This window comes from Heloderma suspectum, chromosome 10 (genome assembly GCF_057233095.1).
Source record: "Heloderma suspectum isolate Gila_16-S chromosome 10, 16-S_ref, whole genome shotgun sequence".
Lineage (NCBI taxonomy): Eukaryota > Metazoa > Chordata > Lepidosauria > Squamata > Helodermatidae > Heloderma > Heloderma suspectum.
Genome location: NC_139467.1, coordinates 28,243,579 through 28,314,475, shown reverse-complemented (window position 1 = coordinate 28,314,475; position 70,897 = coordinate 28,243,579). Strand labels below are relative to the sequence as shown.

Genomic DNA, 70,897 nt, shown 5'->3' with positions numbered 1-70,897 from the left:
TAGGTTGCTTTGAGAATCGTAGAGAAAGATCTTGGCCTTGGACCTGATCCTTCTGAGTATGTAAATCACTCTGATGCCATGGGATTCTGTGATCCATCCTCAGCATGCAACATTGAACTAAAAGAGATATTTCTAAAAAAAATCAATGTAGTTCAAAGATTCTATCCATGAAAGATGTAAAGCATCCAAAAGATAAAATCCACAATAAACTAAATGATACCTAAATCAGGAGTGGGCAACTTGTGGCCCTCCAGATGGCTTGGCCCACAAGTCCCATCAGACCTAGGTAGCATAACCAATGGTATGGAATCATGGGTGCTATAGGCCAAAACATCTGAATGGTACAAGGTATCCATCCCTGCTATAAGGCAAAATGTAGAAAAACAGACATTCCTTGGTGCCCTCCTGCCTAAGAGGCAAAATCCCTTGACCCAACACTGTTTATAATTACCTTATAAGTAACACTACGTTCTTATTTGACAGGTCCAAGAACTGCTGGAACTGTTTTATAGCAGCAGCATGAGAAGGAGAGAAAAGCAAGGGAGGTGTGTGGCAACTTTGGCCATCTCTGCTGTGGCAATTTCTTACCTTCTGGAGGTCATGGACTTTCTGTTAGAACATCTGTTCAGGTAGGGGCTGGTTGGACTGAAGCTCCTGACTTGAGTGATGAATTGTGGTCCATGGGACTTGCTCTGAGAACATCATTCTCCCGGATGGTGGTGTGTCTCCTCAGGGTGTGCTCCCAGTAGATGCGTCAGTATTGAGTCTCTACCCTATCTGTGGGGCTGTTGCATATGGAAACTGGAGACAGTTTAAGGTAGACCTGATTAGCTGACAGCCCCTGGGCTGGATTGGACCCCAAGGAAGTATGATCTGGCCCTTGGAAGACCTACCAACCTTTTGGCAAGCTGCAGTTAAAGTTTGTGCCACTGTTTTCACCTTGTAATAAGTACAGGTATTCCACACCTTTCACCTTATATCTAAGTTTCTACTCTGAATTAGCGGATATAAAATATACATATTTGCATCTTTTGCTGAGCCTGCTGCAAAGTTCCCATTACTATGAATGCTGTGGTGCTAGATGGTGTCAACTTTATTATGGAGCCTGGGTACCCATGAGGGGATCAGTGTATGACAAGGAAAACGCCCTTCTGACCCCTGGACCACTGTCTGGAGAATAAAATGTCCCCAAGCCCCACTCCCAAATGGGGATATTGACCATCCCTGTTCTAAGGGATCTGACATTTTTCCTGTCTCTGAATTCCCAGAGACTGTGAGAACATTTGGCAAGCAGTCTTTGACTCTGTGGATCCTGCCAGTCTCATACAGCAGCTGCTGGGGAAGATGCAGGACAAGCCGGAGTTGAAGACTGTGGTGGTAAGAAAAAATAGACTGCCTTGTGGTCCCTCCTCCCCGACATCATAGCCAGGGATGTGTATATTCCACAATGCCACCCAAGTACTGAAAAGCCACTGAGTTTGGTATTGGTTGCAATATTTACATGGCTGGGAAAAAAACCATCTTGAAAAATCTCAGCTTTAATTTAATTAAAAGACATACAGAGGGAGCGCAGGGATGGTTCTACATTAAAGGAAATTCCACAGCCTTACTGGACATTTTGCTTCCATTCCCTTGGCGTGATGAGGGTGTGCTCTTTCACAGGGCAGAAGTGAAAAGGGCATTTTCTGGTGGCCATACTGGGTTTGGGCTTCCCGTTGTTTGTAATGGAACAGCGCCATCTAGTGGCTGCCAGAAACCACTTTTTTTTCTACTTCCAGCTTGGCAGGGGTGGGGTTATGGCATGATTACCAGGGGAAGGAGCGGGAGACATCCTGGAGTTTGACGATGCCATGTAATGAACCCGCAGACTTCCATGAGTGGCCAATCAGGAGCGCACAATAAATGCCTCGTGTGGAAATGGCCCAGCATCACATGTCATGCAGCAATTCCTGGGCTTTTTAACCCAGGAATTGTGGGGACAAGCGAAGTGTGTGTGCCTCATGCTTGTCATTTCTGCTTTTAATTAACAACCCAGGAATGCCACGTTCCTGGATTGTTTCATGACATGTGAGCCCAGAACTTGTTTATGGGTTAAGCAAACCAGAGCTAAACCAATGATTGCCCATGGCTGTATTCAGATAAATTGGAACGAGTTCAGGGAAGGACAACAAAGATGATTAGGGGACTAGAAATTAAGTCCTATGAGGAAAGATTGAAGGAACTGGGTATGTTTATTCTCAAGAAAAGGGGGGGGTATGATAGCACTTTTCAGGTACCTAAAGGGTTGTCACACAGCAGAGAGCCATAACACGTTCTCTATAATCCAAGACTATAGTACATGAAATAACAGGCTTAAGTTACAGGAAGGCAGATTTTAGTTGTACCTCAGGAAAAACTTCCTAATGGTCATAGCATTTAGACTGTGGAATGAACTTCCTAGGGAGGTAGTGGGCTCTCCATTGCTAGAAACTAAGACTGGACAGCCATCTGTCAGGGATGCTTTAAACTGGATTCCTGGCTGCGCTGAGCAGGGGATTGGACATGATAGCCCAAATGGCCCCTTCCAACTTTATGATTCTATGGTTTGTTGTTGTGTTAACTCTGAGTTGTTTAATCCATAAACAACTCAGAGTTTCTGGGTTCACACATCATGAAGCAACTGTGGAACAAGGTGCTCTGGGTTTTTTAATTAAAAGCAGAAATGACAAACATACAGCTCATGTGCTCCACTCATCCCCACAATTCCTGGATTAAACGACCCAGGAATTGCCACTGTGATGTGCGAACTGGATGTCAGTATCAAATGTTGTTCCACACTAATGGGATGCTGCTGGTGTGGAGGGAAGGAATTGTAAAGGTAACTTTCTGTGAAAGGTGTGGGAGGGTGAGTGGGCCAAGATATACTCCATGTGCTACTGTCCTGCCATGCTGTAAATCAGGGGGTGAGGCATGGCCTTTTTGTGGCACCCTTGCTGCTGCCCCATTTGCTGCTACAGTGGCATAGAATGCAACAGTTTTTCAAAGAAAGCAAGCATTCAGGGAGCGCACTCCTTGTTTGCGAACAGACTTGCCCTCCTGGAAGCATCTCATAAGAGCAATTCTTCTTGCAAACAAGGGCCCAATCTACATGGTCAATTTAATGCAGAGGGAGAGCACACTGGGGTTGTTTGCAATACATGACACTATCTCCAATCTGTAGCAACCCCGCAACTTCCCTCTGGAAAAGGAGTAGTTTTGGAAAGTCATGTTAGTGCGTTGTTTTTCCTTAAACACAGCTCCCAAGCGGTTCCGCTGCAGTGTGCCTCATCCCGCTGCATTAAATCCTGGGCATGCCTATTTCTGTGACCTGGCAGTGTCAAGGGACAGGACTGCTCTCTCCCCTGCATTCCCTCTTTTTCCCCACTTGCAGTAGGGCTGCTTTCACAATAAGTAGCCTCCTTTTCCCATTCACCATAGCACTGTGTCATTCACAATAGTGGAGTAGCCAGCTTTACCTATTCACAATATGTAGTGCATGATAAAAAAAATACACAGAGGTGAAGGAGAGGGGGCGGCCAGTAGCGAGAGCTTGCAGTATCGGTATTTTGCATTAGCGTTACTGTGATATATTGGAAACAAAAGAATACACAGAGGGGAAGGAGAGGGGGCAGCCAGTACAGCAAGGGAGCTTAGACAGGGTGGGGAACAAGCCTCTCTTATTTGCTGAGCAGCATTTCTGTGATTAATGACATTCACTTCAACTGGCAGGACTCTGCCCACCAAACTCCAGAGTAAAGCAGTTTTAAACTGCTCTGTTTGACTTGTGAAAGTGGAGTTTTAGGTGGTGTATACCCCGCTTTTCTTGCTTTGTGTGCTGCTGATGGACCAAAACCGACTTCATGATAATCTGGATAAAAGCTGAAAACGCTTCTGCATGCGTTCCCATGTAGATTGGGCCAAGGTGTGCTCCTTGTTTCCTTGCAAAATTGCTGCAGCAAATACAGTGGCTGTTTCACTGGTGGCAATCTTGACGGAGGTGGGGTGCAGCCCTTAGTAGGTTCCAGGGATGTGATGCGGTCCCTGAAGTTGCCCACCCCTGCTTTAGGTGAATTGTGTGACACTCCATTGAATGGAAAGGTGACCTTTCCAGGAGGCAATAGGAGGCGGCCACCCCAAGTGGCAGATTTGGGGCACCAGGAATAGTGGCCTGCAAGAGACAGACTTACCTGACCAAAGGGACACAGTCCACTGGAATGCTCTTCTGTGCAAGCTCCACAGAAATGAAGAGGAACTGTACATTGATGAGGGGGAAGGATGGGGGGACAGTTGGGCCCATTTGGATTGTCTGGTTTGACTACCCCTTCTTCTGCTGCAGTCCATATACACAGAGCCTCACCATCCAGTGCAGGACAAAGAGGCAAGACAAAGCAAGCTACGGGCCTCTTTCCCCTTTCTCCTAGCAAAGAGCAACTCAAGTTATGCACAGCCTTCTGAAGGTTGGTCATTATAAGGAGCAGATACAGCCCAGGTTCCCCATGCTGTTGCTTGCATTACTGAAGCAGATCTCTGTCTCGTTCCATGATGAGGAGCTCTCGCTGAGGTGAGTAGCCCCAAGGTCTTTCTATCTGCTGCTACCCTTTTATCTGGAGAGTTCAGAGACTGAACCTGGGATAATCTGCATGCAAAGCATGTCTTCTACCACTCCCCAGTACTACGGGGCCCTTTTTCCCTTGGGGCTTTGCTCAAATTGAATTCAAGACCTCACACATCCAGAGGAAGAGTCCAAGGCCTGGATTGCCACCTGGGAAACATGCCAGCAGTGGGCATGGCCAGAGTTCTACTCAGTACCTCAGGCTTCCTAAAATAAAGAATCTGTCACTTATAATGCTTCTGGCACCCCAAGGTCTACGGCAATATCCCCTCCTGGTAACGCTGGTCTTGCCTTGGTTACAGGGAGCCCCTGGAAACTCTGCAGCTCCTCATCCACACTTTTGGCGTGGAGGAGGAGGCAATGCTGGGCTGCTGGAGCCAACTGAGTAGCTCAGACAGCTTCAGCCAGGGATTATCCACCTTGGTGAGGTAAGATGAAACTGCCCTTTCCTGAACAATGGCGGATGAACAGAGCTTGGGACATGGAGTGTGAGCATTGGTTTGTTTTTCTTGCCCTGCTTTCTGTATCTGTCCTTTTCCCTTTCTTCACGAGGTCCTGTTTCATGTTATAGGGCCCTCCTCCATGGCCCTCACTTTTGGATCCCTGGCATGGTCGACTACCTCCTCGTCACAATATCAAATGGAGAATGTCCAGAACTGTGTGAAATAGCGGTGATGATGTACATCGAGGTAAGAACTACTGAAATTGTAGAGAATATCTTGTACTATTGTACTGTAATACCCTACTACTGAAATACCCTATGCCTGGCCTCTGGAGATGGCTGACTGTGCGGCAGCTTTCCTTTCATCAATGGCAGAAGAGAGTCCCCAGGGCCTAATTCTGGCTCCCTGCTGCCATGTTCGAGCCGGCGTTGGCTGTGCTTAAAGGATGCTGAAGATTTCCATAAATGGCCCTTGGAAAGAATGGTGCACTCCCCCTTTCTCTTTGGTGGCCTGTTCCATCCTTGGAATGAGCTCCTTCCATTGGAATGGTGACAGAGAAACTGCTCAGAGCCCTCCATGACCACTAGGCAGGTCAGAGCCAGAGATTCAAGTGTGTTTGCCTGCAGATGCTGCTGGTGCTTGACCAGCATGGCAGTGCTTAGAAGGGTCTTAGCCAACAGACATTTAGTCTTTCTGGGATGGGTCTGTAAGGGGAAAGAAAGCCAGATACTTTGGATGGGAGTGGATGGGAGCGAACCTTACCAGAGTGGATGGGAGTGAACCTTACCAAAGTGAGGGTGGTTGTGTTTCCCAATTGTCCTCCAAGGGGTTTCAGGCACTGGAGGGGGAGAGGGGCAGCATAGCCTGCAAAGATTGTGGGGGCTTTTGTAGTTCTATGTTCACTACTCAGGTATCTTTTTGGTTGTAGAGTGGTATATAAATTCTGTAAATCAATAAAATAAAAGGGCAGGGGGAGTGCAAGAGAGCTATCAGTCTAGCAAGGGTGCAAGACAGCCATCAGTTGAGCTTATGTTGCCCTCTCTGCACCTCTTGTGAACCTAGCATGGTGAATGAAGAGGTTCCCTGGAGAGAGGCAATGCACTCTAAAACAGTGTAAGGCTGTACTGTAACAGTGTCCTCTGACACCATATCTGGTGGATAAATCTGGAACCCAAATAAACCTCCGTTAGCAAGATGCACAGTGTGCAAAATGCCTCCGCCCTTATGAGGTTCTTTCTCTTTGGGCTTTTTAGCTCCTCACAAATAGAGTGAAAGAACTGAAGCCAAACCAGGAGGTTTTCAATAGTCTCCTCCAGTGGTTGGACCACAGCAGTTTAGGCGTGAGGAAGCTGAGTCTCCGGGGGATCTCATCTCTCATATTGAATTCAGAGCTGGTAAGTGAAATTCAGAGAAGAGGGATACAAAAATGCAACACCTCCAACACCTCCAACCCAGATTGAGCAGCTGGTGGCCCTCCAGTTGTTGCTGGATGGCAACATCTGGATGGCCACCCTGATTAGCCCTTGCCAGCATAGCCAATGCAGGAGATGACGGTAGATGCACAACAGCAGGGCAGAACAGCAGGGTGCCTAGCTTGCTTCTCAGCTACTACTGCAGAGGTTCAAAAACAAAAAGAAGTTGAACAGAACCTACTTTCAGGGCTTTGCAGGGACCACTTGACCCGCTTCGGAGGCTGATTCAGAGCTTCCAAATCGGCCCGAACCTGCCTTGGCCCAATCCGGAGCCGAGCCACCTGCTTTGGCCTCCAAAGCAAGATCCTGACAGTCGAAGCGCCCCCCCTACACCCAGCTGCACGAGCCTGCTCCTTACCTGGCCCTGTGGGGCGCGCTCGCAGCTGTTGCCATCTTGGAGTGAGTTTTCTTTTAAAATGGTGGCTCTTCTTCTTTTGGTAATTAAATGTTGCTTAGATTGTGGCCATAAAGGGGCCATCTATACAATATGGCGACTCCCTCCAAGATGGCGACGGCTGCATGAGCTCCCCATGGGTCCAGGTAAGGGGCAGAGGGCTTGCGTGGCTGGGGGACAGCTGTCTGGATCAGACTGAAGTGGCCTGAAACATTTCAGATTAATCCGACTCATTTCAGACTACTTTGGCCCAACCCCAACCCACTCTGGAACTGGACTGATCGGGTCCAAATCACCCCAATCCGCTTCAGGATCCGGGATTTGGACTGAAGCGATGCATAGCCCTACTTTCTATCTCTTTAGATAACATTAGTTATTAGAGATGTAATAAAATAAATAAATACCTCTCTGAAACTAGGATTTGAAACCAGGGTTAAGAGGCAACCCTGATTACATTTAACTATGGTTACCTTCATTGCCAACATAATGCTTCAGTGTGCTTAAGGCCAGTGGTGGGCATTTATGCTCCAAAAAGGGAAGGGTTTGGTAGGGGAACAAAATACATGATTTTGCAACTTCCTCCAGATTGCTTAACTGTGGATCTTCAATTGGGAGCAGCATTACTTTGTCAGCCTCTGTGGGTGTGTGCATCTGAATCCATCCGACAAACAGTTGCTTGCTTGCTGGAAGAGGGCACTGGTAACTTTAGGGATGCACTCAGGCAGATCACATGCTTTGTGTGCATAAGTTCTCAGATTCAGACCCTGAAATCCCCACTCAAAAGGACCTCACAGAGCTATTGGATTACTTTCCAAGACCACGGAGACCCACTGCTAGTCAGTACTAGGCAGGATGTACCGTTGGTTTGAACTGGGGTATGGCAACTTAATTCTCTCCCTCTGCTCGTTGTGGGAAGGACAATACTGTGATTTTCATGCCCAAGTAAGAGACCTGTGGTAACTTCTACCAGCTGCTGGGGAAGAGTTTGTGATAAGTGAAAAACTGCTGGGCCTATGAAATCTTTTAAAGGAGCCATCTTTTTCTGTAGATGGAGAACCCCTGGGGTATTCAGCTGGCTCTCCTCAATGCCCTGGGCTCATCAAAGCCCAGTGTTCTGCCCAGGATAATGGAGCTACTGGAGACTATCCTCATGAACATCACCAACACAGAGGAGGGAGCAGAGTACCTAAAAATGCTGGCTGCGACGTACAGCAGCCTCATTGATCATGTGAGTATTTGTATGCTAGCCACTGAGCGTATGGTCCATTATTTCCTTAGATCATGGCACACCATAGGGGGTGTGGGCTTCTCCATGTGGGGCTTTTATCCCGCAATTGAGATTGGTTACTCCTGGAAGTTTGCGGGTCCTTTACATGATGTCGTCAACCTCCAGGGCCTCTCCCATGCCTCCGACCATTTTGGAATTCCACGGCTTTATTTGAAATGGAGATAATGAGGTAATAAAAAAACATGTGTCCGTGTAAAAAGGGAGTTGCACTATAACAGCAGTGCCATCTAGTGGCTGTATAGCGAAACGTATAGAACTTGCAGATAAACACAATGGCTGAAAAAAGAAAAGAGGAAGTGTGTGTGAAAGAGCCAGTCTTAATTCCTCAAAGAATCCGTAAGCAGAAGCCCTGGTATAGTTGTAGGATAAAAAAACCTGGTGTGGAGAAGCCTTGTGTGTGAGTGAGAGAGAGAGAAAGAGAGAGACTTCATGAAATACCTTGTTTAAATGTTCTATCCTACTTTTTGGATGATAAAAACCTCCAAGGCAGCTTTAGATAAGGAAACACAATCATTGTGTAATTTTAACAATTGTCCTCATTCACACCTAGCTTACCAATGGCAAAATTAAACAGATGGTTAAACAGCAGCCAGTTCCTATAATATTTGGCAGCAAGTACAGCATGGTCAAAACCAGCAGTGGGCAACCTGTATTCTGTTGAGGGCCATATTCCATCATGAGTAATCTCTCGGGGACCACTTGCTGGTGATGAGTGGGGCCAGAGCCAGCTGTGGGCGGGGCCAGAGCCAAAAGTGGGTGGGTCATCTTTCTCTCTTTTTCTGCCACCTCTTTTTTCTCTCTCTTCTATTTCCTTCCCAGCCAGCAGGATGCCAGAGAATGGCCCTATTGCTCTTGCCAGAGGTCAGAACTGATCTCATGCAGAGGGCTTTTGAAATGAGGCAGAGGGCAGCATGTGGTGCTAGGGCTGCAGGTTGTCCACCCCTGGTCTAAACATACAAGATGCAGTTCTAATGTAGAAATGAAGCATTAAGCTGCTGGATGAGAGATTCCCAGGGAAGCATAGGTAAGCTTCTCTGAGAGATTTTCTACATGAGGCATTTATTGTGCACTGGTGATGCTTTACTCACAGTTGTTTATGGGTTCTTTAGACAACATTATTATCCTCCAGTTTCACTTCTGTTTTTAAGAGCACTTCCCCAGTTTATTAGAGTGGGGAAAATAGGTTATTATTTCTGATGGAGAAAGAAAAGGTATTTACCTACTTGTGTATTTGCACTGTTCCACTATAGCACAACACAATGTAGAGGTTATGTAGCAGAGAAGCAGGAAAGGAAAAGCTCTTTGTGCAGAGCTCGGGTCTCAATTCTGTGATGAAATCAAAAGTAGATACAGTGATTAAGAGCCTCGTGCAGAAAAGCTCTGAGTTCCTGAGAGGGAAAGGCAGGTAGATGTTAAATAAAGTAACCAACTAGATCAGCAGACCTCAGATGCCTGGTGGAAAATAAAAGGTTTCAGAGTGCTTCCATATGAGGCTTTTGTGGTGCAATCAACCTGCCCCATTCACAGAATTTTATGGTGGGATCCAGGCAATATCATCTTCCACTCCTGTGTTTTCCTATGGCTTCTTCCATTTTTTTTATTTCCACAAAAGATCTGTTAAGGAGGAAAAGACAGAATAGCTGCACAATGTCTTTTGATTGGTAGTGCTGAGAGCCAGTGTGGTGTAGTGGTGAGAATGTTGTACTGGGACCCGGGAGATCCAGGTTCTAGTCCCCACTCGGCCATGGGAGCTCATTGGGTGACTTTGGGCCAGTCACAGACAGCCCAACCCACTTCACAGGGTTGTTGTTGTTGTGACGATAAAATGGAGAGAAGGAGGATAATATAAGCTGCCTTGGGTTCTTTGCAAGAGGAAAAAAAGCGGGATCAATCAATCAATCAATCAATGTGCTAGGAGTGGTCTGTTAGGAAGGTCCCTTAGTCTGTTCTCTGAAAAGCTCCATGGACTGGACCTGCCAGGCAGCCCTCCATTGGGAAGAGGTTCTGTAAGGAAGTTACCGTCACCCCCACCACTGAGAAGGCTTCTGGCTATGATTTCACCTCAACCACAAGTGCAGATGGGGTCAGCTTTAGGAGGGCAGCAGGAAGACGGCTTCCTGGAGCCCAGTGTGTCTGCCTCTTCCTGTGCAGACAGTTCCCATGGGGATATGGACCATGCCTTGAATCCAGCCAAGGCAACCCGTTGCCCTCCAGATGTTTTGAACTACAGCTCCCATCAGTCCCAGCCACCATGGCCCATGGTCAGTGATTATGGGAGTTGTAGCCTAAATCATCTGGAGACCAACAGGTTGCCTACCCTCCTCACCTTAAATCGGTAAATAATGGCTTAATAAGTAAACAATTCCCTGCCAAAGTGGGCTGTAGAAGAGGATGTTTCAAGACCCGTTCCAACCTCAGGGGATTATGTACCACATCTTCAGCTAGTAGCTATTGAAATGCTAGTGGCTTTGTATGCCTGCTTAACCAGCCCAATCCAGAAGCAGTCTGAAGATCCAGTTTTTTGCAGTGTATCTGGCGTGAAATTTGGGAGCAGCAAACATGTGGATCTATTTCTCTGGGTGTGAAATTAAACAGCACCCATTTCTGGTGGTGGTAAAAGAGAGCTATAGTGCATCCTGGGAGCACATTCTTCTGGAAGTTGGCATACAATATTCCTGATATCTTGGGGGAAGTTCATCCTGGCCATATAGGGTGGGGATGATGAGAGTTTGTCCAACACAGCTGGAGGGTGCCAGATTGGGAAGGCTGTGTTAGCCTTTTCATCTCAGGAAGTGAAACAGCTAAGATCTGAGCCAGCACCTCTTTCACACACAATAACAGGAGCTGAGGAATCAGACTAGAGCCAAGTCTTGGCACTTTTCTATACAAGGTATTTATCATGTGCTCATCATTCCCTATTCATGGTTGTTTATGGGTTCTTTAAACAATATCATGACCCTCCAAGTTTTTCTTCTTTATGGGCGAGGTTTTTAGAGCAGGGAAAATGCAGCATTTAATTGTGAAAACAAAAGAAATCATGATTTCCTCTTGTATATTTGCACTCTTTCATTATACCACAGTGCTACCTAGAGGTTATGTAATAGAAAAGCAGGAAAGGAAACACTCCTCATTTAGTGCTAGTTTAATGATGAAACCAAAAGTAGATACAGTGTCGCATAAAAAAGCTCCTTTTTGTTTCCTGTTTGCAGGAAAGTGCCACGGTTCGAGCAGCAGCCATTAGACATCTGGGGCTTCTTCGGGGAAGGCGTGGGAAGCAATGGTTTCCATCTACATCCGAGGAAGCCATTTCAGAAATGGTGAATGTCCTCATTCATCTTGAGGACGAGACAGAGGTGGCCGAGGTGAGTGGCCACAGGTGACTTATGTAACAGATGGAGCAGATTTGGCTTCAAGAGCCTCATATTATGGTTTAGCTTTATGGAACTGACTAAGCTCCGCACCTTCCTTTCCCTTTCCTTTATGGCTTTCACCAACGACAAGATACATATGAAAACCCAATATAATATATATAATATGAAACCCAATATGAAAACCCTCCTTCTGTACAAATAAACCTTCTTAATGCTTAAAAATCTCTCAGAGAAGCAAACTGGGAGGAACATACCATTCTAGCGCTTATCTGTTTGGCATGCAAAGCAAAAATACCCAGAATGTAGCAAATGTGGTGACTCTTTATTTAGATAATTTCATAGGCGTGTAACACATTTTTCTCATAGCTAATGGGTCTCTGTTAGGCCTGTGCACTGATTTGGGTTTGGAAGTCCGAAGCATGGTGGCCATTTTGTGCACCATTCACCATTTTGTGTCACAGGCCTACGTTTGTGGGCACCCCCTGCTGGTGATGCATGGAACTTGCCTGCAGTGCCCCTAGTGGTCATGTGAGACATTGCATGGGACTAAGCCCTCAGCCAATAAAATGCTCAAATGGGATCAATCCTTTCTCCCTGCCCTCCCTTAAGCCACCCTCCCCCAACACTTCCCCCTGAGAAAAAGGGTTGGGGAGATGTAGAAAAGGGGATGGGAAGATGGGGAGGACCAGTCAAAAACTCTTCCCGGTATAAAAGGGGCAGGGTAGATGTAGGGTATCAATAGTATGACAGGCAGAGTTGAAGAATCCCATTGAAATGCATTGAGTTGCATTTTATTGGCTGAGGGCTTAGTCGCATGCAATGTCTCACATGACCACTAGGGGCACTGTAGGAAAGTTCCATGCATCACCAGCAGGAGGCGCCCACAAGCTTATGCCTGTGACAGAAAATGGCGGATGGTGTACAAAATGGCCTCCATGCTTTGGACTTCCGAATCCGAATTGGTGCACAGGCCTAGTCTCTATTGTCCATTCAAGACCAAACCACCCCAAAATACTTTGCATTACAACAGAGAACAATACATTCTTGCTAGGAAAATTCATTCTCCTCTCTCCCCCTAGTTCCTGTGAGAATTGGAGCATTGCTCAGAGGTAACAAGAAATTGGGGCAGAGGGTCGGGGAGATGACATCTGTGTCCCTGCTAATCAAAAATATTTCAGCGCTGAATCCCTGCAAGCCCTAGCTCCCTTACACCACTGCATAGTGATGCCTAAAGAAGGGAGAAATATAATGTCTTCAGCCCTAATTCTACATTTAGTTCATCTGTTCAGTTTTTTGTGTTATGGTCTGATGGTGATGATTTAATTCATCTGCATATTTATTTGCCAAGGAGGAAAAAGGAAGGTATCTCCAGTGAAGAAAAGACCCACAAAGAGGATCAGGCCTTATTCTAGCTCAGGGGTGGGCAACTTGTAGCCCTCCAGATGTTTTGGCCAACAACCTCCATCAGCCCTAGCCAACATGGCTAGAATGATGGAAGTTGTAGTCCAGGAAAAAACACACCCATCTGGAGGACCTCAAGTTGCCCACTCCTGCTGGTACTGAACTGTAGAAAAACTAGCATCAAAAGCCTAATGTGCACTGGAAATTAAAGGGGCAACTTAGATTTCCAGGATGCTGCCACATGAAAGGCCCTTAACACTGCTGAGGCGATGGGTTAGCTGGAAGCCAGTGTTAGCTGGAAGCACATTCAAATGGCAGTTTCACACAGGAAACCAGGATTCTTCTGTAATGTTTACTCACAAGTAAGTCCTACTCAGCAAATGTCCCTAGCCTCTTCGATTAGAAGTCCATTGTCTGCAAGCTAGGCTCATGTTATTGTTTCTGTTGATCCCCTCTGCCTAGAAAGAGACATTTTATGCCATCAGCCTATGAGAACAAGAGTTTGTATCCAAGTAAAACTGTATCTGTCACTGTCATTTTAACGGATACATTGGTGAATGGGAGACATGCGTTTGCAGGTTAATAAACACTTGCTGTAGGTGCCTTGTGGGTGGGCTTCCCTGAGGTTTGGGGTTGATGAAGCATCCTTTTTGGGAGGTATCTAAGTCTCCTTATCCCCTTATATTGCAGGCAGCCAAGGCCACACTGCAAGAACTGGTTCCAGAAGTGAGGTGGAAAATAGCCCCTGGAATTTACCAGCTTCACCACGTGCTCCACCAGGCTGCTAAGTACGTGGTAAGTTCACTATGCTGTCCTCCTACAACACTATCTCATCCACTTGTTTCCTGAACATCCTGCATGCCTTTAAAGGATATCTGGGCAACCTACATGGGACTGTCCCATCTTCTCTTCACAAAACCCCTGTGTGGTGGCAGATAGAACAATAATGCTTGTCCCAAGGGCAATGAATGAACTTCACGGCCGAGTGGGAACTTGCAGCCAGTTCTTCCTGCTCCACATCCAGTAGGAGACCTGCCTCCCTCTCCTAGCAATCCCAATTGAGATCACTGTCCTGGAGCACTACAGTCTTTTCCCTGCCACCCACATGATCCGCTGGGCAACAGGGCAAAGTGGATGGGGCTTCCTGGGACTCACGTGCCACAAGAAGAGCAGCCACAGCTGCCTGCATCTCATGGGTTGCCCTCCTGTGTTGCAGAGTCTTCTCACCCATCCACAAATATGTCTGATGCCAACTCCCCCTTTTTCTTTTGTGCAAGACCCAATCATATGGCAAGGAGCTCGTCAGAGGGGCCGCCTTGAGCTGCATGTTCCATCCCAACATCCAAGGGGTAGCAATTTTTAAGGTGGCAGCATTTTTTGTGGGTAAGTCAAGCAACGTTCCTCTTTCACAGAACCATTCCTTGATTTTACCAAAATGGCACATCCCACCATCCTTCCTGTATTAATGTGGGGTCCTGATTCTGTCAAGGCCCTGTTGAATATACTGAGGAAGACTTCCCGATGTTTTCATCCCATTTCTCGGGCTGAGCACCCAGCGCCTGGATTTCAGCCGGATTTATTTGCCTGGCCTTCCCACAGAGGCATTTCATCTTGGTGACAGAGATCGCCAGGCTCTCAGCTTCAGTTTCAACACTTCCTCTTTAATGACAGACATCACACACATGCACACAACATTCCTGAGTGTGGCTGAGCCAAGAATGATGACAGTTGGATGACTCGAGAAGATAAGTAGTCCAGGTTTTGGAAATAAGTGACTGCAGTATCTGGAACAAGGAGCCATTGCATAGAAATAATACTATATAATATAAATCTCCCATCTTTCCCCACTGCTTCTTCCATCTTTTTTAACATCACAGCAAATCCATTGGCGGGAGAGCTGGCATCAATGTACAATGCCTTTTGACTGATAGGGCTAGAGCTGTCTGTCTGGAAGCACCCCAAAATCAAGAGCAGCCCCCAACCCAAGCCTCTTTCCCTCATCAACATTCATGACTGCATCTCTTTTCCCCCCTCTTGGCAATCAGCACACAAGCAGAATGTTGGTCTGAGGCTGCAGCTCTTGAAGCATCCTGGCTCTTGTCCAAAGCACACCTCCCCTCCAGGCCCAAGCCACCTCTGATTCAGATTGGTTTTCTGCAGGTGATGTAACAGTCTTTCCACTCCCTCTCTAGGACACCTGGCTCACAAAAAGGGGAGCTTCGTTAAACAGGAAGACGTCGACACATGTGACACATGTAAGTGAAAGATGCAGTTGGATTTTGCTGTGGAAGGGAGGGAGTCACTTCTGCTGAGAAGGGTATTTTTGTGAAAGGGGATGTAACATTTCACAGAAGGATGGAAGTCTATTGTTGGTAACATCATTGCCCCCAAAACCCATTTTTCAGCCCTCAAAATCCTAAACAGCACCATGCTCTCCCTGCTCCCCTGTGTCAGGATCCTTCCTGCCTCAGGAATCTGGGCAGGTCTACCAGGCCCACAATCCACCATGTACACCTACCAACTTCAGGAGTCTTCAGGTTCAAATAGGCTGTAAATTTGACTGAATAAATAAATAAACTTGAGAGGTTTTTTTTAAAAAATAAAGAATGTAAAGTCTAGCTTGTGTATTCAGCTGCCTGATCTTTTCTCTTTCGTATGCTCAGGGCTTGGAACAGCAAGCATTTATGAGGAAGAGGAACTCACAGAGGTATGTGTGCAAACTTTGCGCATTGTGCAGAGGGCCCGCCTCACTCATTCCAAAAGAGGGTTCTGGGGCATCATATGGAAATGCATCAGGAAGTGTACAGTGAAGGCAAAATACCCACCTGAGTACACTCAATGAACATCTGGTGAGTATATGCTTTAAGCTCTCAGACTTGGCCTTTTTTGGCAAATGTTTCCTGTTTACAGCCATTCTTTGCTGAAGTTTAAATTCCTTATTTAAGTAAAAAAAGAGCAAGCCACTTTGTATCCTGTAGTCACATAAGAAAGGGCAAGTCACATCAGACTGTATAGTCAGAGCCACATTGAACCTTCTGGATGAGGAAGCGCTGGTGTAATCGTGAGGTTGCAATCCTATGCACGCTTCCCTGAGGGGAAGCTACTGGCTGGCAAATAGATTACATAGATTTCATGACTAGACTAAAGTTCAGGGTGGTTTTCTAGCTTCAGTGGATCTTTGGAATAATTACTGTATTCTGGTCTCTCTCCTTTCCCCCAAATTCTTTTCCAATTGTCTGTCTGTCTGTCTGTCTGTCTGTCTGTCTGTCTGTCTTTCTTTGGAAAAAAAACTACATGTAGTATTAAATGCACCACTTGGTCTTCCATTAAATTTTTTTAAAAGTAGAAATAGCAAGTGCTGGGGGCAGGGGTTAATCAGAATTGGGACCATGGCATGAAAGGAGTTGGGTTAACCTTTCTTCTCATGCTATGTTTCACACAAAAACTTTTTGTCTATTTGGCATGGGAAGGAAGCTCCATTTGATTCCAGTAGAAAGATCAAGCAGCCCTGGTTCTAAGCTGTGAATTCTCTAGTGTGCACTTAGTATGTTTGAGTGTAGGGGCAGGGGGAGGGGTAGTGCAAGATTAGCTTCTGTGATTGAAGCTATGCTGAAAGGGAAGTGTTTTGACTTAATGAAAAAGAGGAGATTCTAATTAGGTTTATCACCAGTATGGCAACTTTGGAAATATCATTTTAAGAAATGATTTACTGGAATATGCATTTCCTTTACAAATCCCTGCATATAAGGCACTATGTCATCCAGCTGAACATTTCTAGTCAGAGAATTTTCATCAGCACCCAGAACATAGAAAGGATGTGGAAAGAAATCTCCACCAAAACCTGGGCTTTAAAAGGGGATTAGATCAATGAACACTTCTCTCTGCTTGAAAGTGCCACCTTGATGTAAGGTTACTTGTCCTGACTTAATTTAGAGATAATTTATTAATTAGTAATACCTGTATACTGCTTAATATAGTAAAATCTTTAGGCAGTTTACAAAAAGAAATATTAAAAACCACCATTAAAATACATATATAATACAATATTATGCTAAACAAAGTAAAATTTACAACAAATGTAAGAGAAAAAGAAACAATAAAAAGGAAGTGTAAAATGGAACAGCATCATAATGATCACTTATAAGCCAGGGAAAGCTTGTATGAGTAAGTACATTTTCAGGACATGTGAATTCTCAATATTTCCATAAGATCTTTTGAAGTCAATGAAACATGTCCCTTGCAATGTATACCATGGATACTTATTTTGAAATATAGGTGTTAAAAATTATGCAGAAATATTTGTTTATTTATTTTATTTATTACACTCGGTAGCCTGCAGCACTTTGACTAGGGTACGTGTATTTGTATTCCATCTTTTTCTTCTTCTTGTTTTGCTACAGATGAAGCAACATCAGATCCTAGGCGGTCACACTTGTCAAAGCCCAAGGCCACCCTTTCAACGTTGGTGAAGACACAGCAAAACCAAGAACTGTCCAAAGCATGGGTCCCCAGCTAGTGAAGTTTCTACTTCCCCTTGTAGGCAGGATTCTTATGGATCTGCCTTACAACATAGATGTACAAAACAGATGGCTGCTTTCATGAACAAACCCCCTAGCACAGGAGGGTCTCAGACGTCTCTGCCCATGGAAGCTGGAGACCACCCTATCCTTGGACCACCAAAGTCATCATCTACTCCAGTATCTGAGTGCTCCTGTATCTGCTCCCTTGTTGGAATGCTGCAGCCAGATTTCTCATTGCTTAGAACCCTACATACAGTGTGTCAAGTAAAACTATCAAATGGTTTATTACTACATGGTCTTCAATGCCATTCGGTAAATGAAGCCATGCAGAAAGCAGCATTTTTTGCTTTACAAGAATTGAACTCTGCTGAGTTGAACTTTCCTCTCCCACCATTAGAATTTCCAGATTATTGACATGTGGGAGCTCTTGTGCCACCTGAATCCATTCCTCCAGTCTTCACCCAGAATGCTGCTAATGAATTTCCTTCCCCATCTCATTCATTTGGCCTAGTGCCATTGTGATCACTAGTGTCAGTTCATGGCAAACCTTATTCTCCTGCTTCATCCCTTGGGAATATGCCTTTTGCAGGCACCGTACCAACTGGCACAGACAGCCAGTTTATACATTTGCAGGTCACTTGAAAAAAGAGCTACAAGCAAGATGAATGTTGAGTCTAAGGATCTGCCAGCTTCTCTTCAAGATGTGCAGTTAAGGAATGAACAGCCAAGGTCTGACACCACAAAACTAAATCCCCAGGATGCTTCTTCAGAACCTTGAACATTTCCTCATCAAGCTGTTCAGTTTATAATGTCTTTTGAACAGAAAATGCTCACTTGCATTGTGTAAAACATCAATGCCAAATTTTTCTACCAAGCAAAAGCCAAGAAAATGGACTGTCAGGTTTGGTGCCCCCAGATTTTGGCGCAGAGTAAGTGTGGTACATGGAATACTTTATTTTTCATTATTGGTATAACAAATATTTGAAAGATTTTGCATTGTTACTATTTTTATCACTTATGTTATTTCAAAAAATAATTATTATGTTCGCTAAAGAGCTTGATTGAGACCACAATCCTGTGCTCCATGGGAGGTCATTCCAGTGTCCATAGGATAGAGTGAATCTCCCTCTAGATTCTTAATCATTGTGAATGTAATATATTTCAAAAATTAAAACATTTATTTTACATTTATCGTACATTGCTTTGGGCACAAAAAGTAGCAAATTAAAAAACCAGATAAACAAAAGCCATTAATATTACTGTACATTATTTTATTGTTTTATAAAGCAACAGCTTTGTTTCACATTAAAATGGTCCTTTAGTATTTTCAGGATTGATTCATTTAAGAAATTAATTTCCCAAGCCTTCCACCCCAAGGGAAGAAGGGGGTTGCTTTTTACTATTTTCAGATCTAGTAGACTGGAGACTGTGACTGTGTTTGCATGACAGACAGCCCACCATGGGCAGCCAGCTATGGTGGGTTGTCATGTTGTCCAAACATGGCGCTTTCTCTGCAGACTGACTCAGTGTTTGCAAACAAGCTACCCAGAGAACCCATGGCTTGTTGTATGGTTGTTCATACCTATGGTAGGTTGTTGTGTTGTCCGAACCTGGGAGGGTGATTTTATCGTGGGTTGCCACAATTGGCTACAGAGCTGCTTGACAAAAGTGGCATAAAAACCCATGCTGCTGTTTTTGTTCTCACCAGTACCTCCTCTACTTTCCCTCACCAGTGACTCCCCCTTCACCAATGCCCAAACAGCACTTTGGAAGGACCCTCACTTGCTCGCCACCTTTTTTTGTTTTGTTACATATAGGCAAATTTGCACACAATTGTGAAGGACCAGGGGAGAGATAACAGTAAGAGAAAGGACCCAGTAGCCCAATTCAGGAGCACTGAAAATGGGGGAAAACACAAATGGAGTGAGTGCAACAAAAAGGATGGGGGGAATGACAATACCTCATCCTTGGCAATGTAATCTCGCTTTTAAGTGCTGAACTGACACTTCTCAGTGTCCTCCACTTTTTCAATACTTCCCCAAGTCTCCAGCTAGTCCAGAAACTCTCCCTGCCCTTTTCATGGCTCCTTTTCAGACCAGTTACAGCTGTGGCTACTGCACTTCCATGGATATGCACAAATCTTCCTGACAGGTGTTTTTTTTTTTTTTTAATATTAGAAGGCAGCTGCAAGGGATGGAGTGAATGGGGTCCCATGGGGCAGTGTGTGTGTAAGTACTGCTGGTGTGGGCGCCCCACTTGCTCCATCCTGGTCAGCCACCCTCTAAGGGTTTTTTTTTTTTAACTGTCAGGAATATTTATGCAAATTTAAGGGCTGGGATCGAAAAGAAGGGGAAATTTGTGCACCTGCAGTAACTCCTCCAACAAAAAGGGGTGGGGAGTTAATAACTCCCATTTCTGGAGTACCTCAGTACTTGGGGAAGTGTTGAAAGGACAGAGGACACAGAGAAGAGTCAGTTCAACTCTTAAAAGCAAGAGGATTACATTGCCAAGGGGGAGATTTTATCCCGTCCCTGTCCCCCCGGTTTTTGGTGCACTGACTCTGTTTACCTTCTCTTACTGTTATTTCTCCCCCAGTCCTTTCCAATTGTGCACAAATAAGCCAATATTGTTCGTTGCCTTGTATGTTACCTATTCCACTTCGGTGCTTGCATTGACAGCTGCAACATACAAGGACATTGACAAGGCAAGACCACAGATATCGGACAGGTGAAAGTGTGCTCTTGCACACTTGCAAAAGAACGGGGGGGGGGGGAATATTTTTTTAAAATCATGAATATATTTACATGCTCCTGAAGCACTGTTTTTTGTTTTTTTTTTAAGGTGGTGAATGAAAAGGGGTAGCAATCAGAGCAGGGAGAAGGCCGGGGCAAGGAGACAAGATGGGCTGTATCTAGGGATGTCAAAGAAATCTGCAGCGGAACCAAATGAGTTTGGATTTTCATGAATCCGACCTGTGGATTCTGCAGTGGACTGCCTTTTCCTCTGTTGAGCAGATTCCACAGAATTGCAGACTGGTTTTCTAACTTTCCCAAATTTTGCACAAATTTTGTCATTGAAAAATATGCACAATAAAAAACCAAGCCAAAACTGTCCATTTCCCCCATAGGCTAAAATGTGAAAATGCACATTTTGGGGGGATTTGTGCATGTTTTCACGTGTGAATTTGTGCAAATTGGGGGGGGGGAATCCAATTCCATTTGTGGACGGATAATAAAACGAAAGGTACCTGACAATCCATGAAACACAAATGGAACAGATTTTACACGATCCATACATCTCTAGCTCTATCACAAAGGTGCCTAGGACACCTACCAGAGCTGGCTGAAGGAGTCAGAGGGAGAACAAGCTACGGCAAGCCCAATCATCTTGTCAGGCACACCATGGGTGAGCAATTAACCCACTGTGACTTATTTGCAGTGTGGCTTAGCATAACATGCAAACCTGTCCTGTTTCTAAATGTCTGAACTCTGAACATTCTTGTGCCCCTTATCCCATCCCCAACACTACACCAATAGTCCCCTTACCCAGCTCTTTATGTCACAAACTTACCTATCTCCTCTCAGCTCAACAATTGAAATATGCCCTCTGTTGTAAGATCCAAAACAGTTCAGATAGATTTTGTGGATCACTGATGTTGACACAGTAGGGCAGCAAGCCTCTTAGGGTGCAGACAGCTTTTTGTCAGGTTCTTTCTTACACTGGTGCTATCTAGATCAGTTTGTGCCCCTATATCTGTCTGCCTGTTTGTGGGACCTATGCAGCAACCACTCTCATAACTAGGGATGTTGCAGAAATTGGGGGGAGGGGGGAGTCTGGTGGACATCCACTTGCTTGGCCCCCTGGACGCTAGTCCGTGGACCCCTGAGCTTGCCCGACTCGGTCCACACTGAGTCAGGCAAGCTCATGGCATCCTGCCACCCCACAAGTTGCCATTTTGTGGAAAATTGTGAGTGAGCTGTATACGTAAACAGAGATTTTGTGCATAATGGTGGCCGTAAATAGTGCCATTTATGCAACACTGCAGGCGTAAATGGTCTAATTTACAGCTGCCATTATGGGCAAAATTGCAATTTATATATATAGCTTACCTGCAATTTCCCACAAAATGGCAGCTCACGCGGCAGCGGGATGCTGCACCTCTCTCACCAGGTGCCCACGGACCATCTGGTGCCTTGCCCTGCACACTGAACACGGCTGGGCAGGCAGCAGGGGTCCAGTGAGGGGGACGTAAGGCGGCAGCAGTTCATGAGTTCGGCCATCCCTACTCATAACTTAACCTTCTAGGAGCCAATCTGGTAAGCTGGTGATGAGTTAATGATGCTATTGGTTAATGAAGCTATTGGGTTTAGAGACTTGGCTATGGAAGAACTCTGTTTATCCTCCAAAGAAGCCATCCAGCATCGTCTTTTCATGATGTCCAACTCCTTGTATTGGTTAACACCAGCATTTGTCTTCTGGCGGCGGCTTCTTCCTCTGAAGGCTGCTAGTTCTCTTTTTATGAATGACCTTCACGCCATCCCATCCTTCCTGCAGTTCAATCTCCTTGTTTTTCAGAGCCTCATAGATAGCATTGGCTATGGTCTCAAAGGCCAAATCTATATTGATGCTGGCCTTGGCAGATGTTTCAATGAAGCGTGTGCCCAGGGAAGTTGCCAATCCCTGTGCTTCCTCAATAGTGACCCTGTTTGTTGAATGAAGGTCGCATTTGTGACCAATCAGGAGGAAGATTACTTTTTCCATAACATTAGTCACTTCATTGTACCACTCAAAGATGCTCTCAAAGGACTTCCGGTCGGTCATATCAAAGACCAGGAGCACACCTACTGCATTCCTGTAGAAAGATCTACTAATGCACCTAAAAACAAAAATAGCTGGATTTATTATCCAAACTGTGCTCCAGGTTTTTACAAATCCTTTATTTAAACCACTTGCTTGGATACCAAATGCCAACCCATAGTGCCCACATCTAGGACGTTGACCTGGAACAACGTGTTTGCAACACTTCTTACTTTGGAGATGTCAACAGAGCACTCTGATTCAATTGATTTGCAACTAGAAGATTATACATTTGCCCTCAAGATGGTAAAGCATATTTCCACTGTCCTCAGAAATATATTGGCCTGTTCAGTTCTTGCTCACTTTGCTGGGACCTTTCAGTTGGCCACAATACAGATATTAAATTACCATTGAGATGAATCATACCTAGTGTGGCCCATTACACATTGTGAGAAATGAGGAAATGCACCACCAAAAAACAGGACAAAAGTGGAAGCATGTTTGTAGAAAAACAGCATATGCTAATTTATAGATAGATAGACGGATAGATATGCAAATTTAGAAATAATTACTATAAGTTAAGCAGAAATACAATGCATCTCACCTTAATGGTAAAGGCTGTGACCAGCTGACCTGTGTGCCTGCTCAGTGAAGTGCTAAGTGCAGATGCTACTTCCAGTATCAGAGGCAGTGAGCCTAGGTACACCAGTTGCTGGGGCACATGGGCAGGAGGATGCAGTTGCACTCATGTCCTGCTTGCGGGTTTCCTGTGGGCAGCTTGGCCACTGTGTGAACAGAATGCTGGACTAGATGGACCCGTGGTCTGATCCAGCAGGGCTCTTCTTGTGTTCTATGATGGGCAACTTCAAAGCCCCTGCTGCTCTCCCTTCTTAGGGTGCTTTAAAGTGGATTTGGACAGAGCAGCACTAGAGCAAGGAAAGGGACTGTGTGGTCCTCCAGATGTTGATGGACTGCAACTCCCATAATCCCTCACCATTGGCTATGCTGGCTAAGGCTAATGGGAGTTGAAGTCCAACAACACCTGGAGAACCACATGTTCCCCACCTTTGAAGGAGAGGATGCCTTAAAATAGAGGACTGATCTCTGTCATGTAGGACACATGGACACGCTAATAACATCTTGAGGGCTGGGAAACTGTTTGCATCTATTTAGTGTGTAGGCAGAGGCTCCCCTGTAATAACAAGAAACACCATACTACTTTTTTCTCCTCTGCCTTAACACTAAAACAAAACAAGTCCCCCAATAAAAGCAATTATATGCCCCACCTCCACCTTTTGTTCATTAAAATACATCTTTTCTCAGGTGAAGGGAAGGAGCTAGTTTATCAGTTTGATTCCCTGCATCGTAATTTTGAATGGTAAGACTCATGACGCTACTGCTCCCAATTTTCATCCTGGCTGAAAACTAACAGTCCCTATTTGCAATATAAAGTCCTTTCTTTGGAGAGACAAGTTTGCACATACCTTTGAAACATGTTGCTTTGTGACTGTGCTGTGCTCAACATTTTTTGTCCATCTGTTTTCTTTCTCTCTCCACCTTCGTTTGCCCATATCTTTCATCAAGGCATAGGGAGTGCCAGGTCTCTCTTCTCTTTTAACTTCTGCCACACCTACTTCATTGTTGCTCTGTCCCCATCGGAGGCTGCCATATACTTGGTCCATCTAGCTCAGTACTGTCTACACCAGGCTTTCCCAGCCTGGTGCCCTCCAGCTGCATGAGGCATGTTGGCTGGGAATGATGGGAATTGCAGTCCGACTCACCTGGAGGGCACCAGGTTGGGGAAGGGTGGTCTACACAGACAGGCAGCAGGTCCCTAGGCTTTCAGGCAATCTTTCCCAGCCTTACCTGGGGATGCTGGGAACTGAGCCTGGACTTTTTGCATGCAAATCATGTGGTCTACCCTTCTTTTCAGAAGGAGTTATTCCTAATTTTCAGTTGCATTATTGTTATTATGAAGAGCAGGGGTCCCTAATGCAGCACCCACAGGCACCATGGTACCCATGGGCACCTCCAATGGCACCTGTGAAGGAGTCCCCAATGTGATGCCGGAGAGCTCCCACAAACCTTTTTTTAATTCTCCATTTTTTAAAACATCTGTACATGGATTTGAATATATCCACAGTAATGAATACAACTGGAATGCATACTGCTTCCTAGCAAGGATACATAGGCATCAACCAAAGCAGACCAAATGTCCAACTAAGTATCCTTTGGAAGGTGGTGTCTATATGCCATCCGTTCAGATGGTGAAAGCATTGTAAAGTCCTCAGTCCATTGCATTATAGGAGGTGTGTGTTTATCCTTCCAGTGTTATAATATCAGCCTTTTAGCTGTCAAAAGGGTGTGGAGAATCCATTTACACTGACCATTTTTCCATTTTCAAGAAGCAGGTAAATCATTTAAGAGCGCGTCTACATCAGCGAATATTAAAGACTGTTCCAGTACAAAGTTTATCTGTGTAATAACCTCCTCCCCAAAAGAAGTGACTACTGGACATTGCGAAGACATACGTATAAAATAGGCATTAGCTGTATTGCACTGCCAGCAATTAGCCGAATTAGACAATCCCTTATTAAAGAGACATTGCAGGGTCCAATAAACACGAAACAAAAGTTTTTGCTGAATAATATGCAGCCTAAGATCCATAGATGTGACAGGTAGATGCGAAAGTGGCAATCCACTGATTAGGCATTTTGTGGGGGTGCCTACAGCAGTTTCTCAAATTCTCAAATGTGCCCATGTGTCCAAAAAGGTTGGGGACCCCTATGTCGTGTAATACTTGCTTAGTGGCACAGACTTATTGGGGGAACTGTGAGTTACACCAACAGCAACTGTGTCCAGCAAAGATCAGCACTTTTCAGAAAGTTCCCCAAGACTGAACAACGACAAGAAAAGATACAAAAGGTAGGAAGCACTAAGGACATGGAATAGCATCAGCTGTTGGCTGGAGGTGTTTGCTTCTCTAATCATTCCAAACACACCATCTTTGCCAGCCTTCCTCAACCTAGTACCCTCCAGATGTTTTTGGACTACAACTCCTATCAGGCCCTGCCAGCATGGCCCATGGGAAGGGATGATGGGAGTTGGCATCCAAAACATCTGGAGGCGCCAGGTTGGAGAAGGCTGATCTATGGCGCATTGCAAAGAATAAGGCCAGGTCCCTGCCCTGACGAGCTCCCAGTCTAAGAAACGGACGCTGAGGAAACAACAGAGGAAGAGGAGGGAAGTGAAAGCAGGGGTAAACACAGAAAGAATATGGAATTATTTCAGTTTTCTCCTTGCTAGCCTATACTTTTAGGTTGCCCCCTTTTTTTCTAGCAGGGCCCCTGCACTTTTGTCTGCTGCATAAATATGGAAAGAATCATCAGACAAAGCTTATCTCAATCTTGCCCCTGAAGAGGAGGTGATAAGAATGCCATTGTTTGCATATGGTAAGGGCTATTGGAAGGAATAAAGGTTGGTCAGATTGGCTCAATAAGTAGATCAGTAAGTCAAACATGCACATTGCACAAAGTTGGGGGTGGAGGGGGGTTCTCCATGCCCCCAGGTTCCTGTTCACTGGGTGAGATCTGTTTCCCAATCTAGCAAAAACAAACAGACCTTGCATGAAAACCAGTCAACACTTAACAAACCTCAGCTTCTATATCCAGGTGGCCTTGAAATAGCCATAAGAACATAAGAAGAACTCTGCCGGATCAGACCAAGGGTCCACCTAGTCCAGCATTCTGTTTACACAGTGGTCAACCAGCTGCTGACGGGAAACCCACAAGCAGGACATGCATGCAATCGCACCCTCCCCCCCAACTTCCCCAGTAACCGGTGTGCAGAGGCATACTGCCTCCAATACTGGAGATAGCATATAGCCATCAGTACTAGTAGCTACTGATAGCCATCCCAATCGCAACACACAGCTCTGTGTTATCCTCTCCCTTTAGCTGTTTGCATTACTGCCCTTACAAAAACAAGCATCTCTTGCACCAAGTAGAATCAGGTGGGAGGAACCATGGCTTGAGCTCCTTAGAAGAAAGCCAGGATATAAATGCAGTAAATGAATTAAATAAATAGAAGTAATCATTCAGACCAAAAAGATTCACACATACACACATGCAAGCAATAGTGCCATCAGGACAGGAACTTTGGGGCAGATGTCGAGGGCTCAGCAGAACAAGGAAGGCCCCAAATGCAGAGGATGCATACCACTTTTTGAAGGAAGCGAAGTGATGTACATTACCATGTAAAGAGGGGGCCTCCATACACCCATTCAGTCCAGAATGGCCCTGTTCAGGTGCTCATTGGGGAAGGATGGTTAGACTAACCATGGTGCATGGTGGTTACCACTAACCACTGCGAGTGTTACTGACACACTCAAAGCCAGTCAATTCATTTCTTATCCAAATAATCTCAAATAGAATAATTCTTCATTTAATATGCATCCTGTCCCAGATCATCCCAAACCAACAGAAAAAAAACCTTTTCTAAGCTTAACTGCCATGCAAGGAAAGATCTTTTAAAAAGGGTTATTGCAGCATGTGGGGAGGGGAGAATGATCTGGCACTTAAGCAGAGAATAAACCTTTCCATTGGCATTGGTGGACACTCACAACTCTGTGGAATAGATCTGGGGCCAGGCCCCATGAGTCCAGGTCTAGCAATGCCCCTGTAGGGCTGGGCAGGCAATAGTGATACAGAGATGAAGCCTCCCCACCCTGAGCAGATTTTGGCTAGATGGGCAGAGATGCGGTGCAGGGTTCTATGGTGGGATCCCACCTGTGGAAGTTGGTGGCTCCGATGTCAGTTCGGGTAGTGAATCCGCTCCAACTTTCAGTCAGAGCCAGTCAGAACTCTAAAGGAGCTCTCCAAGCTCCTTTAGAGTTCTGACTGAAACCCAGAGCGGATTCCCCGCACCACTGACATCAGAGCCACCAGCCTCCACTGGTTCCCACCCTTCATTTCCAGGGTGTCAAGGAGGGCAAATCCCTAAAAGGGGGCTTAAAGGGGGAAATGGTTTGGGACCCAGTTGTAAGACATGTCTGCATATTTTGGGGGGACTTCTGGGTGGGGTTTCCTTCTCACCTGAACCTCTCTTGGCCTGCTGTGTCCCAGAGCTGCAGCTTCACCTTGATGCCCGGGGGGAGCTCCATCATCTTGCTGTAGAAATCCACGCCTACAGTGGGGCATGGGGAAGGGACGAAGCATCCGTCTGTGTAGCGCATCAGCAGAGATGTTTTGCCCACCCTGGAATCCCCCAACAGGAGGATCCGGAATTGGTAGTGCCAGTTACCATTCAGGTTATGGACCGACGGTGCTGGTGCTGATTCTGTCTCAGAAGCTGTTGCCATTGTGGAAGGGAGCCCTTGGGAGGCTTGAAGGGGGAGGAAAAGAGGGGTCTTTACATGGGCCAGTGGTGAAGACACAGACGGAGAATTCCAAGCTGCTTATCCCAGTGGAGTGGGGAGAACTCTAGTTCAAATCAGGTCTCCACCCTGACAGCATCACCTTTCTCCCACCCATCTCCTTTAGAGCAAAGAGAAGCTGGCATCTGATCTAGGAACAAGACCCTCTTCCCCCACCCCCTTTCTGCCCCACCCACAACATTCCCTTCCACCTTTGCCTCTCTCCCACCCAAAGAAGCAAGCCTCAGTATCAGATTTCTATCAAGCACAAAGGAGAGAAGTGTGTGTGTGTGTGTGTGTGTGTGTGAGTAGGTATGGGGTGGGGTGGGAAGGAATAGCACACTGTCATCAAAATGTCAACCCTGTGCTACTAGAACTGCTGCTAAGTCTGACATAGCATTTTAAGAATGGTGGCATAAAACTGTATTTCAGTCATTCGCAGATCCTAGCAAAGCAGCTCAAGTTTTCAAATGGGAGTAGCAAAGCTCAACCAGTTTCCTTGCTCTCCACAGATATGGCTTATCAAGAAAAATGCAACATATAGATTCTACCCAGTAGAATTTTATCTTGCCCACTTGCAGAAAGTATTATGATCAGGACCAATAACAACATATGTGCAGCAGGGATCAAATTATGGAGGAAACGTGGCTTTATTTATTTATTTAAAATATTTCTTGGCTACCTTTCAGGGCAGAAGCCCTCCCAAGGCGGCGTACAGCAATAAAACACATAAAACCGATACAATATTAAGAGCAATAAAAGCAGCAATAAAAATAGTAATAAAAACCAACAACAAAACCAGCAATAAAACCACTCTGTTGGAGGGGAGGGCTTAATGAACACAAGCTGCATACCCGAATCCCTGCTACAATGCTAGGCAAATCACGGAACCCGTATTGCCTACTAAAAATAGGAGCCTAGGGGGCAAGACCGTTCTTTCCCCCCCTCCCTGTAGTTTGTGTATCAAATCTGTCAACCTTTAAAACTGGGATAGGCAACCAGGTACCCACCAGATGTTTTGGACTGCAACTCCCATAATCGCCAACCATTGGCTATGCTGGCTGGGGCTGATGGGAGTTGTAGTCCAAAACATCTGGATTGTGACAGGTTGCCTACCCCTGCTTTAAAACGTGCACCCAAAATCTTTCATTAACAGCTTGGTACATATAAAAGGCCATGGGCTAAAGGAGGACAGCTCCTCCTTTAATTGCTTAATACTATGAATAAGGAATTTGGGAAGTTTGCAAAACACAGCACACCCAGCAGCTTCAGCAGAATGCTTATACAATGTCTGCTTTCAATGGAACAAGTTTCTTTCCTTATAGTTAGAGCAGGGGTGTATAACCCGAGGCCCTCAACTGCTCCTGGTGAGGCCCGCAAAGCCGTGGGAAGGGGTGTGGCCATCTGAGGAGCCTCGGAGGGCCGGATTAGTGCCTAACGTTCCCCATCCCTGATATAAAAGGTGTAAAGACATAGTGCACAGAGCACAAGATATGAGCAAAGGGCACTGAATGCAAATGAAATGACTAGAAAACCAAAATAGAATTAAGAAACTTAAAACAACAGATTTGGGAAAACAGAAGTAAATGTGCAAATATTTGCGTCTGTGGAATGGTGGAGTCTGTGGACAGGGGGGATGAAATGACAGGATTCCTTATTGATTGGATTAACTCTCTAATTCCAGACACAATCTTGCGGCAGAATAGAGCAATACTGAAAGGGCTCATAGAGCCCTCGCTCCAAGATTAACAGGCACCACAAAACCGAGAGACATTGTATTGTGTTTTACACGGCATGCAGTGGAAGATAATTTTCTTTAAGAAGTTTGGAAACCTCCATCCCCAATATCTGAGCAATATAAAGTAATGTTTATGTAAGTAACCTTTGAAACACTCAGGAGAAGCCTCCAGTCACACAAAAACTGCAGGAAGCTAAAACTGAATGTTGGAGGCATTCCCTTTTAAACTGATTGTGCAAAGAGAAGGTCTCACCTATGTTACGACTTCACTGCAAGTTGCATTGTGAATGTCGGAAGAGTTAAACCTGGAACCCCCAAGTGAAATTAACAATGTGGAACCCATGCCCTTGGCTGTGGCCTGCAAAGCTGGTGGGACGCCTCTCCCAGAATGTATTGTTTTATTCCAGCCTTCCTCCAAAGCGCTCAGGGTGGCACGTATGTCCCCCCCCCCACCAGCATTTTATTTTCACAGAATCCTGTAATGTAGGTTAGGCTGAGAGTAAGTGCCCCAAAGACCCCACCACCTGCTCCATTGAGTTTAATGGCTGAGTGGGGATTCGAACCTGAGTGGGGATTCGAACCTCCAAGTTTCCATCCAATCCTTAACACTACACCAGGCCAGTACTCATTTTATGGATCCTAGTTATGGTGGCTATATATTACCTCTAGTATCAGAAGCCATATGCCCCTGAATGCCAGTTGCTGGGGGACACAAGCCAGAAGATGCTGTTGCACTCTTGTCTTGTTTGTGGGCTTTCCACAGGTGTCCGGTGGGCCACTGTGGGAACAGAAACCTGGACTAGATGGGTCTTTAGTCTGATCCAGCACAGCTCTTCTTATGTCCAGTTGAGTTACACGAATTCAGTTGCTCCCAACTGAGCATAAAGAGGAAGTGTATCATGTAAGGAGTGAGATAAAGAACTGGTCATTGACCTTGAATTACCCAGGAAAAGTTTATCTTCAAGCAAGGGTGGGCAGAAAATAGATCCGGGTCAGACTGGTCGATCACTGGGTAGATCAGCAAGGATTTTTTGTCTCCTAATTGTTTAACAATAGCAGTAACCCAAAGACTCCCCACCCCCAGCCCCAACTTATAGTGCTGGAACAAAGAAAGCTTGGGGGTAACGAGGGGTGGAATTTTGTGTGGAAATATTGTGAGCTTTGTTCAGTTCTGGTCAGTGGAGGGTGGTGGCTCCAATTTTTATTTATTTATTTATTTATTGCATTTGTATCCCACCTTTTCTCCTCTTGCAAAGAACCCAAGGCAGCTTGCATTACCCTCCTCCTCTCCATTTTATCCTCACAACAACAACCCTATGAGGTAGGCTGGGCTGGGAGTCTGTGGCCGCCGGCCCAAAGTCACCCAGGGAGCTTCCATGGCCGAGTGGGGACTAGAACCCAGATCTCCCAGCTCCCAGTCCAACATTCTCGCCACGACACCACACTGGCTCTCCAATGTCAGTGGGGTGGTGCACCTGCTCTGGGTTTCAGTCAGAACTAGATGGAACACTAAAGGAGGTATCCAAGGTGTGGATTCACCACCCCACTGATGTCAGAGCCACCAGCCTCCACTGGTTCTGGTACTCAAAAACAAATTCCTGAGCTCAGAATTCTGGCTTCAGTTAGTGTTCTCAGTTAGTGACCCCATATGTCCGCCCACCCATACTCAAAGGACATCTTCCCTTAACAAGCCTCCCAGTAGGTGGGTAGGAGAAACTAAGTGGGACTCTGGACTTTTTGAAATACTGTGACAAACATTTCTCCCAGCGGTCTTTGTGCTGTAGTTTAAGTATCTTGTAAGGCTCTTGCCCCAGCCTGTATAATAGGCTACCTTAGAATCATAGGGTTGGAAGGGGCCTTTAAGACCAACCCCCTGCTCAATGCAGGAAGCCTGTTTCCCAGGCGGTTTCCCATCCAAGTACTAACCAGGGTTGACCGTGCTTAGCTTCCGAGACCAGACGAGATTGGGCGCATCCAGCCCTTCTGCAAATATTCATCCTAAATAAAGATATTATATATTGGTCTCCACCTCTCTGATAAGCTAGTTTTCATAACAGAATGTGACAAATGTTTGCCCCAGAAGCCTTTGCATCTTGCAAGTTAATAGGCTACCTTGCAAATATTTATCCAAAAGGAAGGTTATTGGTCCTCTACATATTTCTCTCATAAGCCTTTCTCTCTCATAAGTATATAATTTTCCGAGAAACAAATGATATATTAAAATGTATTCCTGTATTAAAGTTTCAATCAGTTTGATTCTAGCAAGGCATTCTGTTGGAAGCATTTGAGCTAACATGCTATGAAATTTCATTGAACTTTTCACTGACATCTAAGCTTGCTGACATAAGCAAAGCAAGGTAAAATATTTTCCTGGCAGAACTCAGGAAAAACAAGAACACGCACCTAAAGTCAGGAAACATCTGCATCAAATAAGCTGGGAAAAGAACTGTTTACTGGACTACTGTCCACATGTCTGCTTACGTGTAGTTATGATTCAAATAAGTGAACATGAAATATTATAAGAAGTAAACAGGACCTATGAAAGAGATGCAGGTATTATCCTGTTTGGAGAACTTAAGGAAATGTACTCAGAAAAGTTGACAAGATATGAAGTAAAATATATTTCTCCAAAATCACAGCTGAGAACTTTGGAAAAAAAATAATGAATAGTTATGTATTCTTGTATGTTTAATGCTCTTAGATCATGCAATTAAAAACTGCTTAAGATTTTAAAATAGAAGAGAAAAACATGTCTGATCTCAGAGGCCTCTATTTAAAAACTGTATGTTAATACCAGGAATTTTGTAAATTTAGTTTCCTCGGCAACACTTTGATCCTAAAATGCAGCTTGAGATGTTACCTGCCAATCCAAGATCCAGCTAAATATAAACATTCCATATCAAATATCCATATCGTAATAATCCCCCTACCATAATATCACAGATATCACAAGAGCATTTAAACTATTAAATACGCTTTCATAGGAAGGTTGAATCATTTAGTTCTAGTAAATGCACTCAGCCTGACAAGCTCATAACTTTTCACTTACCTCTGAGCCTGCTATTGTTAACCCAAGTGACATGTGAAAAAGGTTGAACTATTTCCCAGCAAAAACACAGGAAAAAAATAACATATGCTTCAGATAAGGAGTCTGTGGAGGAAGGATGGCTGGTTAGGCTGGTATCATTAATATTTTCTGCTTATGACATAAATGAGTGAAGATAACATGAAATGTTTTACGAAGTGGGTAGAACTGAAAAACAGCTCAGAGTTAAAATAGTCCAAGACAGGAAACCTGTGGAAGAGAACACAGATGTGACTTGAAAGCAAGTATCCTTTTTGGGAACTTAAAGGAAATGTGTTGCTTAGTAGAGCCAGTGTGGTGTAGTGGTTAGTGTTGAATGAGGACTGGGGAAACCAGAGTTCAAATCCCCACTCAGCCTTGAAGCTCACTGGGTGACTTTGGGTCAGCCTAACCTACCTCACAGGGTTGTTGTGAGGATAAAATCGAGAGGCGGCTAGGTGGTGGAAAAAGCAGGGAATGGGGGAAGAAACAGAAAAGCCCCTGCTTTTTGTACACAGTTTTGGATAACTTGGAAGCTTGAACTTTTGTGGCCTTTTGATTGGTCCTGATAAAGGTATTACCCAGCTGTGGATTTTGGATTATATTCATCTAATGTAGGTGTGGCATATCTCACAGGCATATATTAATGGAACAACCATTTTACACTTAATTCATTTTTTGTTCTTTTCTATTAAAACATTTTAAAGAATACGTCGTTAAGGTTCGTGGTATCATCCAGTTCCCTCCTATCTAAATTTCATCACTGGGAAGAATGGGTGGGAGAAACCCATTCAAAACAGGTATCTGCAGCGTGGCTACAAATTCTCTATAATCACTAGCGTTGCCACCCTTTTTTCCAGCAGGTCTTTGAAAGATGCTCAGCAAGTAAAGAAAAACCCAACAACAATGCAGCCATTTGCAGCATGGTGACCCTGACCTGTGGAATTTCGGCCAGCTACGGTTATTAAATGGCGACAAGCCTTCTACAAGGTTCTTCTGCAAGAGTCCTACAAACCTTCTGCAAGAGTCCTCCAAGTCCTCATGCTCTTTGCATCTCTTTAATAGATGCAATTTCATCAGTCATGCATGAAAAGAACCTTGCAAACATCAACATGTTAATTCCAAAGTACATATACTCTCCAATCTCACGTATCTAAGACGCTTCAGAGTCAGAAGGCATGGAGAAAAATGCTGCCTCCTTTAACTCTGCCAATGTTGACTGGTGTTTAATTTCAGTAAAAACACTACTTTAAGAAGTAGAACCAGGGCAGTCCACTACCATCTGGACTTCTGAATGTGCAACTGTTGGGACAGGGGCCCATTAGGTCCTGTAAGGTCTCACAGTGTGTCAAGAACCCTATTCTCCTTTTAGGGTCTAACTGGCTGTAAGACTCCATTTGGTCTGGCTGAAGTTACACGTAGTGATACCACCACTTGCATGTGGTTTTCTTGATTTGTCTCTGAGCTCCAAGGTCAAAGCAAAGCTCAGTTAGATTGAATCATCTCAGCCGAATTCCTGTGGTAAGTGTTGCTCCCCCCTTAAGTGTTTGGGAACACTGCCCCAGCCAGCCTGTGATCGGCTAAGAGATTTCCACAAAGTTGCCAGGGGCTTGAGCATATAAGAGGGGGGCTGAAACCTTTCTGACTTCTTTGAATATCACCTTTTGAAGGCCCTATTGCAGACCTATGCCTAGGTATGTTGAGAGAAGAGAGCTAACTTTTATTCTCTGCCTGAAGTATTATTTCCAAATGTTTCTCTGGTTCTTGTATGCCTTTTTATTCCTTTCCCCCCTCTCCCTATGTAAATAAACTTAACACCTACCTCAAGAATTGTATGTGCTTCCTTCAAAGCAAGGTTTGGTACTAAATCCAGTCTTCTGTTTGGCTATTGGTACTGTTTAAAAGTAGGAGCAATGTCCATTTCACAAATTTGAACACACTGGCTTTCCTTTCTCTCAAAGTGCTAGATGGATGCTTTCCAGAGGGGCACACCAACAAAACAGACTTGAGGCACCTAACAAAGTCATTATAGCTTAAGTTTCCATGGACTACATGTTAACCATAGTAAGAGGGCAGGTCCCAACACTTACAGAATCATAGAATAGGAGGGTTGGAAGGGGCCAGTAAGACCATCAAGTCCAACCCCCTGCTCAGTGCAGAAATCCAAGTCAAGGCATCCCTGTCCAGCCTCTTGAATGCCTCCAGTGTGGGACAGCCCACTACCTCCCTAGGGAATTGGTTCCATTGTCGTATTGCTCTAACAGTCAGGAAGTTTTTCCTGATGTTCAGCCAGAATCTGGCTTCCTGTAACTTGAGTCCATTATTCCGTGTTCTGCATTCTGGGATAATCAAGAGATCCTGGCCTTCCTCTCTGTGACAACTTTTCAAGTACTTGAAGAGTGCTATCGTATCTCCCCTCAGCCTTCTCTTCTCAAGGCTAAACATGCCCAGTTCTGTCAGTCTCTCCTCACAGGGCTTTGTTTCCTGTCCCCGGATCATGTTGCCCTCCTCTGAACCCTCTCCAGCTTGTCTGCATCCTTCTTAAAGTGTAGTGCCCAGAACTGGACACAGTACTCCAGAGGACGCCTAACTCTTAAAAGCAAGACTTGCAAAGGAGGGGGAAAAAAAAAGAATTCTGCAGACCTCATGAAAAGCAAGAGTCCTTTAATTCCACACAATTCCACAAACACTACCAAATTTAGTCACTGCTGCTGGTGAATCTTAGAAACTTCTTTGCCAATAACTCTTATTCCTGCAGTGCTCTTGACAAATTCCAAGGAGTCTTTGAAAACCTAAAAGAAATATTTTATTAATCCAGGGAGTCTTTTTTTTAAAAAGCTTGTTGTTAACCACACCCCTCAAGATCAGAACACACACCATAGAACGCTTAGACAGTATATGTAAGTTACAGAAACAAGCGAATTCTCATTCTGCAATACTTATCAGGCGAGAATCACTAAATATGAGGGGTTGAGGTTTAGTCATACTTGGAGTAGACCCACTGAAAGCGATGGGACTTAAATAATTGGTCCCCTCTTATTAAGTATGACTCAATCTGGATCCAACCCACTGACTTTCATTCCAAGTCCTGTCCATCCCCCATCCCCAAATCCAATTTATATGAGGACTGGCAGTGCCTTACTGAAGGGGTGGAGAACATATGTTGCTGTACTGCACCTCCTATCAGCCCCAGCCAGCCTAGCGAATGGCTAGAGGCGTTTTATTATTTGTTTCATTTGTGATACTTCTATACCACTTAATACAGTATCAAAATTTATTATGCTCCAGCCAATCAGCCTTTAGCACATACAACTTAATATAATAAATATTAAAATTGCATTTAAAATACAATATTAAAAACAATTTCAATAATAGTGTGAGGTTACCAGGTTATGGATCACCACGCCTAGACTGTCCCTATCCAGGAACGGGCATAGCTGGTGCACCAACTTAAGTTAGTAATGGGCGCTCCAGGTCACTGAGGTCACTTGAGCCCCCAGATGGATCCAGAAGTACCTCCAAACTACATACCTGTTCTTTCAGAGGGAGCAAAACCCCACCTAGAACAGGCAAACAGGCCAATTCCCAGACCTCAGAACAGCCAACCCATAGGGTCTCTGTCTTATCGGGATTCCGCTTCAGTTTATTACCCTCATCCAAGCCATAACTGCATCCAGACACTGGTTCAGAATGCGAACAGCCTCTCCCGATTTAGATAGATGTCATGAAGAGATAGAGCTGGGTGTCCTCAGCATACCGGTGACACCTTGCCCCAAATCTCCTGACGACCGCTCCCAATGGCTTCTTATAGATATTAAATAACCTTAGGGACATGATGGCACCCTGTGCCATCCCAGAGTTCAGCTGCCATGGGGCTGAGGCACAGTCATCCTATGCTGTCCTCTGGAACCAACCCCACAAATACGAGTTGAACCACTGTAGAACAGTGCCAATGATAGGAGTTGTGGTCCAAGGGCATCTGGAACGTCACAGGTTCCTCATCCCTGGCCTACTGGGTAAGTGAAAGGACATTACCCCTCCCATAATTACAGGAAAAGCCCTGGCTCAAAATTAAAAGCTGAACATGCTTATGAGCCAGTTGAGAGAAGTTGCTAATTCTTTCAGCCCACATCAAAAGCTGAAACTATCCTTGTGCGTGTGGAGGACAAGGGCACTGCATTCCATTATGCTCTTTGCAATGGCTGGGAAGCAAAAAAGGCAGAGCACTTTGGCCTTTGGAAACAAAACCATTTTACCGATGTTATCTGCTTGGTCTCAGCCCCATATCCGCAGGATTCATCCAGCTGTCACCATTAGAAACATAAGTCATCATTGACCAGGCAGAGGCAGTGCTGTGCTCAACATACACACACGATCAACCATGAGCGTCCCAACACAAGCTCACCATAAGGTGGCTGTTGCCCAACACAGATTTATGAACGGTAACGAAATCATGCTCCTTTTCTATGGTTGGCAGTAGGGCCTTACATTGCTGAAGAGGTTGTCCTTCCAACTGCCCAGTCTACTTGGGTATCCTCTTCCAAAGCAGAATGGAAGCTCACCGCACCATACTGCTACCCCTATAAAAGGAAAAACAGACTTTCCATCAATCCTGATCTAATTTTGGAAAACGTAACCCTGCAATCCCTTAATATGTGTCCTCAGAAGTCCCACTGAGATCAGTGGGGCTTACTCCCAAGTAAGTGGATATAGAATTGTAGCCTTTATCATGGGGGTGGGAGGACAGACATAACTTGGCCGTCTTGAGTGCCATTTTCTTGCTGGAAAGGCAGGGTATCATAGAATCATAGGGTTGGAAGGGGCCTGTAAGACCATCGAGCCCAACCCCCCAATCAAACAAACCTGTGGCCCTCCAGAAGATGATGGACTGCACTTCCCATCAGCCCTAGCCAGCATAGCCCGTGGTGAAGCATGATGAGGGCTGAAGTCCAACGTCTGGAAGGCCATGAGTTACCCACCCTTTTTCTATCACTTTACATGCTTATCCTTTAAGGAAAGGCGTAAACACCTACAATAAACGGCATGCGCATAGTAAGCCAAGCACTGGCAAGCAAGTAAGGCCCAGGAGTTCAGAAAGAGGCAGTGTTGCATAGCGGTTACACAGGAGGCTCAAGTCCCCACTCCACCATGGAGCTGTCACTGGGTCAATTTGGGCCACTTGCTAATCTAGCCTGCTTCACAGGGTTGGGGTGAGGATAGAAAGGGGGTTGGAGACGACCATGTATCCACCCATTGAGTTCCTTGGAGGAAAGGTGAGATTTATCAAATGGCCCTCCACCCTACATTTCCCCATTTTTTTCCGGAACTTTCACATCTGAGGTCTCCATTTTTCCTCTGCCAGCGCCTATCAAGCTAGTAACTTTGGTGGGCTAATTGACAAGGCTGGATTAAGGGTCTGCTGCAGTTGACTTCCTCCCATCTCAGGACATATACCCACAGAGATGGCTGACTCAAGAGCATCCAACCAAACAAGTCATCTTCCCTTCAAGCTTACTAGTCCAATTGAAGCTCTCAGGCTCAAAATGAAAGCCAGTGCAGTATAGCAGTTAGACCGACTCTCAATCTGGTGCCTCCCAGATGTTTTGGTGGTTAGTAACACTGGGAGTTGTGGTCCAAAACATCTGGAGGGCACCAAGTTGGGGAAGGCTGGACTCGAGCATCAGACTTGGACCAGGGAGATCAAAGTTCAAATCCTTGTAAAACTCACAGTGGGCAACCTTGGGCTGGTCACTTGCTAGCCTACCTCACAAGGGTGTTCAGGATAGAAGATGAGGGAGGACCACATTCACCTGGGTAGTGTAGTGCTAAAGTGTTGGACTAGGGCAACCCGGGTTCTAGTCCTCACTTTGCCATGGAGCTCTGTGGGTGACCTTAGGCCAGTCACTGACTCTCAGACTAACCTACCTCACAGGGGTGTTCTGAGGATAAAAACACGGGATATAAACGTAACAAATAAACAAACAATAACTTAAATAATACTTTGAGGCCCTTAGAAGTAGGACTGTATAGAAATGTAATAAAACAAACAAACAAACGGAAAATGAAATCAAGGACAACTGTCACCCACCACATCCTGTTTTGTGGGATCGGCGAGGCCCTGGGGTCCAAACAAATGTACTGTTTCAAACCAGCCCAGTTCAATGCAGGATTTGCCCCAGCAAAGATGCAAGGGCCAGCTTCCATTTTACTTTCCCTCCTTCTTGACCATAAGATCGGTATTCAGATCTGATGGGAAAGGGATAGGGAGGCCACACAAAGCTACAATTCTTCACCCCACATCTCCTTTTCATCTTATGGGAGTGGCACATGAAACGATGGAAAAAACTATACGGTACCTTTGGCAGCACCAGTGGCTAGCCTAGTCAGTTGCAACAGGATAAGGACCTCTGTTCTAGCAAAAGGATGAGGACCTCTGTTCTAGCATTGAATGCCTCCAGCTGATACCTGATCACTGAAAAGGAAAAAAACACACCAATATTTGAAGAAAAATGTGGAATGTAGCTGGATTAAAATCACTCAGGCTGCTCAAGCATATTGACCAGGATTGTTTGCATTTTGTATGTTTTTTGCAAAATATTAAGAACTCAAGACGTCAGCTTAAACAAGCCAAGTTTCAAGCCCTCATGGTTCCAGAACACTCTGGACACTACCGGGTGCAATACAGATGAATTGTCCAGGAGGTACCTCTGTTTTGCAGCTTCCCAGAGATAAAGCCTTCCATAGGAACACACAAAAAGCTAAGGAAATCAGGACTTGAAAGATCTAGATGAATTAATGCCTTCTAGAAGGCGGCTGTGTGTAGGAGAGTCGAGTGACAACCGCAGCTAACAAAAGCCTGAGAAGTCAAAGCCCCTCACATTTTGTTCTTGCATGTTGTTGGAGACCTTGTGGCTATTTGCTAAGCCATAGCTCTTGGTTTAACATGCCCACTGGCCCAATAAGAACATGGACTGAATTAGTACGGAGACTAAGGGGGTGATCCTTTGCATGTTTAGACAGGAAACGTCCTACACCACCCAGCATTCCCCAGTCAGCATGGGGGGGGGGGGGAAATCCAACAACCCCAGCCATCTCAAACTCCAGAGAACTATCCTTGAGACTGATCTGCAAGTTCTCTTACCTGTGTTCAGAACAGACCTCCATGAGAAGGCAAACCTCCGACTCACAGACACAACGCCATCACATTTTCTCTTTCCTTGAAAAGGAATTGGGAGAGAAGACATGAGACAGAAAGCAATTGCTGATACATTACTGTCCTCTCCACATCTCTGTAAATCAGACGCATTCTTCCCCATACAGGTTTTAAGCAAGAATGGGCAATTCAAGTAGAAAGTTCTACTTCCTAAATATACTGACTACGCATATTTGTTTTGCAAGTTTTTCTATATTTTTAAAACAAAATTTTAAAAAATGAACAATAAAACCTTTTTAAAAATCCCATCCCACTGCCTCCCAGACACTGGCAACTGAACTTATCTTGGTCCTGGACATTTTTATCACACCCTTCCTTCCGAAGAGTAGCATGCATGATTCTTCCCCCACTTCGTTATCCTCAAAATCACCTTGTGAGGAAGGTTAGGCTAAGAAATAGTGACTAGTCCAATGGTCCACAGTAAGCTTTTTATGGGATCGACTCTTCCCAGTCCTAGCCCCAATACTAAGCACTACACCACACTGGCTCTTCATTGTAACAGGCAGAATGTTCTTGCATATCTAAAAACCAATTCCTCCACCTGGTTTCATACTTGAATTGCACAATGCCAGCATCCATAAACACCAAGAAAAAAAATCATGTATTTTCCTAAAAGTGTTGCTGGACAGTCATACAAGGACAAACTGAACAGCGACCGTCAAGGGAAAAAAAGTTACTTTTGGCACCTTTTTGACCATGTCAGCCACAGGAGAGACAGACACAGCTTCGATAGGGCCACCAGGGGGTTTCAAAAGCAAATATACCAGAGGGAGGCTAGCTTAGTCTTCCATCCTTTTTCGGCATGGAAACATTGGCAATATGGCACCAGATGCCACAATTGTTCCGCTGGTCCAGAACCAAGCCAGGCAAATCAGGAAGCGCAACTCAGACCCTGACACAAGCCAGACGCGACAGAACTAAAAAATCAGCTACAATGGTGCTGATGCTCAATTCTCCTCTAATTAAACGAAGGGTATGTTTCCATTTAAAACTTACCATCCGGACTATCAAGGCTGGTTAGGTCACCTGCAAAGACAAAGAAGAAACCTACTGTATACCTCCTCTACCATACTTCGTTCATACTGCCATTTTAGGAAGATACTCTGATTTTAATGTAAGCTGCTCTGAGAGATGCACATGCATTCGAAGGGCAGGACAGAGCTCCTTCTGTCAATTAACGAGGTGCAGACAGGAGGGTCTTAACTTGCCTTTTCAGAGAGCTTCTGGGGTAGGGTACAAACTAGCTGTTGTCAGCATCCTTATTCAGCTCCAGTTACAACTGCAGTAACAGCAGCTGTCCTAGTTTTATTATGCTTTACTGCCAAGTCCACCTTAAGGTCCTTTTGGATGAAAAGTGCCCTCCCCCCAAATATAAATATTTAAAATAAATAAATACATGTTGAACATCACTGAGGCTTCACAACATGAAGACCGCGGCCTGGTTTGCACATAGCCATGGTGTGCTTTGTTGAAATTTGGCTTGTTGTCCTGTCTGAATGTATCCTTGGAAACAAACCATGGCTTGTTAGCCAGCTACAAACCACAAATAGAAGCTATGGTTTTTTGTTGGCTTGCGAAGTCTGCCTTGTCATGTCTGAACCTAGAATCACGGCTTAAGCCTGGCTTGTTTGTGCTGCTGTCCACCCTGAAACAGAGGTGCTCAGCAAGAGCAGCCTGAAAATGAAACCTCTCTGAAAGCTGGAAAAATGGGCAGAAGAGAAACAAACCTTGAACAGGGAAACACTGCCACATTTTGTTTGCTTGTCTGCAAGACAATTCATGGCTAAAGCAACAATCCATAGTTAACATAAACCATGGCTTAGAGTTAGGTGTGAATGCAGCCACTATCTGGACAGCCTGCCTACAGTGCCACCACAAGGATGCAGTTGTGCCTCAACTGGTTTTTATATAAATCCCCATTTTGGGGGAAAAAATGGGGAAGCTAAAGTGCATTGGTTCCCCTTCCTCGAGTACCCACTCATTTGAATACAAAGTCACTCCAAAGTAGCACCCTCCAAAACAAGGGTCTTAGCCAACCCTCCCCTTGTATATAAAGAGTTGGAACCAGGCTTCTAAGTCCCATTGATTTCAATGGGTCTACTCTGCGTGTGACGAAGTCTGGATCCATCTCAAAGGGCCCTCTTCTACTGTGGCCTGCAATAGAATTTGAACTCACGATCGCCCTGATGCCTTCTTGAATAAAGCAGAACCAGCTACCATGGGCTTCTCAGATTTCCTCAAATGGTAACCCATGGCTAGGGATGAGGGAGGAATCCGTTTGGGGGGTGGAACTCGGCGAGCTTTCGCCAGCTCAGCCCCCCAGACTCCAGTCCGACATCGCCAACTGGCCCAACTTGGCCTGCACCAAATTCGACGCCTTTGCATGGCGGCACGAGGATGAGAGGGGAGCGGCATTCTCATCCTCCATTTTGTGCACAGCAGCCCCACTGCTGCCACTTTGTGCAAAAACGTTGGCAAAGGTCCTGTGTTTTGGAAATCACTGCGCAGCTTGGCTCGCAAATGCAAGCTGAGCTGGGTGTGTTGTGGGGATCTGTTGGGCCCAAAAAGGGCCGGATTTCCCCACAATGGACAACACTCCCCATGGCATGGCTCAGTGCTACTACAATACCTGTTTCGTTTCGTTCTCAGAGGGGTAAGGCATGCAGGGCCAGTCTGAAATTTCACAAGCCATTCCTGGCCTGTGCTCCAGTGCGCTGCATTCATAGCTGGAACAGAAGAGAAGGAGCACAAGGTCACCATCACATGCAAACAGTACAAGTAAGAGTGGCAGGAACACCACCCTGACCATCCAATGGTTGAGAACGTTTGTAAGATGCTTACTGTTTTCCATGCCCTCCAACTGCCCCTATTTAGCCTTTGGAGGATGTAATATAAATAGTGTGCTAATATAGCTGAAAGAAAGCCAAGAGCTATAGCTCAGTGAAAGAGCACTTATTTTGCAAACAGAAGGTCCCAGGTGGCATCTTCAGGGCTGAGAAAGAACCCTACCGTGAAACCTAGAACAGCCTTCCCCATCCTGGTGTCCTCCAAATGTTTTGGACAACGACTCCCATCAGTCCCAGCCTACATGGCCAATGGTCAGGAATGCTGGGAGTTGTAGTGATTGTAGTCCAAAACATCTTGGAGGGCATCAGATGGTCTACCCCTGACACTGAACAATATAGGAAGCCAGACCACTGGTCCATCTATGCATTGACTAGCAACTCTCCAGGGTTTCAATCTGTCCTGGCCCTACCTGGACATGCGGGGGATTGAACCTGGAACCTTTGGCATGCAAAGCATGTGGCACTACCACTGAGCCACGGCCCTCAGTTTTCCTTGCACTGTGTTAGACCATTAAAAAGTTAACTAACTGTCGGTTTCCAACACATTCAACTTTAGAAGCTATTACAAAGTCATATACAATCTACAGTTCAGGTTGCCAACTTTTCAACTGGGCCCATGTCATTATGCCTTTAACAGCACAGTGGCCTGCAGCAACGAACAGGAAAATTTGGTAATAGCAATGTGTGTGATCAAGTGATTCTTGGTGGGAGAACAGCGTTGTTAACAGCATCCCTATTTTTGCCTGTAAACATTGGAGAGTATAGTCTTCTAAGTTACACAATAAACTTTGGGCAGAATATCCTCTCAGGAGGCAGACACAAAAATCATTCTTCTTTCTTCCCTTGCTTTGAAACTACTGGGTTTACAGATCAGCCTTCCAGTTCAAGACATGGCCAAAAATATTTTAAGATATGGATTGATGGTTACTTTTTACAGCAGCAAAACCATACTTCTCCTTGACCTCAATAATTATTTGCTACAGCAAGAAATGTTTGGGTAACATTACATTCAGTCTCAAAATATAAAGGCAAACATGGAAAGGGGACTATGGAGAAGGAAGAGGAGGCAGAGAGAGACAGGAAAACAAAGTTATTGTGGTGCAGTAGCTACAGTACTGGGCCCAAAAGGGAAAGATTTTGGGCCGCTTTATCAGAATTTCCAGAGTGAGAAAGTGCATAACTAAGGTTGCAATCCTATACACCTTCACACTGGCTGGGGAACGCTGGAATTGTAGGCGTTTTTTCTGTCTAAAAATGCATTGCAGCCTTATACAACTTTCCTCAACCTGGTGTCCTTCAGACGCACTAGGACTACAACTCCCACAACCCCCAGCAAGCTATTGTCTGAAACAGCCTTCCCCCACTTGGTGCCCCACAAGTGTGTTTTCAACAACGGGAGTCACACAACCCAACACATCTGGAGGGCCACGTGGGCTGAAGGCGCAAGCAAGCTGATCTCACATCTCCAGCTAAAAAGATCAGGCAGCCCAGCAACAACCTCTGCCCAATGCCTGGAAAAGGGCTGGTGCCCTCCAGATGTTTTGAGACTGCAATTTCCACAGCCAGCCTGGCCAACAGACAATCCTGAGCTTAGAGAGATAATTGTCTGGACCTCTTTGTATGTCAATGCCTGGCGGGGAGGCGCGGTGCATGCGAATTTAACAAACAAATCCCAGCAGCCAGAACGGTGTGCAAGCGTAACGACTGAATTCAAAGCACATGCCTGGAGAATGTGGGTCACCCCCCTTTGAAAAACACTTTGCTTCTCAAACCAGCAGAAACTATCCTCCCTCCCTCTCACTGAGAGTGGGCTAGCATCACCAGGCGATGGGCTAGGAGACACCTTTGGACTTACTGAAGGCGAGTGGAGGCGTGCTCCTTGGCAACTTGCGTGGTTCCTGCATTCCTGTTGAGGGCCAAAACAGATATGACTGCAAAGGTGCAATCCTATGCATACTTAGACAGAAAAAAAAAAAAGTACTACAGCTCCTAGCATTCCCCAGCTAGCCATGCTGGCCAGGGAATGCTGGGAATTATAGGCATTTTTTCTGCCTAAGCATGCATAGGATTGCGTCCTAAATTTGTGTCCAGCACCTATGTCCTTTAAAAAAATTTTTTACTCTAGAGTAGGTGCAGGTCCTCCCATGCGGTCCTAGTGCGCGTGTGCTTTTAAAATCAAGATCAGGCCCCCCGCGCCTTCTCCGGAGCAAGGATGATGTGGCTGCCACACTCAGACGTCTGTTCCGGCCCTAATAAGCCGCCTACCCGCAAACCTCCACCAAGCAAAACGCCACACTGCACTCCCTTCCCGCTCGGCACGATCTCCAACCCAGGAACCCTACGCGGGTGCAGCCGCACGAATCCGCCCCTCTTGCAATCCCACAGAAGATACCGATCCGATCTCTGCTTGGTTGCAATCCACTCCTAGATGGGAAACGGAGAATCTGAAATTACGATATCAAGAGTCAAAACAGGAATCAGACCGAAAAGGGAAGGGGATGCCGACGGATTGCTTAGTCTCCCCCGACGAAACGACTCCTGCCCTCCTCCCGTCCAGCGACAAAGAGAGAAGAAAGACCGAACGCATCGCGGGCCTCGCCTTTTATAGCCCTTTCCGCTCACGCCGGCTCCAATTGGCTCCTTTAAAAAAAAAAAAACACGAAAACCAGAAGCGTTGAAAAGGCTCTTGGGAAATGTAGTTTTTTCCGCAGTCGCCTCTTAGAGTGTTTCGTCATCTCTTTCTGCTGGAGAAAAATCAAGCCAAGGAATATATTTTGCCTGGGGAGGGGCAGCTTAAGTCACCCTTCCCCAACCAGATGTTGTTGTTCAGTCGTTCAGTCGTGTCCGACTCTTCGTGACCCCATGGACCATAGCACGCCAGGCCTTCCTGTCCTGCCCTGTCTCCCGGAGCGTGCTCAAGTTCATATTCATTGCATCGGTGATGCTATCTAGCCAGCTCATCCTCTGCCGTCCCCTTCTCCTTTTGCCTTCAGTCTTTCCCAGCATCAGGGTCTTTTCCAGGGAGTTTTCTCTTCGCATTAGGTGGCCAAAATATTGGAGCTTCAGCTTCATTATCTGTCCTTCCAATGAGCACTCAGGGTTGATTTCCTTTAGGATGGACTGATTTGACCTCCTTGCAGTTCAGGGCACTCGTAAGAGTCTTCTCCAGCACCACAGTTCGAAAGCATCAATTCTTCGGCGCTCAGCCTTCCTTATAGTCCAGCTCTCACAGCCATACATTACTACTGGGAAAACCATAGCTTTGATTAGACGGACCTTTGTCGGCAAGGTGATGTCTCTGCTTCTTACTATGCTGTCTAGGTTTGCCATAGCTTTCCTCCCAAGGAGCAAGCGTCTTTTAATTTCATGGCTACAGTCACCGTCTGCGGTGATCTTGGAGCCCAAGAAAGTAAAATCTGTCACTGCTTCCATTTCTTCCCCTTCTATATGCCAGGAAGTGATAGGGCCAGATGACATGATCTTAGTTTTTTTAATGTTGAGTTTCAAACCAGCTTTTGCACTCTCCTCTTTCACCCTCAACAAGAGGCTCTTGAGATCCTCTTCGCTTTCTGCCATTAGGGTGGTATCGTCTGCATATCGGAGGTTGTTGATAATTCTCCCGGCAATCTTAATTCCGACCTGTGATTCATCCAACCCGGCATTTCTCATGATGTACTCTGCATATAAGTTAAATAAGCAGGGTGACAATATGCAGCCTTGTCGTACTCCTTTCCCAATTTTGAACCAATCGGTTGTTCCATGTCTGGTTCTTACTGTTGCTTCTTGACCCTCGTACAGGTTTCTCAGGAGACGGGTAAGGTGGTCTGGTATTCCCATCACTTTAAGAATTTGCCACAGTTTGTTGTGATCCACACAATCAAAGGCTTTAGCGTAGTCAATGAAGCAGAAACAGACGTTTTTCTGGAATTCTCTTGCTTTCTCCATGATGCAGCGAATGTTGGCGATTTGATCTCTAGTTCCTCTGCCTCTTCTAAACCCAGCTTGTACTTCTGGTAGTTCTCGGTTCGCATACTGCTGAAGCCTAGCTTGTAGGATTTTGAGCATCACCTTGCTGGCATGTGAAATGAGCGCAATTGTGCGGTAGTTTGAACACTCTTTGGCGTTGCCCTTCTTTGGAATTGGAATGTAAACTGACCTTTTCCAGTCTTGTGGCCACTGTTGAGTGTTCCAGATTTGTTGGCATATTGAATGCAGCACTTTAACAGCATCATCTTTTAGGATTTTAAATAGCTCGGCTGGAATACTGTCATCTCCACTAGCTTTGTTGTTACTAATGCTTCCTAAGGCCCACTTGACTTCACTCTCTAGGATGTCCGGCTCAAGTTCAGTGACAGCACTATCATGGCTATCAGGGACATTCAGATCTTTCCTGTATAGTTCTTCTGTGTATTCTTGCCACCTCTTCTTAATCTCATCTGCTTCTGTTAGGTCCCTGCCTTCTTTGTCCTTTATCATGCCCGTCTTTGCACAAAACGTTCCCTTGAGATCTCCAATTTTCTTGAAGAGATCTCTAGTCTTTCCCATTCTGTTGTTTTCCTCGATTTCTTTGCATTGTTCATTTAAGAAGGCCTTCTTGTCTCTCCTTGCTATTCTCTGGAACTCTGCATTCAGTTGGGTATATCTTCCCCTTTCTCCCTTGCTTTTCGCTTCCCTTCTTTTGTGAGCTACTTGTAAAGCCTCATCAGACAGCCACTTGGCTTTCTTGCATTTCTTTTTCTTTGGGACGGATTTCGTTGCTGCCTCCTGAACAATGTTACGGACCTCCATCCATAGTTCCTCAGGCACTCTGTCTATCAGGTCTAATCCCTGAAATCTATTCCTCACCTCCACTGTATATTCAGAAGGGATATGACTGAGGTCATACCTGAACGGTTTAGTGGTTTTCCCAACGTTCTTCAATTTAAGCCGAAATTTTGCAAGAAGCAGCTCATGATCTGAGCCACAGTCAGCTCCAGGTCTTGTTTTGACTGACTGTATGGAGCTTCTCCATCTTTGGCTGCAAAGGACATAATCAATCTGATTTCGATATTGACCATCTGGTGACGTCCATGTGTAGAGTCGCCTCTTGTGCTGTTGGAAAAGAGTGTTTGCTATGATCAGCATGTTCTCTTGGCAAAACTCTATTAGCTTTTGTCCTGCTTCATTTTGTACACCAAGGCCATGCCTGCCTGTTATCCCGGTGATTTCTTGACTTCCTACTTTAGCATTTCAATCCCCTATGATGAAGAGGACATCTTTTTTTGGTGTTAGTTCTAGAAGGTGTTGTAGGTCTTCATAGAACCGATCAACCTCAGCTTCTTCGGCCTCAGTGGTTGGGGCATAGACTTCAATTACTGTGATGTTGAATGGTTTGCCTTGGATTCGTACTGAGATCATTCTATCATTTTCAAGATTGTACCCCAGTACTGCTTTTCCCACCCTTTTGTTGACTATGAGTGCTACTCCATTTCTTCTAAGGGATTCTTGCCCACAATAGTAGATATGATGGTCACCTGAATTAAATTCGCCCATGCCTGTCCATTTTAGTTCGCTGATTCCCAAGATGTCGATGTTCAATCTTGCCATCTCATGTTTGACCACCTCCAGCTTACCTTGATTCATTGATCTGACATTCCAGGTTCCTAAACAATATTGTTCTTTACAGCATCGGATTTTCTTTTCACCGCCAGACACATCCACAGCTGAGTGTCCTTTCGGGTTTGGCCCAGCCGCTTCACTCTTTCTGGCGCTACTTGGAAATACCCTCTGCTCTTCCCCAGTAGCATATTGGACACCTTCCGACCTGAGGGACTCATCTTCCGGCGTCATATCTTTTAGCCTTGTGATACGTTCCATGGGGTTTTCTTGGCAAGAATACTGGAGTGGGTTGCCATTTCCTTCTCCAGTGGACCACATTTTGTCAGAACCCTCTGCCATGACCTGTCCGTCTTGGGTGGCCCTGCACGGCATAGCTTATGGCTTCACTGAGTTACGCAAGCCCCTTCGCCACAACAAGGCAGTGATCCATGAAGGGGTAACCAGATGTGCTGGGCTGCAATTTCCATGATGTCCAGCCAGCATAGCCATTAGGACCAGGTTGGAGAAGGGTGGTTTGTTCAAAGAACCGTGGTATCTTCACCTTTCTACTATAGTTGCTTTTCTGAAGATGGATAACTCACAGCCTTTCAGATATTTTGGCCTGCACCTCCCATCAGCCCTAGCCAGCATAGCCAATAGTGAGAGGGATGATGGGAGTTGTAGGGCAAAACATCTGGAGGGCCACAAGATTCCCATTCCTGTTTTACTTTTTACAGTGCTGAATGAATAGGTACATAGGGCACGAGCTTATACCAAGTCAAACGATTCATCCATTTTGCTCAGTACTGTCGGCACTGACTGGCGGTGGCTCTCCAGGTACTGAAGTAGAAGTCTTTCCGGATCCTTTTAACTCAGGAGTAGGGAACCTGTGGCCCTCCAGATGTTGTCCATTGGCCAGGCTGACTGGGGTGGATGGGAATTGGAGTCCAACATCATCTGGAGGGCTCCAGGATGCCCAGCCCTGTTTTAACTGGAGATGCCCAGCATTGAACTTCCGAGCTTCTGCACGCAAAGGGTATAATCCAACACAAGTCGTACTTAGAGCAGCCCCATTGAAATGAATAGGACTGAAGTTAGTCATGACTAACTACATCCCCTTTCTTCCAGTGCCTTGAACGGTGCATTGATGGTGGAGTACTCTGATTTTAAGACAGGGTCTGTCAACTGATTAAAAAGCCACACCTACAGTACGATGCATGTTTACTCAGAAGCAAGTTCCACTGTGCCAAATGAGCCTTATTCTTTAATACAGCCTTCCTCAACCCATGTTTTGGACTACAACTTCTGTCATCCATGATTAGCCATGGTAGCTGGGGTTGATGGGAGATGTAGTCCAAAACATCTGGAAGGCACAATGTTGGGTAAGCCTACCTTCGGAAGTGTATTTAGGACTGCAATTCTATACATCCTAGAATAACTTTTTATTGTTCTGGTGAAGGGCTGTGACATATGTACTCAAACAAGCCAATAAAACAATACGAAGTTAAACTTTCAAATCCTGCATCATAACATGAATAGATCCCAGGGGCACACAGAAACAGGCTTTCAAACAAATCCTTGTTTCTGCAGCAATTTACAGTACTTCTATCTCACTTTCTGATCTTTCTCATGGAAAGGCAAAAAGAGCCATTTTGTTATATAGGCAGCAGCAGCATCATTCCAGAAAACAAACAGGTTCTGCAAGAGTGCTGAGAATCCTCCACACTTTTACTTGGGACTAAGCCCCGGTGAACTCTTGGGTCTTACATCTGAGTAGACATGCATAAGAGCAAGGTCAGATTCATTAGTAAATCTGCATAAATTTGCATAAGAACAAAGTAATCGTTCTGAAGGGAAAACATTGTTGCAGGAAAGCAGCAGAAGTGGCATCTCCTCCTGTGTGTGACAGAATGCCTCTTCTAAGGGTTGCAAGTACTTACTTTAAAAATAACCTAGAGCACAACCCTATGCCTGTTCAGACAGAAAAAGCCCTACAACTCCCAGCATTCCCAAACTAGCCATGTTGGCTAGGGCATGCTGGGAGTTGTAGGACTTTTTTCTGTTTAAACAGGCATAGGATTGCACCCTTAAAAAGTGTGTTCCCCAGTTTAACTAGAAAAAAATGTTTCATTAATTCATTGAGAGAAGTAGTGTACTGTAGCTGTTAGAGCAGGAGGTGGGCACCTGTGCCCCTTCAGCTGATGCTGGATTGCAATTCTCATCATTCCTGACCATTGGCCATGCCGATTGGTGCTGATGGGCATCAAAGCCCAGCAACATCTGGAGAGGGCCACAGGTTCCCCACCACTGTCAGACTAGGGAAATCTCCCAGTTTGCTATGAAATTCAGTGGGTGATCTTGGGACAGTCACTCTCTTGCAACCTTCCAGAATGCAAACCCTAAACTGTTAGGGTAAACCCTGGAGAGCTGCTCCTAATCAGTGTAAACAATACTGAACTAGATGGCCCAATGGTCTCACTCTATAAGGCAGCTTTCTAGATTCCCTAGCCTACCTCACAGTCATTGTGAGGATCAAATGGGGCCGGGGGAAACTTGTATAGTGTCTGAGCTTCTTGGAGGAATTGTGGGATTAAAAGTGTCCTTACAAAATAATTAAGTTAGGAGAGTCACTTGTGAAAACCTTGCCAAAGGAAAAGCTTTGCTTTTCAGCCTCAACTTAACCCCCTTCAAATCTGCAATATAACAAGTGGAGTCTGCAACAGAATGTTGCAGTCTGAAGTAACCCTGCTCTGCTGCAAGCCAGCCAGGCCCTTTTCCAGGATACTCCATTCCATTTCCATCCCTTCACCCCACCCCCACCTTAAGCTAGTCAGCATTTTCATGGTCACTGAGCATGCTCAGCCCTCATTGGGCTGTTCGGAGATTCCTTCCCCCTTTGTTTTCTTTCACCTAAGGATGTTTTTGCACTTCTGCCAAACTAGGGGTTTCCCCAGAGTCTGCTGATACTTCCCTATTGTGTTGGATGGTGCTGTTTTGGACCCACAGGTATCCCACCGATGGAAAAGGTAACTGAGGCTCTATGGACCAGGACGGGGGAGAACTTCCGGCCTTTCAATTGTTGTTGGACTTCAACTCCCATCAGTCGAAGCCAGCATGGCCAACGGTCAAGGATGATGCGAGTGGCCATCCACCAGCATCTCCTAGTACAGGCACTTTAGAGCTTCAAAAAGACCACAGAATAAGGGAACTCCCATAGTCCACAGTGCTATTAACACTTGGGTCCTTGTCTCTAGGTCAGAGGCAGGCAACCACTTCTGGTGCAGAGGCACTTAACCAGCCCTGTCCTAGGCAGAGATAGGCTACCAGCCAAAGCACAGTGCATGAACATAACTGCATTCATAACCCCGCCAGTTTCCCATTGACTTTACTACATTATGGTAGCCTACTTAAAAGGGAGTCATGCAGTATAACATCTTTGCATTCATAACATCTGGCTTAAGCAGGCACAGGAGCATACCACCCTCACAACAGAAGAGCCCAATATTGATAGATCTATCCTCCATAGGTTTGTCGAATCCCATTTTCAAAGAGATCTAAGGTTGTGGCCATCACACCTCGGGTCAAAGAATTCCAGAAATTAAACTCTGCTTGGTGTAAAGTAGCATTCTTTCTTCTGTTCTGCTGCCTACTACCACTCATATTTGCCGAGCACGTTGCCACCATTCACCCTTGATGTTTCTAATTCCATGACATAGGAACACAGGAAGCTGCCTTATTACGAGTCAGGCCATGACTCCAGCCGCTCTGTATTGTCTGCAACACTGCCTAGCAGCGGCTCTCTAGGGTTTCAGGCAGAGGTTTTCCCAAGACCTACCTGGAGATCGTGGAGATGCACATTTGCAAAAGCAGCAAATGTTCAAGTTTCTGAACTCCCACTTTTGTCCTTCTGCCCTACATCATCTAACAGTGATAAGATACAAGACTGGCCAACAGTGACCATGTTTTCAACTCTCTCCCACCAGTGTGGACCCTTCTAAGGTGGGTATAATTCTGACAAAAGAGCAAGAAGTAGATTAAAACAGGTTTGCACCTCCTTTGAAAATAAACCAGAAGACTTGTTGAAATACACCCTGTCCTCACTAAAGAAGAGTGCTCCCTCATATGGCATGGTTTCACTTCATGGTCGCTTTGAATGAGACCCGCAGCACAGGAGAACGCCAATCTTGAGATATTTCCATGAATCCTCTTCGGTGACTTATATTCTCATTTACACTACGGAGGAGAACACGCGATATCCTGCCTACTGTGTAAAAGATATTTTTTTTATTGTACATGGAAGTAAAAGTTTCCCTAGCACACCATCTTTTTTTAAAAAAAGTTTATAAATTATGACTCCTTGACAAGGATTAACAAGTCTGTCTCGGGACCAAAAAAAGAAAAAGAAAGAAACCCAAGTGTCTGAGTTTTAATTTCATCATGAATAAAAGTCACCATGATGCTCCTCTGCTCCTCAGTGCTTGCAGGAAGTGCCGCAAGCTCTCCTCTGTATTCTTGAATTAAGGATCCGGAGGAACGGAGGGGGGCAAGCCACTTGTAGCTGCAGGATCCGTGTGCTTGGCAGGAGCCCAGGGCACGCTGGCATGTTGCTCGGAGACGGCGCATTCCCAACGAGGAAATTACATGGCTTGAATCTCTGAAGAGACACTGTCCAAAGGCTGCCAGTGACATTCTATCAAGGCATCGTAGAGTTCTTCACTCTGTTCCATAAACTGTTTGTTGGCTTCGCCCACGTCCGTCTGGGGCATGGGGTCTGAAAAAGATAGGAAGCCTACATGAGTGAGTCTCGGCTTAACAAGCCCCAATATGAACAAGCATTTTACCCATAAATGCAGCCCTTTTACAGGACCCATGCTTAAAACCAGAAAGTCTGTAATTAACTATGGTTTCCCATTTTGTCCAAACTGGGAAACCATGGACAGTATCCAACTGTGTCGTTCTGTTACCGCAAACAATGCTGCGCAAGTGAAAACTAGGTTCTTAACTATGTGCAAGAGAAGAATTCAACTAACATTACATTTGCGCAAGCAGTTTTGCATTATGCTTGTGCAACCCGCTGTGCAACCCTTTGTGCATTCCGCTTGGGTTATGCAACTGCTTGCGCCCTGTTGTGCAACTGCTTTGTATCTGTGCAACCGGTTGTGTAACTGCTTGCACAACCGGCTGCGCAAGAGGAACAGGCAACCATTTGCGCAACGGAAAACCTCATCAGATCTCCGCTAGCACTATTTTGAGTTTGTGGATGTCACCGTACTACCCAAAGGTTACTAGTCATAGAACAAGTCAGGATCTTAAACCAAATTCAAACTGTGGTTTAAGAATAAGCCATAGTCTCATGGATATGTTACTTCATGGGGCCCAGAAGCAACCCAAGCTCTTACATTCCTGGAGCCTCTTACTGCTCCAGAACCTCTCTGGATTGGGTTACTTTAGGATCAACAGATGAAAGTAATTGCTATTTCTAATACAAAATCACAATAAGCAAAGTTACCTTCTAGTGCATCTTCACCAACCTCTTCATATGTCTGCAACAGAAAGAATTACAAATTGGAAGGGAATCAGATGTTTCTTTACTATAGCAAATACACAATAGGCATATTTCCTGGGGAAGCTTGTTTAGCCCCTCCACTACTCTTCTGTGGGCAGATGAAGACCTTTTTGTTTAGTTAGGCCTTCAGTCGGCCAAGGCAATTTATTTTTCTTTTTGTTGTTGCTGTTGGCTGTTGTTTCTAATGTGCTGCCCTGTTTTGGGCCTATCTTGAAAGATTTCCCCGCTCCTCTTTGGCACATGCCAGGAGGAGGTTGGATCCATCCACTTCCTTGTTTAAATATCTGCAGTCTGTTGTTACATCCAAACTGGGCCAGAATATGGCTAGCTTAAGATCAACCGCAGTTTAGCTAGGTTGGACATAATGAGAAACTATAGTTAGTTTAAACAAAGAAGCAAATGCTTCCAGTCCCCTCCTCTGATGATATAATATACCACTTCTGATAATACATTGCTATTATTAGCTACCTTGTACAGCTAGTTATGGAAAGGTGTGGTATAAATTGAAATAATCAAATAAAGTGTTTTCCATCACTGCCAGAGAGCTACCGCCACAGAGTAAACACAACGCATTTTATTTTTATTTATTTATAAAATTTATTAATCGCCCATCTGGCTGGTCACCCAGCCACTCTGGGCGATGTACAACAAAACAGTTAAAACAATAAAATTCTACATTAAAAACATCATAAAAAATACCCTAACCCATCCCGAATGCCTGCCTGAACAACCACGTTTTTAACACATGGCGGAAGCTCATTAAAGAGGGGGCATGGCGGAGTTCCCTAGGGAGGGAGTTCCACAGAGTGGGGGCCACCACAGAGAAGGCCCTCTCCCTCGTCCCCACCGGTCTAGCTGTCCTGGCTGATGGGACAGAGAGAAGGCCATCCGAGGCTGATCTTGTTAAGCGGCCTTTTCTGGTGATGCTGGAGGCGCTCCTTAAGATAGGCTGGGCTAGAACCATATAGGCTTTTAAAGGTCAAAACCAACACCTTGAATTTGGCCTGGAAAACAACTGGTAACCAGTGCAACTCCTTCAGCACTGGAGTGATGTGATCTCGCTGGAGGCTGCCTGTTATCAGGCGAGCCGCTGCGTTCTGTACCAGCTGCAGCTTCCGAACTGTCTTCAAGGGTAACCCCACGTAGAGCGCATTACAGTAGTCTAAACGAGAGGAGACCAGGGCATGTACTACCAATGGGAGCAGATGGTCAGGAAGGTAGGGGCGCAGCTGCCATATCAGATGGAGTTGGTACAGCGCTGTCTGGCTCACAGCTGACGCCTGAGCCTCCATGGACAGCTAGGAGTCTAAAATGACTCCCAGGCTGCGGACCTGGTCTTTCAAGGGTAGCCATACCCCATTCAACACCAGGTCAACATCCCCCAACCTCCTCTTGTCTCCCACTAAAAGTACCTCGGTCTTGTCAGGGTTCAGCTTCAGCTTATTCCTCCCAACCAGCCACTCACCGTCTCCAGACATTTGGACAGGGATTCTACGGCCAACCTTGGTGAAGATTTGAACGAGAGGTAGAGCTGCGTGTCATCCGCATATTGGTGACACCGCACCCCAAACCTCCTGATGATAGCCCCCAGCAGCTTCACATAGATGTTAAATAGCATCGGGGAGAGGATGGAACCCTGTGGCACCCCACAAGTGAGCGGCCACGGGTCCAAAACCTCCTCTCCCAGTGCTACCCTCTGGTACCTGCCGGAGAGGAAGGACCGGAACCACCGCAATACGGTGTCTCCAATGCCCAACCCCTCCAGGCGGTCCAGGAGGATACCGTGGTCAATGGTATCAAAAGCTGCTGAGAGGTTGAGGAGAACAAGGAAGGAGCATTCGCCCCTATCCAGAGCCCTCCTCATATCATCCACCAAGGCGACCAAGGCCGTTTCTGTCCCATGCCCAGGCCTGAAGCCCGACTGAAATGGGTCTAGATAATCAGCTTCTTCCAAGTATGCCCTCAACTGCATCTCCACCACCCGCTCAATCACCTTGCCCAAAAATGGCAGATGCGAGACTAGGCGAAAGTTGTTCAGAACTTGGGGGTCCAAGGAGGGCTTCTTTAAGAGTGGTCTTATCACTGCCTCCTTGAGGGCTGATGGCATCACTCCCTCCTCAAGGGAGGTGTTCACCACCGCCCTGATTCCCTCACCCAATCTCTCTCTGCAGCCCATAATGAGCCAAGATGGACAAGGATCAAGTAAGCAGGTGGTCGGCCTTACAGATGAAAGCACCTTGTCCACTTCATCAGAAGGAAGAAGCTGGAACCGATCCCACAAAACCGGTTTGCCACAGACCACCTCTTGCTCACTAACTGTATCCACAGCGCATGGAATAACACTCCTAATCCGATCAATTTTATCCACAAAGTGCCTTGCCAAGGCCTCACAGGAGGCCTTAGAATGCTCCAGCGGTTCCGGAGCCACTGGACCGACCAGGTTCCGGACCACTTGGAGCAGACTCCTGGGACAGCACTCTGCGGACGCGATTGGGGCAGCATAATATTCCTTTTTTGCTGCCTTCACCGCCATGTGATACGCTGAGAATACCGCTCTAGCCCATGTCTGATTGTCTTTGGAGTGAGACTTCCGCCACTGGCGCTCTAGCCGTCTCACCTCCTGTTTCAGAGCTCGTAACTGCAGATTGAACCATGCAGTCTGAGCCCTGTTCAGGGGAAGAGGGCATTTTGGGGCCACCCGATCTAATGCCCCAATGACTGCGGCATTCCACCCACCCACCAGGGTCTCGACCGAGTGGCCGCTGGTGCGCTCCAGATAATCCCCAAGCACGTTCAGGAATCCATTCGGATCCATAAGATGCCTGGGGCAGACCATTTTAATGGGTCCTCCACCCCTGCGGAGGGGTTGTGGAACCGAGAAGTTCATTCAGGACATTAGTTCAACCTATCCTCCCCAGGAAATATTCCACAGGTCACATGATTGTTACAGATAATTCTGGATGCGTGCACATCTGCAGAGTTTTATACTACATGGGGAGAGCAATCCTATGGCCGCTAGGCAGAGTTTCCCAGAAACTGCACTCCCCACTCCCTCCCCTCCATTTTGTAGGTGGCTTGGTTCTTCCCTGTCTCTGCGCTCGTAACCGCAGTGTGGTGTAAGTGAAAAGGGGGTGTTCCTGGGGATGGGGCAGGGACCGCGGAAGCGTCATTATGATGCCCCACCCCCGCTCCGAGGTCCCCAGCTAGACAGCCAAAATCGGCTCTCTAGTCACAAATGCAGGGCGGCTGGAGCACGGAGGAGAGGATCCCCTCTGTGTTCTGCCTGCCCTACACTGGATAGTCGGCCGCCTCCAAGTTCAGAGGCGGACAGCTATCCCGAGAGCACTGCGCTCTAATTTATGGTTCTATAGGCAACTGATAAATTTTAGAAGGTGCGTGAGCTATCGCCCCACATAAATTAGTGAAGTCACTAGAGGAAAGCTAGCTGTATTTTGACATGGCACAAATAATTCACATGAGTGGGAGCCCTTTCCTGCGAAAGACGAACACGACTAGCCCACTGACAGTTGTTTCCTCCCCATTTGTAACACTTAAGAGTACAACCCTACACATGTTCGCTCAAAAGTCCCACTGTATCCAACAGGACTTATGTCCTAGTAAATGTGTTTACAATCGCAACCTTCCTTAAGTCTCTTGATGTAAAGACCTGCAAGATTGCAAATTTGCTTTGCTCGGCCCTTACCTGCATGTTACTTTGTGTGTAGCCGTACTGTGGGTAGCTGTAGCTGTAACTGCCTGTGTTCTGGTCATATCCCCAGTGGGCATAGTAGTTCTGATACTGCTGGTAGTACTGGTTGTAGTTATAGTTATACATCTGATTGTACTCGACCGTCTTCAGCCGGTTACTTTGGGGAGAAGGAGCAAGGGGAAGAAATTACGAGAACTCTGGAATATTTACGAATAAAAATTCATCTGCAACGCCCTTGCGATGGGTTAATTCCCACACCAGATCTTAAAAAAAAAAATCTCCAGAACTATCATAAAAGCATTTCATTTAATGCTCATTTGTAATAAAAAGGTGTAAAGGTATTCCCAACCAGTCGTGTCCGACTCTAGGGTGCAGTGCTCATCCCCGTTTCTAAGCCGAAGAGCCAGCGCTGTCCGAAGACGCTTCCGTGGTCATGTGGCCGGCATGACTGAACACTGAGGTGCACGGAACACTGTTACCTTTCCTGCCGAGGCGGTACCTATTTATCTCTACTTGCAATTTCGTGCTTTCGAACTGCTAGGTTGGCAGAAGCTGGGACTGAAGACGGGAGCTCACTCCGTCACGCAGCACTCGGGTCTCGAACTGCTGACCTGCCGACCTTCCAGTCTGCAGTTCAGCGTCTTAACCACTAAGCCACCGCGGCCCCTAGCTCTGCCCATTTTTACGTCCTGCTAACTGTTCCAGTCATCCAGCCTCTAAGTCAGTCCCCCCATCAGCGCAACATTTATTTGAAATATTTTGGGGGGCATGTTTGGGGGCCAAGCCCTCCCAATGCAAATTCAGAATGTTGATAAAACATACCTATAGAATCGCTATATAACATAAAACAAAACTACCAATATAAAAGCAGCACAAAAGACAGCAGTGTGAATCAATTATAATAAAACAGCAGCAAAATGGCAATAGCAATGAACAGGGATGTTTGACTCAGCACAATATCATTAAAACAAATAAAATAATGCAGCCCCTGTTCAAACAATAGCAGCATAATATACTTATCAAGGAAAAGCATCTCAGAACAAATAGGTCTTTAATGACCTATTGAAGGCTTGCGATGGTGGGGCCATCTGAACCTCATGGGAATGGAGTTCCATAAACATGAGGCCACTGCTGAAAAGGCCCTCTCCCTTGTGCCCCCAGCCTAACTGCTCAGACTGGTAGGCACACAAGCAGGACCTCTGAAGATGATCTTAAAGCATGGGCTGGTTGATAGGGGTGTAGCTTGGCCTTCAATCCAGTGAAGGCCTGATTCCAAACCATCTATGGTATTAAAGGTCAAAACTAACACTTTGAATTGGGCCCAGAAATGCACCGACAACCAGTACAGTACTGGTGTCGCATGCTCAGACCCCCCAAACCCTACTAACATCCGGGCAGCTGGTTCTGGACGAGTTGAAGCTTCCAAACCATCTTCAATGGCAGCCCCACATAGAGCACGTAACAGTAGTCTAGCCTGGATGTCACTAGTGCACGGGTAACTGAGACTAGATTGGTCCTCCCTAGAAATGGCTGCAGCTGGTGTATTAGTTTAAGCTGACCAAGAGGCAATCCCAACAATTGACACACTCCCAAGAACTGACTTTGGAACTCTTAGCTACACGGGAACACTCTAGTAGTGATTAAGAGGTATCTTCAAGGAAAGACCCCCTCTCTTAAGTACTGATGCTTCTGTTCAGCACGAATTGCTAAATTAAGCACTCACAACCATACTTACGCTTTTGGTATGGCAACGCTCAAGCGTATCGGTTTAGAGCCAAGACCAACAGCCCCCTGGCATTCCACCAGTGCTCTTTTCTGTTCCAATTCATCGGAGAATTTCACAAAACCATAGCCTCTGCCAAAAGACAAATGCCCATTAAGAAACAAGGAGTAAGAAAAGGGACCGCTAAAGAAAAAGTGGACAAATTCCATTCCAAAAATCAGGAGTACCACTTCCTCATTCCAAACAGCTTCCTACTTGTTTGACCTCGCTGTCCACCCTTTAACATTTTAGAAACATCTTGCTGTTAAGAACAGCTTGAAAATGGAACCAATTACTAAGAGGGATGGTGGCCTATCCCAGATGGAGGTCTTCAAACTGAGGCTGGACTGCCATCTGCTGGGGTACTTTAGCTTTTACTTTCTTGCATCAAGCAGGGTCTTGGACTAGATGGCCTATAAGGCCCCCTCCAACTCTATGAAAATTAAGACTTACAAAGTATTTGGCTATTTGGCTCAGTCCCAAAGAATGGGGGGCACCATAAGTAGCTCAGGACGTGTGCTCCAATTGGGGTTAAATGTGAAATACCCCTTAGTGTGGGGAAAGAGCAGTGACAAGGGACCAGTGGTGTAGTGGAGCCAGGCCTCGGACAGACACAGTGCCGGCACTTATAAGTTAGCAGGGACACTGATGTCAACAGCCACACACATGCGCACACACTCATTCAGAATTCCCTGTTCTTTCTGTGCTTAGCTGTAAGTGTCACAGGGATTGCGGGAAAACAAATGTTTGCAGCAACAGTTTATTGTTTCCTGTCCTAATGCAAACATTTTGCGGGGGATGGCTTGGTCTCGAATGGGCAATTAAGACTCAGTAGCTTTACCGAAGACCTCATCCTACTGGAGATGAAAACTACTAGAACTGGCTTGTTGATATGAACCCACATAATGGCCTGAATTGTTTTGGACTCTCCTTGGGAGCATGGGTATGGGGACTCTCATGATGAACGCCCGCACTTCAATATTTACCACTACACCACTGGTGGGGAGGGAGGGAGAAAGCTGCCTCAGAATTCTTTTTTTTTTTTTTTAACTGGTCTTGGAATGTTAGGGAGTGAAGCCTGCTGGGTTCAGAAGGCAGCAAAAGTAAGGATTAGGCACAATGTTCAGGTAGACCTGCAGATGCCTGTCCACACATTACACCGTTAAATGTAGATGTTCTTGCATCTGTGTATGCCGAGACTGCCCAACACTAAGCTGCAGATCCAGCAAAGATATCAGTGAAACTTAAGCTAACCACAAATTCTTGGACTGAAAAAGCTTATGGACTAGAATTAATGCCACTGGATTATTTTAACTCTCTCTCTCTCTCAGGCCATTCAAATGAATGCAGCAGGATCACATAGTTTATAGGGATATGCAGCAGAATAAAGAACAAATTAGTTAAGTCAGGTAAAATGCTTGTATACCAAGGCAGAAATGCTTTAGAAATGTACATAAGCATATGTTCCTCCCCTCCTCCTGGATTAGTACCTGTACATTTAATACAAAGTATTCAGTGCTACCTTTAGTGATGCTGTAAAACGAGCAGAGTTAAGACCTTTCTAGATCTCAATTATCTTCGCTGCATTATGGAAAGAAGAAACATCTTTACATTTACACAGCCTTGTCCCTTCTGTCTGTATACCAGCTTTCCCCAACCTGGTATCCTCCAGATGTTTTGGACTACAACTCCCAACATTATTAATTTATTTATTAATTTATAACATTTGTATCCCACCCTATATCATTAAGATCTCACCCAACAGCCCCAGCTGGGATGGCCAAGGGTCAGGAACGACAGGAGTTGTAGCTGAAAACGTCTGGAGGGCACTAGGTTGAGGAAAACTGTCTTGAACAGTACTAAATGCAGAAGAGAGGATCAAGAAGCTTACTTGGAAATGCCCGACTGGTCCACAACCACTTTGCCACCCCTACACGATGGGTACACTTTTACAAAGAATTCGTATATCATCCCATCATCAACATCAGGGGAAAGATCTCCTACAAATAGTGAGTATTCTGGACTAAATGGAGAAAACAAGGAATGAGTTTGAGAACAGTGATCATATGGAGTTCATAATCAACAAGACTAAGTCAGTATATATTCATTATTGTTATTATTATGAGTTATCATTGGCATTGATGAATCGGGTTATAGACATCCTCTATAAAAACAGAGCAGCCTTCCCAACACAGTGTACTCCAGCTGCTTCAATCCACAACTCCCATCATCCCCAGCTACAAAGACCAATAGGATGAAGGGATATAATGGCACCTGAAAGACTGACAATATTATTGTGACAAACTTTCATGCATGAAAGGTTATTCTCAGTGGACATATATCAGACACATACGATTACCGAGTGGGACCAAAACACCATGAAATACAAGGGGTAACTATAGGTATCTCATTTTAATACAGATCTCAGTGTATACAAGATAGGCACAGAGCAAGACTTCACAACAGCAGGTGCTGATAATACTATTTTTCTTGCTATGTTAATTTAAATATCTCAAGAGATACCATTACGTTCTGTAATGGGAAAGATACCGCTAATTGAGTAGAAGAGAATTTATCAACAACTTCAAGAGCTGCAATTTCACACTGAGGCTGCCTTTGAAGTCTTTCCTTCTATCGCTGACCTTGAAGTCACTATACTTGTACTAGAGCCTCCCTCTGCAGCCTTGTTGGAATTGCTGAATTTATCAGCAAATTAGATTTTGCCACCTGAGGATGACATGTCATGCATTGCTCAAACTGGACTCTAATCAGCAAGTGCCAGTGTGATGGAATGGTTAGAAGGTTAGATTGGAACCAGGGAGACCCGAGTTCAAATCCCCAGCCAGCCATGACACTCACTGAGTAAGCTTGGGACAGTCACCATCTTTCAACCTAACCTACTTCACAGGGCTGTTAAGAGAATATGGGGGAAACCACGTATGGTACTTTGAACCCCTTGGCAGAAAGACAGGATATAAATGCCACTATTTAAAAATGGTCTTTAAAAGCTGCCACGCTTCATTGTTATTCAGTAAAACCAATGAGGTAAAACCAACGAGGGCTGAATGCTTGCATTTTTGTTCAGCCTGTTCATTTTTGTTGAGAAACAGAACTGCTTAGTTTCACTTTGAAGTTTTCTTGTACTGTAGTAAACAAATCATTGGACAACTCCAGTAGCACAAAGTGTTATTATGCTTTTATAGAGATACACATATGGAAAGCAGCTGCATTTATTTTGAGGTTTTGTGCAATACATTCAACACAAATATGTGTGTGTGTTTTAAAATAACACTTGCCAAATGAATCTTATTCCCTAATGAATTATTTACAAGTTAGAATGGATCCTAACAGACAATGAGGTATCGAGGGGAATGAGGTACCACCTGCTATTGAGTAATATGCAGAAATTCATGTGTATGTGTGCACGTGAGTGTGTCGAATTATCTATAATAGCTCCTGATAACAGCCCTCCAACCTTACTATTCCCTTCTCAACACTCTGGGATGGTTGCTGGCTATTTGTGGTCCATGTTTTTCAGGAGCAAGAGTCCTGTACTCTTACCAAACTTTGTTACGTTTGGAATAACTTATCCTCTTGAGATGCCAAAGCAATACACAAATATAAGAACACAGGAAACTGCCTTATACAGAGTCAGACCACGGGTCCACCTAGCTCAGTATTGTCGACACTGACTGGCAGCGGCTCTCCAGGGTTTCCGGCAGGAATCTTTCCCAGCCCTACTTGGAGATGTTGGGGATAGAACCTGGGACCTTTTGCATGCACAGCACGTGCACTACCACTGAGCTACAGCCTTTCCATTGCTTTACTGCCCCTTCATTACTTTAAAAAGCAATCAGCTGCAAGTTTTATAGCCTACAATTCTAAGCACACTCCAGTGAGCATATCTTGGAATGCAGCCTCAGTCATTTGGTGAGGCTCAAGGAGAACCCAATACAATCCAATTAAAATGTTGAGTTTTAATACAAAGCAGATGCAGTACTTGATAACTTTCCACCTGATGACTTAACAGTGCAAGTATTCGTTGAAGAGCACTGCACAATATGAAATATCTGGCCGGATTCAAAGGGCTAGCTTTAAGCCAGGGCTGGGGAATGTGTGGTCCTCCAGATGTTGTTACACTGCAGCTCCCATCAGCCCTAGCTCACACTGCCAATGGGGAGGGCTGATGGGAGTTGCAGTCCAGCAACATCTGGAGGACCATACACTTCCCAACTCTGCTTTAGGCAGACATGAAAGTTTGGATGATTTTATGGACAGTGTAATTTTACTTGTTTACGTACTACCTTTATATATTGCCCTTCTGCCAATTCACTGAGGGCAGTTCTCAGTTTATTAGATGCCTTTCAATCAAATAGACACAACACAAAAGGGATGGAGAAGGAAGAGGAAACGCAGCAAGTTCCATGGCTACTGCAAGGGACAGTACTTGAACATGAGGAGTCAAATGGCAATAGGTTCTGGCCAGGCCAATGGAGGGAGGGACTGCTTTTAAATGTTTGACTTTTTGTTTTCCTTTGAACATCAGTCCCCCTTCCATAGATCACAAGCATTTTTTAAAGTCCTTCCAGTTTCCAGAAAGTCCTTCCAAAAATGTGATATGGGGGAGGGGGCTGCTCTTCAAGAGATCAAAGCCCATGGGAACTAGTCACATAGTTCTTCATATTGCCATGTTAGCAGCATTTAATCAGGGACAATGGCTTTATACATGCAAGTCATTACTTGATGCAATCACTGAATGGTGAAAATACATGTATGAACTCACCCATGCTTAGGGGTTTGTCAGGCCTAATCGGCGTATCAGATCACAGATGGGGTACCTGTGGCCTTCCAGATGTTGTTGAACTACAACTCCCACCATCTCTGACCATTGGCCATGCTGGCTAGGACTGATGGAAGGTGGAGTCAAACAACACCTGGAGAGCCACAGGTTCCCTACCCTTGCATTAGACGAGTTAGCAAAACATTCTGGAAACTATTGTGGAACCACTCTCCCAGGTGTGGTTTTGTGGAACCTCCCAGGTGGTCCCTCATTCATGGAACCCCCTTACCAGGATTACTTGTTCAGCACCAGACAGCGCTACATGTTTGGTGACTGTTTTAGTACTTCTTGGGGGGGGGGGGGGTGTTACTTATTGCTTTATTAATTTTTCATATCAGATCGTACAGAACGCATTAAACTGATCTCCCCTACAGCAAACACTCAACAGAACAAAAATCATTCTAATGGTGACCAACTGAATACTTTTCATAGTATTTGGCTTACCTGTTATCAGGCTGCTTTCCATATGTGGCGTAGTTTAATTTAAATCGCTTTGTCTGAAACAGAAGAAACAAATTAACAACAGGTCTGTTCCTCCAGTATATTTCTGCAGCAATATATATATATCATCAGGAAAAGGCACTCAAGGCACAATCCAATGCATGTTTAGACAGAAAAAAGGCCTACAGCTCCCAGGATGCCCCAGTTGTAGGTCTTTTTCTGTCGAAACATACAAAGGATTGTGCCTTTAAAACATAATGATTTCTAAACTACAAGGGAAGTGCTCAGCCCTGCTTGAACATACAGGTTAAATACACAATCGAGCCTTACCACTCTGAGATTGGGACCTTTCCTATCCTACAGCAGGATTAACAGACACTAAACACAGAGACTGAGGGCTGAAAAGATCTACAACTGCATAAAATGAGACTTATTAGAAATTAATCTCAGGGCCATTAATAACTCAGAAGGTCACCTCTCACCATATCCTTAGAGCAAGGAACATGGGAAACATGTGGCCCTCCAGATGGTACTAGACTGCAACTCCCATCATCCCTATTAGCTATGCTGGCTAGGGCTGATGGGCACTGCAGTCCACCAACATCTAGAGGGCCAGATGCTCTCCACCCCTGCCTTAGAACTTAAGACTAGGGAAAGCTGTACAGAAGGAAATAACTTCTACCTCTAGCCTGCTAAAATTAAACCCTATTAGATAGGTTTCACGGTGGTGCAGCACCATCCCATAGGGAATAGCTTGTTACTGATGTGACATAGGTACTAATGAGAACCTGGCAGAATTGGGAAAATCGTGTGTGTGTGTGTGTGTGTGTGTGTGTAGACCACGCCAGCACCCCTGAACAAAATGGAAAGTCACTGGAGATGCTGGTGCAATGAGCTGTTGGTGGCTCGCCCCTTGTGAAGGGGCTGTGGCATTTTGCACCAAAATAGTCTTCAAGTACAGCCCCATGCAAATTTAAATGCTTTGTATGTCAAAACATTGCATGTAATTCCTTCAGACAGTCATTCTTACAACAGCCCCATAAGGTAGGCCAGTATTCATTATTCCCATATTATACAAGGGCAGCCAATGCCGAGGGATGGCCATGCTGGCTGGGAATGATGGGAGTTGTAGTTCAACACATCTGGAGTTGCCAGGTTAGGAAAGGCTGAAGTAGGGTCTTCCTGGCTTATAACTCCTGTCCTTATCTGGTAAATCAGGGTGTCACAGCTGCTAAAACTGAATTCAAAAGGGAGGGTCATAGTGTTTCCATCTAACAGAGTTCGAGAAAAGTACTTGGCCATAGCTACAGCCTTTGTTCAGATGTGTGTACACCAGCTGTACATGGAACACATATCCTGTTCCTAAGTTTTACTTGGATGCAAGCCCCTTCCTAACTGTCTGGTTGTTTCAGTTTTACCAAAAGTTCATTAAGCTCGTTCTCACTCCATCTCACTTCTGTGCAGCACAATCCTCCTATGTACATTTACTTAAAAGTAAGCCCCACCAAGTTCAGTGGGGCTTGCTCCCAAGTGAGAGTGTGCCTAGGATTCCAGCCCAGGTTACTTAATGATGTGATTTACTTACAGGTGTGGCACCAGGAAGGGGTTTCCCATTGATTTTATGTAAACACTTTTCTGCAGTGGCCAGGTCGGCAAATTCTACGAAGCAATAGCCTGCTGGAATCCTGGAAGAAAGAGAAGCATTTCCTAAGAACTGTGACTTGCGAAGTAAGTTTTGCTTTATTTGTGAGAAGTGAGAGACGCAGGATTTGACAACCATCTCCCATACAAATTTGCCCATCTTTTAAGGTTGGTGACAGAAGCACTTCCTTGGGCACCACTGCCTTCTGAAAAGCCTGGGCAGCTGCTGAATGGGCTTAGTAGTCTGACTCTACGCAAGACAGCTTTCTGCGACAAACAACAGCAGTCATTTGACAATATCTGAGCAGCCAAACAATCCATATCCCAACCCTAAATGCAGAAATGACAGATCTGTTCATATGGGCATTTCAGATAGATAACCTCCCCTTCCCCCTGACCCACAATAATACTGACATGCACACCAGGTGGGAGGGAAATGCAAAAAAAAAGACAGATAAATACCCTGTCAATCTATTCCGAATGATTTTCACACTCAGAACTAGCTCCCCCATGGTAGCAAAGGCTCTTGAAATAAAGTTCTCATCCATGTATGGTTCCAGCTAGAGAGGAAGAAGTAAAGTGAGAGGGGAAGGTAACGTAACAATATTACAATTGTACAAGAATTGTACAATTAAGGGAACAATCCTAAGCATGTTTAGACAGAAAAAAGTCCTACAACTCCCCTACAGCTGTGCTGGCTGGGGAATGCTGGGAGTTGTAGGACTTTTTTCTGTCTAAACATGCATAGGATTGTACCCCAAGAGAGGCTAATGGAGCCTTCTTGTCTGGAGACAGCAGCGTCTCAAGAAGCATGCAGGAGTACACCTGTAACCAGAGTTTGCAGAAGTGAAGTAACTAACACTTTGAAGGGAACCACAAGATAACTTCAAAAAGGCAGGGCAGAAAAAAACATGAGCGAAGCTGCTGAGGTTTGGCACTCCTACAGCATCGCAAATTTGGCTACAAGGTCAGCAAACAAAAGAAGATGGCACAGTAGTAGAAAGCAAAAGGGGTCTGTGTGGTTCCCACTCATGTAAGTTCATGTTACAGAAATAGCCACACTATCCAGAAGTCTCTTTGCCTCTTGTGTATGGGTCTTCCCAATACAATGAGGGGAGGAAACAACATCATCCTTTTGCAACTGCTGCATTTTGTAGAACTAATTCCAGAAAGAAATGTTTCCTTTATTGTAAATCAACTCCTTAGTCCCCATACCCTGTTACTGAAACGAAACCTGAGTATGTGTGACTGAAATTAAAAACAACAACAACTTCCCTGCCTGTCTCTCTTTCTTCTGTTGTCTTTGCCCTGTCACATTTGAAACAACAACAAAGAGTCTTGTGGCACCTTAAAGACTAACAGATTTATTATGGCATAAGCTTTTGTGGACTACAGTCCACTTCATCAGATGCATGAAGTATTACCCTGAGTTACAGATGTATACTCATGTAGTTGGGGGGCGAGGGGAGGAATGTAAGCACAACTTTTCTTAGTCCTTGTGCAACATGTCTGGACTGGTTTTCTGGCCATGATGTTCTTTTGGGGAGGTAGGGGTCCCCTGCGTGCACCCCTTCTGCTGTGTTTTCCCAAGTAATTCTCCAAATACTGATGATCACAGAGGTGGTGATGGTAGCAGTAGTAATAATAATCAGCATCATCAGTGTCCATGGCATCTTATAAAGTTTCAAACAGTAATAATAATAAGTATCATAAGCATCCATTATAACTTAAAGTTTCAAGTAATAGTAGTAGTAATAATAATAATCAGCATCATCCGTGTCCATGGCATCTTATAAAGTTTCGAATAATCGTAGTAATAATAACAACCCTTATCCGTGTCCATGACCTCTTACAAAGTTTCAGGTAATAGTAACAACAGCAACAACCATCATCCATGTCCATGGCCTCTTATAAAGTTTCAAGTAATAGTAGTAGTAGTAATAATAATAATAATCAGCATCATCCGTGTCCATGGCATCTTATAAAGTTTCAAACAGTAATAATAATAAGTATCATCAGAATCCATTATAACTTATATAAAGTTTCAAGTAATAGTAGTAGTAGTAATAATAATAATCAGCATCATCCATGTCCACGGCATCTTATAAATAATAATAATAATCAGCATCATCTGTGTCCACGGCATCTTATAAAGTTTCAAATAATCGTAGTAATAATAACAACCATCATCCATGTCCATGACCTCTTACAAAGTTTCAGGTAACAGTAACAACAACAACAACAACCACCATCATCTATGTCCATGGCATCTTATAAAGTTTCAAGTAATAGTAGTAGTAGTAATAATAATAATCGGCATCATCCGTGTCCATGGCATCTTATAAAGTTTCAAATAGTAATAATAATAAGTATCATCAGCATCCATTATAACTTATAAAGTTTCAAGTCGTAGTAGTAGTAGTAATAATAATAATAATCGGCATCATCCGTGTCCACGGCATCTTATAAATAATAATAATAATCAGCATCATCTGTGTCCATGGCATCTTATAAAGGTTCGAATAATCGTAGTAATAATAACAACCATCATCCGTGTCCATGACCTCTTACAAAGTTTCAGGCAATAGTAACAACAACAACCACGGCATCTTATAAAGTTTCAGAGCTGCTTGTTATTATTATTATTACTTTTCCAGAGAGGTAGCCATGTAAATCTGTTGCAGCAAAACCTGTTCTTTGTTTTTTGTCTTGGGCACCCAAATGGCTAACCAATGCATCACAGCATAAACTTTCCTGCACTAGAGGCCACTCCACCAGGGACCTTCACGCCCGCCCAGGCAGGAGGACGCTTCGGGCATCTGAAGAAGCGGACTCCGGTCCACAAAACAGCAGCAGGCAGGTCTCTGCCCGCAAGGAGCTCCCAGTCTTAGCCAGGCACTGGGGAAACCAACCGCGGGGCGAGGAGGCGCGTGCCCGCGGGCAGCCCCGCCCGCGCCCCCGCCCGCGCCCCCGCCCGGCAGAGCCCACCGGACTGCGCAGCCAGACGCGGCCCCGCCGCTGCCCCGCGGCTCGCTCGCTCGCTCCTCCCTCACTCACGTCTCCCATCCACAGGCTGGCGGCCATGCTGCTCCCGCCGCCCCAGGGCGCCCGGGCCGAGCCGCGGGGAGGGGCGGGCGCCGGGGAAGCCGCCCCCGCTCCGCCGCCCCGCTCCCTCCTCACGGTGCCGCCGCCGGCGCGCCGCGGCCCGCTGCTTCCCTCGCTTCCTCCGGCGGCACGAGCGGCCCCGCCACCGCCCGCTGGAGCGGCCGGGCCGGAGAAGAGCGCCGCCTCGGCCCCGCGCAGGCCCCGGCGGCGCCCGCAGCGGCCCCTGCCCGCGCGGAGGAGCAACGGCAGGGCCTGGCGAGGGGCGGCGCCGGCGTGGCGGGGGCCTTGCCGAGAACAGCCGCGGGCCCGAGCGCGCGGGGCGCGCGCCGGGGGTTGCTGTGCTCCCGGCTCTGTGTGATGCACGGTGCGGCGGCCCCCGAAACAACCCGCTGGGATGGCAGCAGTTTAGGGAGGAGGGGGCAGTGGCGCAGCCGGGGTTGTGCACAGGCCTTGGCTTCTGACGTGGCTCAGGCTCTTTTAAGCGCTTCCAGCTCTTGCTTCCTCGTCTGTCTGTCTTCCTTTCATAGACTCCTAGAAGAGTAGCGGTGGAAGGGGCCTACAAGGCCATCGGGCCCAACCCCTGCTCAATGCAGGAATCCAAGTCAAGCTTGCCTGACAGAGGGCTGCCCAGCCTCGGCTTGAAGGCCTCCAGTGTGGGAGAGCCCACCGCCTCCCTAATTGGTTCCATTGTCCTATTGCTCTAACGGTCAGGACGCTTTTCCTGACCTTCAGCCGGAATCTGGCTTCCTGTCACTTGAGCCCATGATTCCGTGTCCTGCACTCTGGGATGACTGAGAAGAGATCCTGGCCTTCCTCTCTGTGACAGCCTTTCAAGTACTTGAAGAGCGTTCAATTTTTCCTTCAGCAAGTCCCGTTACTCCTTCACCAAGGAATGTTGTTTGCTTTGAATGTTAGCTTCGAATCCCTCTCTGGTGAAGAGGAAATGTGCTTTGACAAGACAGGAAAGTCCTGTGAACCACAAGGAAGTGGACTGTTCCTGGCCTGCCTTTAGTCTTTGCACAGGTTTTCAGTCAGACAGTTTAAGGCCGAATCCTATGTCTGTTTAGACAGAGGGAAGTCCTTCAACACCCAGCATTCCCCAGGGAATGCTGGCTGTTGAAGTACTTTTTTTCTGTCTAAACAGGCATAGGATTGCACCCTTAGGTGCCAATCTTATAGGGCTCCTTTGCACTCAGCTTCTATCCTGTGATTGAGATTGGTCCTTCACAGAAGTTTGCGGGCTCTTTACATGTTGCCATGATCATACAAGGCATCTCCTGCAGTAAATGCCCTTTGTTCTGTTTTTAAATAGATTGCAGGGCATGGAGGCATTCAAGATGAGGCCGGACAGCCATCTGTCAGAGATGCTCTGACTTGGATTCCTGCATTGAGCAGGGGGTTCAATAGGAACCCTACTATTCTATGATTCTATGATCTCCACACCAGCCTAAAATCCTGCATTTAAAACAGGGCTTTCTGCTTCCATTTTAAATGCAGGATCACAACGACTCCCTTTCATCACACGAAGCTTTTATCCTGTGATTGAGATTGCTCCTTCACAGATGTTGGCGGGCTCTTTACATGATGCCATGACCCTGCCATGACGCTCCTGCACAGAAGGCTTCATCAAACTGAGCGTTTATCCTGCGATTGAGATTGCTCCTTC

The 70,897-nt window shown here is 45.6% G+C and overlaps 2 protein-coding genes, 1 long non-coding RNA gene and 4 other non-coding genes across 11 annotated transcripts; 1 reads left to right on the top strand and 6 right to left on the bottom strand.

Moving 5' to 3' along the window:
• The first annotated feature begins 15,189 nt into the window (after positions 1-15,189).
• LOC146338009 (uncharacterized) lies at positions 15,190-18,842 on the top strand. The gene is made up of 3 exons (XR_014785138.1): positions 15,190-15,254; positions 15,663-15,848; positions 17,400-18,842. It is a non-coding gene; the product is annotated as an uncharacterized LOC146338009 (long non-coding RNA).
• A 251-nt stretch (positions 18,843-19,093) lies between these two features.
• Positions 19,094-27,807, bottom strand: LOC146338008 (ras-related protein Rab-42-like). Its single transcript, XM_084815691.1, has 2 exons — positions 27,410-27,807; positions 19,094-22,395 (listed from the first exon to the last, which is right to left on the bottom strand). Exons 1-2 carry the CDS (start codon positions 27,673-27,675, stop codon positions 21,975-21,977), a joined length of 687 nt encoding a protein of 228 aa, XP_084671817.1. The 5' UTR covers positions 27,676-27,807; the 3' UTR covers positions 19,094-21,974.
• Positions 27,808-35,178: 7,371 nt separating this feature from the next.
• Positions 35,179-69,441, bottom strand: TRNAU1AP (tRNA selenocysteine 1 associated protein 1). 5 transcript variants are annotated; one of them, XM_084815690.1, is made up of 15 exons: positions 69,184-69,441; positions 66,589-66,686; positions 66,071-66,170; positions 64,489-64,541; positions 61,096-61,227; positions 59,178-59,297; positions 57,437-57,599; positions 53,677-53,710; positions 52,219-52,956; positions 42,374-42,470; positions 40,741-40,770; positions 39,673-39,747; positions 38,888-39,003; positions 37,020-37,111; positions 35,179-35,323 (listed from the first exon to the last, which is right to left on the bottom strand). In XM_084815690.1, exons 1-9 carry the CDS (start codon positions 69,208-69,210, stop codon positions 52,805-52,807), a joined length of 879 nt encoding a protein of 292 aa, XP_084671816.1. In that variant the 5' UTR covers positions 69,211-69,441; the 3' UTR covers positions 35,179-35,323; positions 37,020-37,111; positions 38,888-39,003; positions 39,673-39,747; positions 40,741-40,770; positions 42,374-42,470; positions 52,219-52,804. The 5 variants fall into 5 exon arrangements, with proteins under 5 accessions (XP_084671816.1, XP_084671811.1, XP_084671812.1 ...); XM_084815685.1 differs by having other exon boundaries at positions 52,003-52,938; positions 69,184-69,417; XM_084815686.1 differs by having other exon boundaries at positions 52,219-52,938; positions 69,184-69,417.
• Positions 36,799-36,872, bottom strand: LOC146338007 (small nucleolar RNA SNORD99). The gene has a single exon (XR_014785248.1). It is a non-coding gene; the product is annotated as a small nucleolar RNA SNORD99 (small nucleolar RNA).
• Positions 38,668-38,802, bottom strand: LOC146338006 (small nucleolar RNA SNORA61). The gene has a single exon (XR_014785242.1). It is a non-coding gene; the product is annotated as a small nucleolar RNA SNORA61 (small nucleolar RNA).
• On the bottom strand, positions 39,347-39,480 carry LOC146338005 (small nucleolar RNA SNORA44). The gene has a single exon (XR_014785241.1). It is a non-coding gene; the product is annotated as a small nucleolar RNA SNORA44 (small nucleolar RNA).
• LOC146338004 (small nucleolar RNA SNORA16B/SNORA16A family) lies at positions 40,342-40,485 on the bottom strand. The gene has a single exon (XR_014785237.1). It is a non-coding gene; the product is annotated as a small nucleolar RNA SNORA16B/SNORA16A family (small nucleolar RNA).
• Positions 69,442-70,897: the final 1,456 nt, after the last annotated feature.

Bases quoted from the DNA above. Each gene is read 5' to 3' on its own strand.
- LOC146338008 (XM_084815691.1), bottom strand. From the start codon at position 27,675: ATGGCAACAGCTTCTGAGACAGAATCAGCACCAGCACCGTCGGTCCAT. The intron at 22,396-27,409 runs GTGAGAAGGAAA...TTTTGTTTTTAG, and splicing joins GCAGGCCAAGAGAGGTTCAG to GTGCATTAGTAGATCTTTCT.
- TRNAU1AP (XM_084815690.1), bottom strand. From the start codon at position 69,210: ATGGCCGCCAGCCTGTGGATGGGAGAC. The intron at 61,228-64,488 runs GTAAGCCAAATA...TTCTCCATTTAG, and splicing joins GGAAAGCAGCCTGATAACAG to TCCAGAATACTCACTATTTG. The intron at 57,600-59,177 runs GTAAGTATGGTT...TTCTCCCCAAAG, and splicing joins AGCGTTGCCATACCAAAAGC to TAACCGGCTGAAGACGGTCG.